The sequence below is a fragment of the Sciurus vulgaris genome (genome assembly GCF_902686455.1).
Source record: "Sciurus vulgaris genome assembly, chromosome: 19".
Taxonomy (NCBI): Eukaryota; Metazoa; Chordata; class Mammalia; order Rodentia; family Sciuridae; genus Sciurus; species Sciurus vulgaris.
In genome coordinates, this window is record NC_136480.1 from 4,942,295 (window position 1) to 5,006,154 (window position 63,860).

The 63,860-nt window shown below is 38.1% G+C and overlaps 2 protein-coding genes across 2 annotated transcripts; both read left to right on the top strand.

Annotated features, from left to right (window-relative positions):
* Positions 1-20,135: 20,135 nt before the first annotated feature.
* LOC306650486 (vomeronasal type-1 receptor 90-like) lies at positions 20,136-21,095 on the top strand (the record flags this gene model as incomplete). The annotated part of the gene is made up of 1 exon (XM_079122493.1): positions 20,136-21,095. One exon carries the CDS (start codon positions 20,136-20,138, stop codon positions 21,093-21,095), a length of 960 nt encoding a protein of 319 aa, XP_078978619.1.
* Positions 21,096-50,071: 28,976 nt separating this feature from the next.
* On the top strand, positions 50,072-51,414 carry LOC306650487 (putative vomeronasal receptor-like protein 4; the record flags this gene model as incomplete). Its single annotated transcript, XM_079122494.1, has 1 exon — positions 50,072-51,414. Exon 1 carries the CDS (start codon positions 50,347-50,349, stop codon positions 51,412-51,414), a length of 1,068 nt encoding a protein of 355 aa, XP_078978620.1. The 5' UTR covers positions 50,072-50,346.
* Positions 51,415-63,860: the final 12,446 nt, after the last annotated feature.

The window sequence follows — 63,860 nt, forward strand, 5'->3', positions numbered from 1 at the left end:
AGTATAGTTAAAGTTTTGGTATTGCGATACCACCTGTTTCATTGTTCCTGCTAAGGATTGCTTTAGCTATTCTGGGTTTCTTATTCTTCCAGATGAATTTCATAATAGCTTGCTCTATTTCGTATGGTACGTCATTGGGATTTTAATTGGAATTGCATTGAAATCTGTATATGGTAGTATGGTCATTTGGACAATATTAATTCTGCCTATCCAAGAACATGGGAGATCATTCCATCTTATAACGTCTTCCTCAATTTCTTTCTTCAGTGTTTTGTAGTTTTCATTGTAGAGATCTTTGGTTAGATTGATGCCAAGTATTTTTTTTTTTGAGACTATTGCAAATGGAGTTGTTTACTAGTTTCCCTTTCAGATTTTTCATCACTTGCATATAAAAATGCCTTCAGGTTTTCTCCATTAAGAATGATGTTGCCATGGCTTAGCATAAATAGCCTTTACAACGTTCAGGTATGTTCCTACTATCCCTATTTTTTCTAGTATTTTCAGCATGAAGAGGTGTTGTATTTTTTCAAATGCTTTTTCTGCGTCAAATGAAATAACCATATGATTCTTATCCTTAAGTCTACTGACAGGATGGATTATGTTTATTGATTTACGGATGTTAAACCATCCTTGAATTCCAGGGATGAACCCCACTTGATCATGGTGCATGATTTTCTTAATATGCTTTTGGATACGGTTTGCCAATATTTTGTTAAGGATCTTTGCATCTATATTCATCAAGGATATTGGTCTGAAATATTCTTTCCTTGATGTGTCTTTTGCTGGTTTTGGAATGAGGGTGATATTAGCTTCATAGAATTGAGTTCAGTAGGGTACCCTCCTTTTCTATTTCCTGGAATACTTTGAGAAGTATTGAAATGAGGTCTTCTTGAAAGGTCTTCTAGAACTCGGCTGAGAATCCATCTGGTCCTGGGCTTTTCTTAGATGGTAGGTTTTTAATGGCTTCTTATGTTTTATTGCTTGATATTGATCTGTTTAAATTGTGTATGTCCTCCTGGTTCATTGTGGGAGGAGCATATCTCTAGAAATTTGTCAATGTCTTCAGTAGATTCTATTTTGTTGGAATACAGATTTTCAAAGTAACTTCTAATTATGTTATGTATATCAGTGGTGTCTGTCATGATATTTAGTTTTTCATCACAAATTTTAATAATTTGAGTTTTCTCTCTCCTTCTCTTTGTTAGTGTGGCTAAGGGTTTGTCTATTTTGTTTACTTTCTCAAAGAGCCAACTTTTCGTTTTGTCAATTTTTTGAATAGTTTCTTTTATTTCAATTTCGTTGATTTCAGCTCTGATTTTATTTATTTCCTGTCTTCTACTACTTTTGCTGTTATTCTGTTCTTCTTTTTCTAGGGCTTTGAGCTGTAATGTGAGGTCCTTTAGTTGCTGACTTTTCATTCTTTTCTGGAATGCGCTCCATGCAATGAATTTTCCTCTTACTACCACTTTCATAGTGTCCCAGAGATTTTGATATGTTGTATCATCGTTCTCATTGACCTCTAAGATACTTTTTTACCTCCTCCCTGATGCTTTCTGTTATTCATGTTTCATTCAATAGCATATTATTTAGTTTCCAGGTGTTGGAGTAATTTCTGTTTTTTATTTTGTCATTGATTTCTACTCTCAGTCCATTATGATCTGACAGAACACAAGGCAGTATCTCTATTTTTTCTATGTGATCCCTGAAATTGAGAAGGATTTGTTTGATGTACAGTGATGCACCATTGTTTGGGGCGTAAATATTTACTATCATTATGTCTTCCTGATTTATGGTTCCCTTAAGCAGTATGAAATGTCCTCCTTTATCCCTTCTGACTAACTTTGGCTTGAAGTCCACTTTATCTGATATAAGGATGGAAACCCCTGCTTTTTTACTGAGTCCATGTGCATGGTAGGTTTTATCCCATCCTTTCACCTTTAGTCTGTAGATGTCTTTTTCTATGAGATGAGTCTTGCAGGCAGCATTTTGTCGGGTCTTTCTTTTTAATCCATTCTGCCAGTCTATGTCTTCTGATTCATGAGTTTACACCATTAACATTCAGGGTTATTATTGAGATATGATTTGTATTCCCAGTCATTTGGGCTTATTTTTGGTTTCTCCTTTGAGTGGTTTTTCTCTAAGGTAGTTCCTCCCTTTGCTGACCTCCATTGTTGTTTTTCATTTCCTCCTCATGGAATATTTTGTTGAGAACATTCTGTAGTGCAGGCTTTCTATTTGTAAATTCTTTTAACTTTTGTTTATCATGGAAGGACTTTATTTCATCTTCAAATCTGAAGGTTAGCTTTGCTGGGTATAGGATTCTTGGTTGGCAACCATGTTCTTTCAGAGCTTGAAATATGTTGTTCCAGGCCCTTCTAGCTTTTAGAGTCTGGGTTGAGAAGTTGGCTGCTATCTGTATTGCTCTCCCCCTATATGTAATCTGATGCTTTTCTCTCATGGCCTTCAAAATCCTATCTTTATTTTGAATGTTAGGCATTGTCATTATAATGTGCCTTGGTGAGGGTCTGTTGTGATTTTGTGCATTTGGTGTTCTGTAAGCCTCTTGTATTTGATTTTCCATTTCGTTCTTCAGGTTTGGGAAATTTTCTGCTATTATTTCATTGAATAGGTTGTTTATTCCTTTGGTTTGTATCTCTGTGCCTTCCTCAATCCCAATAATTCTTAATTTGGTCTTTTCATGATGTCCCATAGTTCTTGGAGATTCTGTTCATGATTTCTTACTATCTTCTCTGTTTGAGCAACTTTATTTTCAAGATTAAATATTTTGTCTTCATTGTCTGAGGTTCTGTCTTCCAAGTGGTCTAATATTTTGGTGATGTTTTCCATTGAGTTTTTTATTTGGTTTTTTGTTTCCTTCATTTCAAGGATTTCCGTTTGGCTTTTTTTGAGAATCTCTATCTCTCTGTTGAAATGATCTTTTGCTTCCTGCAGGTGCTTTTCAGCTTATTGGTATTATCATTCATTGCCTGCATTTGCTCTATCATCTCATCCTTTGCTTCGCGAATCATCTTAATCATGTATAATCTGAAGTCCTTTTCTGACATTTCTTCTAACATACTATCATTGGATTCTATTAATATAGAATGTAGATTTGTTTGGATCATTTTCTTCCCTTGTTTTTTCATGTTGTTCATGTATCTTCCCCTGTAGCAGTGCAGATCTGGGGTATTGCAGATTTCCCCCTATAGGCTTATAGTGGCCCTATAGGTGTCCAAAATCCTTTCTTTAAGGGGAGATCAATATTAGCAGTGCCCAATTCAGTCACTATGCAATCCTAGACCAAATAGCCCCTATGAGGACAATAACAAAATTGTCATAATAAACAGAATGAGTTCAAATATTATCTTCAATAAAACAAACAGATTTGCAATAAGGTCTGCAGTTTCTAATGGAGGACAAAGAGGATGCAGAGGGATGTAGAATGTGGCTATTAATGGGATAAGAAAAGATTATACAGAAGTTCTGGATAATAGAAAGGGTGAGAGTGCAATCAAAGAAATTGAATGTTAGCATGAAAAAAAGGGAGAGAGAGACTCTGAGGGAACAGGTAAACAAAAGGAAAAGAGAGCAAGAAACGTAAAGAATTAAAAACTTAATTTTTTTATAAGGAGAAAAAAGAAAATCTACAGTATAACAGTCATATAGTGATGAAACCTTCCGGTGTTCAGTAGCCTGATGCATGAGAGGTACCTGACATTGAGCTTCAAGTCTCCAGCAGGTGTCTCAGGATGGGATTTGCCCCACCTAAAGATCGGAGCTCCGGCTTCCAGGATTATCCAAGATGGGTGCTCTGGCTTCCAAAAATGTTGGCAAATGGGGAGCTGCAGTTCAGGGTGTGGCTGTGGTCAGCTGGAGGTCCTGGAGGCGGGATGTGGTTGGTCAGGCAGGGGTCCTGGAGGTCGGTATCTTTGGTGTGGTTATGGGATCCTGGAGGGTGGGTGCAATCCATCAGTCTGGGGTTCCAGTGATAGGGCGCAGTCAGTTGGTCTGGGGGTCCTGGGGTCAGGGAGCAGTCAGTTGATGTGAGGGCCCCAGAGGCAGGGACTGATCGGTTGGGCTGAGGGATCCTGGAGATGGGGCTCAGTCAGTTCGGCCAGGGATCCTAGTGGGGCCTAGTTGTTGTCTCAAAATGGTGGCAACCATGTGTAATCAAACCTGCAGGTACTTTGACAGTGAACTTCCAGGCAACAGCAGGCAGCTGGTGCTCCACTGGCAGTGGGTGATCAGTTTGCTGATTGTTGTTGGATGATCGGGAGGTGAATCTCATGTGTTGGGTGATGGAAAGGTGTAAGCCACTCATATAGAAGTCAAGGGGAGTTGGGAGATTTCCCCCTCTGTGGCCATCTTTAAATATTTCCATCTGCCAGCCATAGTTTGGGAATCGTTTCTCTAGTTTTTTTTTTTTTTTTTTTGGTATTTTTTTCTGGCCCCTTAAGTAGGGCAATATTACGTCAATCCTGTAAGTTCTTTCTTGGGAAAGATCTTAGCTAAGTGGGCCACCAACAGATGTAAACCCAAGAAAAAGGTGTTTTATTTTAGCAATCTGCTCCTTGAATGGCTTTCTGAATTACTGCAAAATCTTGCAGTTCTGAGTTGATCTCTCAGAGATTAATGAGTGAACGATTCTGCATGTATATGCATGTATGCAATTACAGAGTAACGAGTCTGAAGAGTCAAAAACTAACTTGGATGCAAAAAGGAGCTGCCATTAATCTGCAAGTAGAGCATGACACCAAAAAAGGGATTTAAATTTTTTTTCCTTTGAAGCCACTACTGACAGTCATAGTACTGCTTCTCTCTCAGCCCAAGGCAGCTACAAATCATCCTGCTCTGAGTCATGGAAAAAAATACTGGCATGGAGGAAAAGAAATATCCCAAGAAAGTACCTTGATCTATAGAGAACTAGGCAAAGAGGATGTGAGCTCTACTGTGCTTTATGGTCACTATTTGCCTTTGGAAATAAAAATCAGACTTTGTGAGCAGGGTTCAGTTTGCCACTACTGCACACAAATGAAATCTATCTGGGCTGTTGTCCTCCCTATTTTATTGCTGGGTTTTTATCCCAAGGTTTCAAAGAATGAAATCCACAGATGGTGGCACAGGACAAAAAATGAAAGAAATAAAATTAGGTTTGAATCAGAAGAGAAAAGATGGAACTCCTGGTGATGTGTGGGGGGAAATGGCAGAAAGATTTCTGCTTGAGTATACTAGTTTGGGAACTGAAGGCTTCAGGGTAAAGGAATTCATCAGAATCCATGCTGAACAGACATTCAAAAGCACTGCGGTTAATTGTCAAAATCTATACTGTTCAGATGTTGGCCAGGTACCAATGAAATTGACATGGCCCATGGCTTTCTATTTGGCTGTGCACTTTGAGTCCTTCAGTCTGAATTGTATGCATCCTCCATTTGTGCCCACCCCATTTCCATTTTCCTGCCCCTCTAGGATTAATGAGTGGACAAGAATGCCTAATCACACAGGGATACTCTTACATTGGAACAAATCTTATATGGGTCCCATTACACACCTCGCCTGACAATTAACCAGGCTATCATAATAGGGGTGAGGCAGAAAACCTGTCAATCACAAAGAAAAGAGGAGTGGGTTCCGGTACTATTAAATTATCACCTGGCAATGAAACAGTCTCCCCTTTTAAGATCTGACAGGATGAGTTTCAAGAAGCTGCACTAGAGGGTGGCTGCATTCCATGTCGCTCCAGGACTCAGGATTCAAGAAGAGGAGTTCTGAGAGACTGGGGACCAGCTCAGAGCTGCTGGGTGAGGCTTCCCCAGTGGGCGAGGCTCCCAGCCAGGGCGGTAGTTCCAGGTGGTAGGGAACTATGAGGAGCAGAGCTCCCCACCAGGTTGGTGGATCTGGAAACCCAGAAACGTCACAGAGGAGAACTGCCTGGTGAGGTTTCCCCACCAGGTAAGGCTTTCCTGCTGGGGCGGTAGAACCAGAGACCCAGGCCAAGACCAGCTGGGCCCCAGCCCACACTCTAGTGCCCCTTCGGCTGACCATCAGTCAACACATGTAGGCGCCTCTGAGCACTAGCAGGGAATAAAACAAACTGGAGGCCACCACTCCTAGAGGGGCATCTTCCTTTGTGGGTCACTGCATTATCAAGTTTCTCTAAGGCTTCAGTCTACTGAAGGCTAGGACATGAGTTATTGGAAAAATACAGGGGCACCATAGGTCAATAGGGGGAAAACTGAAATATCTCAGATTTTCACTACTAGCGGGGAAGATACCTGAGCAATATGAGAAAATGAGGGAAGAAAATCTCCCAAACAAACCTATATGCTACATCAATAAAATCCAAAGACAGCATGACAGAAGAAATGTCAGAAATGGAGTTCAGAATGTACACAATTTAAATGATCAGAGAAGCAAATGATGAGATGAAAGAGCAAAAGCAGGCATTGAATGATCACAAAACTCACAGTTAAAAGAGCAAATGCAGGAAGCAAAAGATTATTTTAATAAAGAGATAGAGATTCTGAAAAATAAAAACAGAAATCCTTGAAATGAAGTAAACAATAAACCAAATTAAAAACCCCACAGAAAGCATAACCAATAGGATAGAACACCTGGAAGAGAGAACCTCAGACATTGAAGACAAAATATTTAATATTGAAAACAAAGTTGACCAAGGAAAGAAGAGGGTAAGAAATCATAAACAATCTATAAGAATTATGGGATATCATGAAAAGGCCAAATGTAAGAATTATTGGGATTGAGAAAGGCACAGAAACAAACCAAAGGAATGACAATCTGTTCAATGAAATAATATCAGAAAATTTCCCAACTCTGAAGAATGAAATGGAAAATCAAATACAAGAGGCTTATAGGACTCCAAATACACAAAATTACAACAGACCCACACCAAAGCACATTATAATGAAAATACCTAACATATAAAATAAAGATAGAATTTTAAAGGCTGGGAGGGGGAAAAAAAAAACAAATTACATGAGTGGAAACCAATATGGATATCAGCAGATTTCTCAAAATCCTTCCATGATAAACAAAAGCTAAACAAATTTACAAATAGAAGGCCAGCATTGCAGAACATTCTCAGCAAAATATTCCATGAGAAAGAGATGAAAAACCACAATGTAAATCAGCAAAGGGAGGAACTACCCTAAAGGAATAGTCAAATAAAGGAGAAACCAAGTCATGTTAAAAAACAAAAAGTAAGCCAAATAACCAGGAATACAAATCATATCTCAATAATAATCCTGCTTGTTAATGGCCTGAACTCATCAATCAAAAGACATAGACAGGAAGATTAGATAAAAGAGACACCCAACGATATGCTGCCTCCAGGAGATTTATCTCATTGAAAGAGATACCTACACACTGAAGGTGAAAGGATGGGAAAAAATATACCATGCACATGGACTCAGCAAAAAAGCTGGAGTATCTATCCTCATATCAGATAATGTGGACGTCAAGCCAAAGTTAGTCAGAAGGGATCAAGAAGGACATTTCATACTGCTTAAGGGAAGCATAAATCAGCAAGATATAACAATCATAAATATCTGTTTCCCAAACAGTGGCTCATGCATGTACATCCAACAAATACTTCTCAATTCCAGGAACAAAAGAGACCATAACACCATAATACTAGGTGACATTAACACACCTTTCTCACCACTGGACATATCTTCCAAACAAAAACTGAACAACAAACTATAGATCTCAATAACACAATCGATAATTTAGACTTAACAGACATATAAATATGACATATAGAATATTTCATTCAATGAAGATCAAATAAGCTTTCTGCTCAGAAGCATATGAACCCTTCTTTCAAATAGGCCATATATTATGCCACAAAGCTACTATTAGCAAACACAAGAAGATAGCGATACTACCTTGTATTCTATTGGATCATAATGGATTGAAAATAGAAATAAATTACAAATAAAATTACAAATAAATAAATTCCAAAACCCTTATATCACCAGCCTTTCTAAAAAGCATCTTCAGAAACGAAGGACAGCAGGACCATCCTGCTATTTATGAGTTTCTTTATGCATGTGCTCTTTGAACTGCATCTTCTCCTCAAGGACTATGTGAAACAATGACCCTGATTGTAATTCTATCCAGATGATCGTGGCCAATGGCTATGTCTTCAAAAGTACTTTGCTGATGACTGTACTGAAAAATGAATTATTAACTTCTTGGGATCACTTTTGGGGAATATAGCACATGTTTAACAACTGAGTGATGGATACGTTCTTGGAACTGCCTTCTGAACAATAAATTATGAAATAGAATATATGCTCTCTGGGTTAAGTGAAGAAGGAGATATGCATGTTTTCTTAAATCTATTTATGTTGAGAATGTGAATAACAAACATGTTGTAGAAATTTTAATCATGTACCTTTTTGAGATAATATAAGGATCCAACATTTCTATTTGCTGGGAGCAAGTAATTCCTATTAAGTGCATCTCAACTTCATGGCCTGGATTAGCCACCTATTAACACTTTGAGAGTGCACAGCACTTATTAACAAGTGCTTTAATGAGATGTATTTTGCCCAACTAAATATGTCAATACTGATTGCCATGAATTACCACATGATCCATCAAATTGTCCTTTTACTGATCAACTAAAAAGAATTGAATGCAGGCACTCAAGTGATCATACGAACACCAGTGCTAACAGTAGCATTATTAACAACAGAACCCAGTGGTAAAAACTCAATGTCCAAAAGCATATGGATGTATAAGCAAAATATGTCCTGGGCACAGCATGGAATATTATTCAGCCTGGAACATAAAAAATATGAAAGAATAACTTGTAAACCTTGAAGACATTGTTCAAGTGAACTGTCATCACCAAATAATGTTTTGAGACTCGAAAGTTGAAGGTGAAGCTGAGAGTACAAATAGACACAGACAGAAAATACGATGGCAGGGGCTGAGGAAGGGGGACAGTGTGGTTCATATTTGATATACACAAAGGAATAGTTTAGGAAGAAGAAAAAGTGCTGCGTATGGATGTTGACTGTTTTCACAATAATATGAACATGCTTACTGCCTCTGACATGCAGTCTTAGAAAGAATCAAAGTGCTAAATTTTGTTACATGCACCATAGCAAAATGAAAAGTCCTCTGTGTGGGGCTATTTCATCTTTCATGGGTACATCTGTGGTGTCACTGGTGTAGCAGTCAAATTTATTTGGCAGTTGGGAACTTGGGGAGATTTCCCCCTTATCTGGTCTATTTTAGAAGTTCCCATCTACTCACCATGGTTGGGGAACCCTCTCAATCTCTATGTTTTTTGTTTGTTTGTTTGTATCTGTTACTGCCCCTTTAAGACATGAGCAGTACTGTGTGATCCTATATACTGTTTTCCAGAAAAGATCTTGACAGATAGTGATGGTTTGAGTTCTTTACCTATTTGTATTCATTTAAGTTATATCTTTGATCTCATTGCTCTGGCTAGAGTTTCAGGGGCAATATTTAATAAAAGTCATGAAAGAGGGCATTCTTGCCTTGTTACAGTTTTTAGAGGAAATGCTTTTAAATTGTCTGTTTAGACTTCTATTGGCCCTGGCTTTAGCAAGTATAGCTTTTGCAATGTTGAGGTATGCTCCTACTATCCCTAGTTTTTCTAGTGTTTTGAACATGAAGGGGTGCTGCATCTTGTCAAATGCTATCTGTATCTTTTGAGATGATCATATGGTTCTTGTTTTTGTCTATTGTTATGATTAATTACATTTGTTGAAGCAACCCAGTATCACTTGGATAAACCATACTTGATCATGGTGCACCCTTTTTAATACACATTTGTATCCCTGTTCACTGATGAGATGATTATATATTTAGAGGAACCTGGAAATTCTACCAGAAAACTCTTAGAACTCATAAGTGAATTCAGTAAAGTAGCAGGTTACAAGATCAATGCTCATAAATTCAATGCATTTTTATACATAAGTGATGAATCTTCAGAAAGAGAAATTAGGAAAACTACCCCATTCACAATTGCATTGAAAAAAATAAAATACTTTGGAATCAATCTCACAAAAGAGGTGAAAGACCTCTACAATGAGAACGACAGAACACTATAGAAAGAAATTAAAGAAAACCTTAGAAGATGGAAAGATCTTCCATGTTCTTGGATAAGCAGAATCAATATTGTCAAAATGGCCATACTACCTAAAGTGCTATACAGATTCAATGCAATTCCAATTAAAATTCCAATGATGTACCTCACAGAAATAGAGCAAGCAATTATGAAATTCATCTGGAAGAATAAGAAACCCAGAATAGCTAAAGTAATCCTCAGTAGAAAGAACGAAGCAGGGGGTATCGCAATACCAGAACCTCAGCTCTATTAGAAAGCAATAGTAACAAAAATGGCATGGTATTGGTACCAAAGTAGACAGGTAGATCAATGGTACAGAATAGAGGACATAGACACAAACCCAAATAAATACAATTTTCTCATACTAGACAAAGCTGCCAAAAATATGCAATGGAGAAAGGATAGCCTCTTCAACAAACGGTGCTGGGAAAACTGTAAAACCACATGCAACAGAATGAAACTAAATCCCTATCTCTCACCATGCACAAATCTCAACTCAAAATGGATCAAGAACCTCAGAATAAGACCAGAGACCCTATATCTTATAGAAGAAAAAGTAGGTCCAAACCTTCAACATGTTGGCTTAGGATCAGACTTCCTTAACAAGACTCCCATAGCACAAGAAATAAAAGCTAGAATCAACCACTGGGATAGATTCAAACTAAAAAGCTTTCTCTCAGCAAAGGAAACTATCAGTAATGTGATGAAAGAGCCTACTGAATGGGAGAAAATCTTTGCCATGCATACTTCAGATAGAGCACTAATCTCCAGAATCTATAAGGAACTCAAAGATCTCTGCACCAAGAATACAAATAACCCAATTGACAAATGGGCTAAGGAAATGAACAGACACCTCACAGAAGGAGATCTAAAAAAGTCAACAGATATATGAAAAAATGATCAACATCTCTAGTAATAAGAGAAATGCAAATCAAAACTACCCTAAAATTCCATCTCACCCCAATAAGAATGGTGATTATGAAGAATACAAGCAACAATAGGTGTTGGCGAGGATGTGGGGAAAAAGGTACATTCATACATTGCTAGTGGGGCTGCAAATTAGTGCAGCCACTCTGGAAAGCAGTGTGGATATTCCTTAGAAAACTTGGAATGGAACCACCATTTGACCCAGCTATCCCACTCCTTGGCCTATACCCAAAGGACTCAAAATCAGCACACTACAGAGAAACAGCCACAACAATGTTCATAGCTCCTCAATTCACAATAGCCAGATTGTGGAACCAACCTAGATGCCCTTCAGTTGATGAATGGATAAAGAAACTGTGGTATATATATACAATGGAATATTGTTCAGGCATAAAAAATGATAAAATTATGGCATCTGCAGGCAACTGGATGAAATTGGAGAATATCATGTTAAGTGAGATAAGCCTATCTCAAAAATCCAAAGGAGGAATGATCTTTCTGATCAGTAGATGATGACCCACAGTGGGTGGGTGGGAAGAAGGTAAGAATGGAGGAAAGAGGAACTGTGTAGAGGGAAGAGGGTTGTGGGAGGGGTGGGGGGAGGAAAAATTAACAAAATGAATCAAACACTATTATCCTCTGTAAAAGTATGATTACATAAATGGTATACGTTTACTTCATGTACAAACAGAGAAACGGTATGTATCCCATTTGTGTACAATAAATATAAATTTAAAAAAATAAAGTCATACGAAGGACAAAGTAGTTTTACTCACAGTAACTAATATTAATTTATCACGTTTATGTATACAACAATAATAGCTGCACTTGTTCACATACAGATATCTCTGAAATGCTAATCCTGGGGCAGATATGAAGCTGCCGCTATGTGTTCCACCAGTGAAGTGAAAAAAGGGACAACTCACTGTGCATCAAATTCCTACTATCTATGACATCAGCCCCACCTTCCACAGAATAAACAGAGCTTCTGAGAGGTTTAAAATGTATTCGAGGCTCTATAAATATATAAAAAGCCAGAATTCAAATGCATGTTGATCCACTCCAGAACTTAGTCCACTAACATTTATTCTACATTAGTCACTACATGTGAAAACCTCCATGAAGGCTTTTATAAAGCCAATAACTGAGACCTACTCCCCAGAGTTTCTTGTTTAACTTAATGGAGCTACAGCCTGGGTATCAGTGTATCAGTCACTAATCTTTAAAATTAGAGATGACATCATTTTTTAATTAAAAATTAGGGAAAGTTAAAGAGAGACTGGGCTCACCTCCCAAAAGTCACACACAGAGCCCATGTTAGATCAAGGGTGTGGATCTGCACCTCTCTATTCCTCAAAGAACTATTCATATCTCCACAAAATTACAGACTCCAAAAAGTTGAGGGGAAAATAGCTAACCCTCTGTCATGGCTCAACCAACAAGCTTCCCAGGAAATAAGTGTCTATCAGAGACAGGAATCCAGGAGACACTATGGTGATCAATGGGACATGCCATGCCAAGGAGTAAGGCAGAGCCCAGTTCACCAAAGGCAGAGGAGTGGCTGGGCCAGGATGGGGTCAGCATATGGGGACAAACGTTCAACAGCACATACAGCCCTGATCTTCCTCCTCCCCAGATGATTCTTGCCTAATTATGCCTATGCTGGAATGCTTGTTCAACTACTTAGGCTCCTCTCCTACTATTATATATTTCTCTCACATGATTTAAAGTCCTCATGCTTTGGCAAATGTTGTAAACTTCTGTGGTTTTTAAGCATCCCCAGGTCCACTCATATGGAATATTAGCATGTAGAGGTTTCAGTTTCCATTGTATACATTCCACTTACTTCAACTTTTCAATTACATCTAGAAAACATATTATTTCATTGATCACATCTGTATTAATCCTTCACAATTTGAAAATGATTGTGATAAAGAAATATCTTCCGATTCAAACATACAGAACATCAGTGGGTCTTCTTGAAATTATTCTACTTTCTTTTGTTATCAGGTCACAGGGATCTAGTTGGACTTTAATGGTTAATAAAACTTCATATGAAGTACACAGGAATCTGGGTCTAATTTTACATGGATCCTCTCAGAGAAGGTCAGGCCTCCCCCTACCTACATTCATGAGGAGGGGGGGGGATCATGCAGGTTCCTTATAACAGACTCCCAGCTCAGGTTCTGCCTCAGCTCTAAGTCCAACCTGCCTGGGATCTCCTCAACCTGTGACCTTCAGCTCTGGCCCTACTTTTTTATTTTCCACTTTATATTAGATTAATTTTAATATTTGACTCAGGGCTTGAAACATGAATCTACCAGTTTGGAATTGGTGGCATATGGAACAAGCACTACCCAGAAACCAAGTGATCCACATGAGAAAAACTTTGTAAGTAGGGCCCATCACACACTGTGTAGCAAGGATTCTCAAAGACACTAGGAACACATGGGAGCAGTGTGCCAGGAAACCCTCATCCCAAAGGAGAGACAAAGTGTTGTGCAATGGGTTTGGATAAATTTGATCTGCGGATAAGAATGAGAGTAACTGGAGCTGTCAACCTGATGGGGACTTGATCCCAATCAAGATTCCTCTCCAGATGTGTCCAGGGAACTTAGAGAAAAGTTTGGAGGCCAGGTCTCCCAGGACTGCTCTTATCCACCAGAGAAGAAAGTAAAATTAAGACACAAGTGATGTGCTCCACTGGGGAACTAGAGTTCTCTGTTGTACAGTGGGATCTTGTCATCTTTTTACAGGCATTATCATTACAGGGCTGCAGAGACAGAACTTAAAGACATCCTTTCCTTAACACTCATAGCAGCTTGGATTCCTCTAGCTGCACACAGTCCTGCCCTGCCTCAGCCATCTGGGTAAGTGTCTCTGTGTCCTCAGATGCAGAATTAGTGTGTGGGTAGGTCCTAGAAAAGTTATGGAAGTAGACATTTTGAGGATACTAGTAATGTGGAAGAGACATCAGCTCCAACAGTCCTCCTCAGTCCTCAGTACTGTACTCTGTACAGTACAATGAGGATATATTCGCTAAGAATGTTTGCTTCTTTAATTCAGATCCTCCTAAAATGAGTCCACTTTTTCATAGAAAAAATCAATTTTATTTTTCCATTTGTTTTAAATGTAATGACTTCTACTGACATAACTTACATATGAAATGTCACTCAGAGGTTTTAAACAATATGTATTTGGATATATATATTATCAGGGAAGACATCAGTTTTAACATTACCTAGAACTTTGCTTTGTCAAATTCATAACACTAATGGAACTATAAAGTGACTTCTATACTTTGAGTAATTATGTTTTAAAATCTTTAGAAGGAAATGAAGTTCTATGTTCAAAAGCTCATTTCATGGAAGAGAATATCACTTTGCTATAAACTATCTACTTACCTTTCCTCATGAATTCTTAGGATTTGACTTAAATTCACAAATTAAAAATTCCCAGATCCTGCACTCTATCAGTTAGAAAATATCAAATGGGAGGATCATGATGACAGGGTTTTGAAGTACACTAATCACTTTTAAAAAATCAAATGAACTTTCTAGTAGTCTGTTTCCTAGATCTAAAACACCCAGGAATATAATTCCCAAGTTTAGAGAACTTGTTCATTAGTCCTTTATGTTTTAGTCGCTAAAATAAATATGTATACCCTTTCCAATTTCTGTCACAATGCCTAAATCTGATTTTGCTTACAGAAACACTTATGTCAGTAGAATCCCTTCCTTCCCTGGTCATTGGATATAACTTTCACATTTTTCCCAACCTTGAATTTTCATGTTTTCAGCATGAACAGATATATATGAACAATCTCCTTTTCTTGTCACTAAAACACAAAGAATAAGATGATACAGAAAAGCCAAAACTGTTCAGCAGAAAAGCAGGACTTGAATTGTACATCACTAAATCAATCAGAGAGATGGACTTCCCTGCAGGACTATTTGGGTTTCCCAGTCATGACAGCTTGGGGTCTTCAAAGATGCACCTCTGAGGTTTCCTGATTATTTACTTCAAAAGAACACTTTCATTTCTAATAGCTTTTCTCAGGAGAAATTTAAAATAGTGCTAATATATCATAGCCGTATGTGTGAACCCTGAAATGTACCTTACAATCCCAAAAATTTACAAACACAACCAACAGCTCTCACCTCTATTTCTCACACATGGATGCCATTCATTTGGCCAAATATTTACCGGATTTTCTTCATGATATTGCTGGAGGTTTTGTACTTCACAGCAGATGTCCCCCCAGGACTGACAGCCACTGGGTGATGGTTTTGCATTCCCTGAGGTGCCAGCCATTTCTGCCTAAAGCTCTCCGTAGAGTCCCAGTGTAAGTAGTGCCACAAGGTAGAGGGTGCTGCCTCCATGAACCTCAGACACAAACTCATTTGCTTGAACCTTGAGTCTTTCATAAAGACTCACAAGTTATAATAATTTAAAAGGCCAGCAATTTCTAGCTTTACATTATTTTCCAAAACTTGCAAGGTTTCTAAACTTCTTTTAGAATTCCCAAGCTCTCAGACTCACCCAATAAAAATTCTACCTAATATTACTTTATTTTAAGCAGTAACTTCAAATATAATGTGTAGTGTGTATTTATATGAAAGTAAAGATATTGCATTCCTTCAAACGATCCTTGGAACACTATATCAAATTTACATTATCTTCCTCCTTACTACACCATAGATATTCAATGGAGATGCATTTATGCTTTCTAAAATATCCTACAGATGCACGGAGACCAGAAACTAGTAGAACAAACCTAAGTCTGTAATAAGATAAAACATACTATTTTTTCATGGATTGGCATGGTGATATTAGAATACACAATCACAGGCACATTTTTCTGGTGATGGTTTATTACTCCTTATGTCAGAAAACATTGTTTCTTGATATCTGTTGCATCTGGAATTTCAATATTCTCCTAGCTGATTTTGTACCTTTAGAATCCTTTCATCATAATGATTGACAAAGCCCATAGAATTTAGCACTACAGCACTAGAATTTTCCAAAACTAGTTTCTTCTTCTATGTAGATTCAATGTTTTGCAATTTTAAAAATATAACTGATGCAAAGACACAGTGAACAAGTAGAATAAGTTTAAATTTGTGACCAAGTAAAAAATACTTTTTATGACATAGCTGAGTCCTGTTATACACAAGTGTAGACTCATTTAAATGGATACAGCTCACATCCACCTCTGTTATACAACTTTGTTCTTTGATTCTAAAAATTCTCTAGAACTCTGTACTTCTCTCAGCAATTCTATGAGCATTACAATTATTTTTTACTAATGCATAATCATAAGGAAATTGCACAGAATTTGAGAATTTTCAATAAGTAGAATGAATCTGACATAACTTTCCTCATACATATATGAAAACACCACAATATATCTCACCATCCAGTATGTCCAAAAGAATTGGGTCCTAAGTAGAATAAGTTATATTCCATGCTTGAATAACTAAATCAAAATGGATTCTACTGTTCTGTATATCTTTAAAGAACTAATAATAAAAATTTTGCTTAAATGTATGAATGCTTCTACAGTGACAAGTTCCTTTGTTATAAGTTCACTGAATTTTCTGTAGTAAAGAAGAGCAGTTTGCAAGAGTCAAGAGAAAAATGTGTTTGTATTTTCATAAGAAATATATTCTAAAATATTTTCAACCACTCCTTCCACCCAAATTTGTAGTCTAATATTATGAGTTGAAAACTTCTATCACAAACACATTTTGCAAGTTTCAGTCCAGTCAATGGATGATCACAGAGTTCACATTTGCATGTTTATTAAGGTAAATAAAGCAATGTCTTCAGGAATCTGTGTGATTTAGAAGGAGGAGAAACTGATAATTAGAACATAATAGTGGAATGTTTTGTGACTTGGTTTGAAAATATCTAAATACAGCCAATGACAGGAAGATGAATTTAAGTTTGGGAACATGACAATGTATCCTACAGGAGCTCAAAAACCTGGGTGTTTCCAGCGTGTGTGTATATACTCTAAGAGTAGTCACATAGGAAATGTTATATGAAGACTGTTCCAGTACCCCCAAACAGAAGTCCTCCACTTGTTCTTAACCCTGTTCATGGGGTACAAGCCTTTTCCCCCTGGGTCATGGATATTTAGTTGCAGTGTGACAGGTTGTATTTGACAGGTCCTGATACAAAAGCATTGTTTATAGGCTTTTAATACTTAGTTAAACTCAAAGTAAATGTCTCATTGCATCTAACATAAGTGTGGGTGTGTGTTTGTGTGTGTGGTCTCTTCCTTTGTGTGTCCCCTGAGAGGTCAAATAACTGGTTAATTTTTAGGGTAAAGTCCCACTTTCCTGTTTTCTGCATAAATCAACCTAGATTCCACAGTGGTTCCAGCTCATTTTCACCTGGTGTTTTCACAGTGACCAACCTAGTTTTTCATCTTCTAACACTTCAACACAATTTTTTGCATCATGATGCATGATTTTCTGATCAATATTATTTACACCACAAAACACACAAGCTCCCTGGGTAGTAAATATCCAAGTAGCAAAAAATGATGTTAGCCCCACCTGTCTGTGGATTTAACTTTTCAATGAAAAGTATCTGAAGGCCTCATCCTGATGATATTTTATTGGTAAACTCCAAAATGTGCTATTTGTATTTCCCTAGCTGAAACTCTTGTGTTTCTGGTTTTGGGGGAAGGTTTGTATTGTTTTGTTTTTTGTGGTGCTGGGGATTGAACTCAGGGACTTGTACATGTAAGGCAAGCACTTTGACACCTGAGCTATTTCCTCAGCCCTATTGTGTTTCTCAGTATTAATTTTGATGATTTTGCCTTGGCTTTATAAGCATATGTTAAGGTTATGGACTTAATAATTCTGACTTCCATCAGAAATGTATTTGGATAAAATTTGAGAGTATAATAAACCACTAAATCATTTATTATATCATTCTTAGAATTGATATGGAGATTCAGAAGGGAGGAGTTACAACCATGTTCATAGTGTTGTACAGACCAAAAATTTCAAGTCCTAGTTGAAGAGATTCAGCAAAATGCCAGAATTAGAGCCATGATCACATTATTTAATGTGATATTTACCAGGTACCCAAGAACTCTGGATCCATCAAAGATTAGCTGAAGGACACTTGATGTAAGTCCTCTCTTCTGAGCAAATAAACTTATTTTAGGGCATTACTACCACTAAGAGGTGGTAGAAATTTTTCATTTTCCACAAATGATGCATGTTGGCACTCATGCATTGAAACTGAAAAAGCTGATCACACAGAAGTTGAGAGCAGAGAACCTTCCTCAATCTATGATTAGAAAGGGAATGAGATAAATGGTGGATAAGGAGTGCCAAAAATAGTTTATACAGGAAAGCAACTAATGTTTTATAGCATAATGGAATGATTACTGTGTATAAGAATTACTTACACAATTCATAACAATCACAGCAACGTTTTCAGATTCCAAATGTAAAATAATACATTTGAAAGGATCGGATTTTCCCTGATTTGTTCACTATATATTGAATACCCATGTTAAATTATATTGCTGGGTCCCATATCCAAGAACAGTTAGTATATTCCAAGTAAAAATTAAAATAAACAGAAATGAACAATTCAGTGTTTTAATCAAGTATCTATATCAACTCAGATTTTTAACACATATCTCATGTTCATGAATATTTAACTTTTCTGGTTGCTCTTAATAGCTTGCCTTAGAGATGTACATTTTCCAGAGAGTCATGAAGTGATTTAGCCTCACATGCATGATTTTCTGATTATTATTATTTTTCAATATGTAATTGTAAGTAATTTAAAATGTGTCTACTCTTTCAGACACTTGAAGTAAGGCATGAAAAAGCCTCATTGAAGAAATATTTCATCAGTATATGAACATCAAATTTCTGTATCAACTTTGTTCTTGGGACACTGAACTGGAGAGCTGCTTATTTAAAGGAGGAGAAAATTGGGACTTTCTGGAAGTCAATCTTTGAGTCTTTGATCAAATGTTTTTTCTTTCATGAAAACCTTAAAATAGAATGATTCTGAAGCTATTTGAACTGTGACTTTAATTACCACTCTGATTCCAGATGACTGAGGAGAAAACATTAGGATATATTCCTAGGAATATATGATAACTGGACTTGGCTCACTTAGGATAGTTATTGTGGGGAAGATAATAACAGGAATGTAAGATGTAAAGGTGCAGTGATTTAAACACAGTCCTAAAATACCACCAAAGGCCTTTCTACACATATTGCTAAGATGTTCTAACATGATGGAGATAAATTGAAGCAGCAACACAGGAAGTCATTACTAAAACAATTAAATTAAATCTCCCAAGTCAAAGGTATGAACTGTATGATTTAAACATAATGGCCAACCTGTCTACTGATGTTCTTATATGCCAAAATCACTTCCATATATCACACACAATAGGTCTAGAAGATAGGTAATAGGACTGCCCATATTTCAGAGATGAGATGATCGGATTTAGCATCAAGGTCCCATTTGAACTCAATAGAAGATCATGAAGGAAAATTCAAACAATGTCTTAGAGGGCATGCTTCTCAATGCTGGATCAGTTGATGTATTAAAGATATTACATCTGGTTAAAAACCAGAATAAAGAGAGTACTAAAATAATACCCCTATGTGTACACCTACATCATTGAGATCCATTTCTTGAGAGGGTTAGAATTCTCTGCAATTGTGCAATCCTCCCTATTACATTCACCAAAATTGTAGACATTTCAATATGTACCCGGTGCTTAATCAAGAAGAGAATGATGAAAACCGAGTAAGACATTACCCCAGACAACCTCAAGATGAGATTATACTCGAGAACGGTTTTCAAAGGTCAGTCTAAGTGAATAGGAAACCTGATGCACAATGGCAGCCCAACAATCATTACATTCTCCAGACATGACTTGGTGATAAGGAAAAGGTTGTGTGAGGGTGAATCCACACATTTCCTGATGGGAAGACTAGAGACTGAGATTGATGAAGATGATACTATTTGAAAAAAAGACTTTTTCTTCATTTTCTCCTAAGATATAATGTGATTCCTTGCCCAAACAATGAAAAAGATGAAACACCTTTATGATTTTACTGGCATAAGAAATGCATTTTTCTCTGAGGTGGGCATTGGGATCTCAGCCAACACCATCCTTCTTCTCTTCCACATCTCCACGTTCCTTCTTCAGCACAAGTGTAAGCCCACCAACGTCATCATTGGGTTCTTGGCCCTAATCCACATAGGGATGCTGATAATTATGGGGTTCACAGCTACAGATGTTTTTGTGTCTCAGAATGTTTGGGATGACATAAAATGTAAATCATTCCTCTCCTCGTACAAGGTTTTGAGGGGTCTCTCGATTTGTGCCACCTGCCTGCTTTGTGTCCTCCAGGCCATCACACTAAGCCCTGGAAGCTCCTTCTTGGCAAAATTTAAACACAAGTCTCCACATCAGATCCTGTGCTCCCTTGGGTTCCTGTGGGTCTTCTACTTGTCCTTTAGCGCTCACTTCTCATTCTCTTCTACTGCCATGCACAATGTGACTTCTCATGGTCTTGAATTTATTACTGAATCCTGCATGATTTTACCAGTGGGTAACTTCCTCAGGCATTTATTTTCCATATTAGGTGCATTGCGGGATGTCTTTCTTATAGGGCTCATGGCTCTCTGCAGTGGTTACATGGTGACTCTCTTGTGCAGGCATAAGAGGCAGTGCCAGCACCTTAACAGTCCCTGCCTTTCTCCAAAAGCATCCCCTGTACAGAGGGCCACCAGGACCATCCTGCTGCTCATGAGTTTCTTTGTGCTCATGTACTGTTTGGACTGCATCTTCTCTTCCTCAAGAACTAAGTGGAAAAATGACCCTGTTTGTAATTATATCCAGATGATGGTGTCCAATGGCTATGCCACAACAAGTCCTTTCCTACTGCTCTTTAATGAAAAACAAATTCTTAACATATTGAAAACTTTTTGGAGGAAGATAGCACATAGTCAACTACTGAGTGTTCAGTGGTTCTCCTAATGTGCAAATAAGCTGGCTCCTGTATCACAGCATAGAATATATGCTCTCTGGAAATTCAATATGGAGATATGCATGTTTTGTTAAATTTGTTTACCTTGAGACATGTGGATAATAAACATCAGAAAAATGTCAATCATGTACATTTTGGTTTAACACAAGGACACAACATATCCTCTTGGTGTCAACCAGTGATTTCTATGAAGTGGGAGTCACTTTTAAGACATGGGTTAGCCACTTATAAACACTTTGAAAGTCTACAGCTCTTTTAAATAAGTGCTTCATTGAGATAGAGTATATCCACCTAAATATGTCAAATTTTATTGCCATCAATTGCCACCTCATCCATCAAATGACCTTTATATTGATCTGGTAAAAATAATCAAATGCAGGGACTCAAGTTTCTTATCTACACCAGGGCTTACAGTAGAATTACTAGGAATAGCCCATGTTGGAAACAGCTCAATGCTCTTTCAAACAAATTCAAAAGCATATGAATGCATATACAAAATGTGGTCTGATCACACCATGGAATGTCATTCAGCCTGTAACAGAAAAATAAATGACTGAGGGAGGAACTCCTGAACCTTGAAGACATTATTGCAACTAAACTTTCGGTCCCAAAAGAACCAATGCTGGGGCTGTGGTTGTGGCTCGGTGGTACAGCACTTGCCTACCACATAAAAATAAATAAAATAAAGGTACGTGTCCATCTACAACTAAAATTATTTTTAAGAAAGAACACACAGTGTAAGACTCTGATGTGGAAGATCAAAATGAGAGTAGAAACATTTACAGACTGAAAATAAAATAGCAGTTACAAGGGGATGAGAAAGGTGGTCAGTAAGAAGTTCATATTTGAGAACTACAAAGGAATAGTTTGGGAAGAAAAAAGTATTGGAGAGGGATGGAAACTGTTTTCACAATGGGGTGAATGTGCTTTCTGCCTCTGACCTGCAGTCTTAGAAAGGATCAAAATGGTGAATTTCTGTTATGTGAACCTTGCCATAATAAAATGTGTCTAGTGATCTTCATTATATTAAAAGAAATATGATAGAAGGGCAATCAACCCATAGTCTCATTTATTTGCACAAAGAAATAAGTAGATCTAGTAGAACAAATGGAATAGTGGTCACCAGAGAAGGGGAGGGGCAGGGAGAGCACTGAATCAAAGAGTTCAGTGGGGGAGCCCCAAGCACAGAGTGGAGGTATCACTTCTGGTGATTCTTTAGCACATGAAGGAACTATGGATTAAAATGACCTAAAATGTGTTTCAAAATGAAATTCTGGATACTTAAAAATAATTAGTAGTTTAGGAGATAGAAATACTTATTACTCTGGTCTGATTACTACAACTTATATATGTACTGAATTACCATAATATACCCCCTAAAATGCTCAAAAAATATAATATAAATATTTTTAAAAGTGAAATAAAATATATAAAGTCTTGAAAAAGAGTTTTCAGTGGCCTTAAAACTGCTCTGAAAACAAATTTAAAAAAAAAAAAAAGAAAGAAAGAAACTTACATTTTATGATTCCAAGATGCCAAAATACATTTTTCTAACAGTTTTAAGGCATTTTATTAGATTATGTCCAAAACCTTTTTTATTTATTTATTCATTCTTTTGACCAGGGAAGGAACTTGGCGGTGATTAATGACTGAATCACATTGCTGCATTTTTTTATTTTTCATTTTGAGACAGGGTCTCAATCACTTGCTTAGAGTTTCTGAGTTGTTTGAGGCTGGTCTCAAATTCGCAATCTTCCTGCCCAGCCTCCTAATTCATTGCTGATACAGGTGTGTGCCACCTTGAAATCTACCCAAAGGAGGAAGAGAAATTCTTGTTATGGATTAACTTAAGCAGCAGTCTGTGTGGCTCAGCCTTCAAGAGTATGTTACCTTAGGTGGAACACTGGTTACGATTTTCTTTTTGAATATACAACTAATTGCTTATTTTTAAACGGACATGTTTTTCTTTTCCTCTTCCTTCTATTCCCCTCTTGAAACTGGGAGCAGAGAACAACATTACCTTGAGTTATCTGAGCTCCCCAGGAAGATGTCACCAGAAGATCTAGGAAATGACTATCACGCAAATTAAAAGTTAATTTCAACAGGCCTTCTGGACACACCTTGGACTCCCTGACAGGTCACACCTAGAATATAGTTTTGGGTTTTTTTTTTTTTATTATTTCCAATAATAATGTATTCCAAAGATTTATTCATTGAATATTCACCTATGTTACTCTATCGTTAACTCTATTTTATTGTTGGGCTCAGGAAAGATTTGCGGTGGGTTACTAATTCAAATGTGCATGTGAATAAAAATTCTTTTTTTTACTTTTTTTTATTAAAAATCAAAAATTTACAAAGGGCAATCTTGTTTGATTCATTCTGTTATTTTTCCCCTTCCCCCAACCCCTCCCACCCCTCTTTTCCCTCTATACAGTCCTTCCATCCTCCATTCTTACCACCCTACTAATCCCTAACACTAAACCTGACCCTAACCCTAACGCTAACCCCCCCCCATTATATGTCCTCATCCGCTTATCAGCGAGATCATTTGTCCTTTAGTTTTTTGAGATTGGCTTATCTCACTTAGCATGATATCCTCCAATTTCATCCATTGGCCTGCAAATGCCATAGTTTTAGCATTCTTCATGGCGGAGTAATATTCCATTGTATATATATTCCACAGTTTCTTTATCCATTCATCAACTGAAGGGCATCTAGGTTGGTTCCACAATCTGGCTATGGTGAATTGAGCAGCCATGAACATTGCTGTGGCTGTATCTCTGTAGTATGCTGATTTTAAGTCGTTTGGGTATAGGCCAAAGAGTGGGATAGATGGCTCAAATGGTGGTTCCATTCCAAGCTTTCTGAGGATTCTCCATACTGCTTTCCAGAGTAGCGGCACTAATTTGCAACCCCACCAGCAATGTATGAGTGTACCTTTTTCCCACATTCTCGCCAACACCTATTGTTGCATGTGTTCTTGATAAGTGCCATTATAATTGGGGTGAGATGAAATTTTAGGGTAGTTTTCATTTGCATTTCTCTTATTACTAGAGATGTTGAACATTTTTTCATATATCTGTTGATTGCTTGTACATCTTCTGTGAAGTGTCTGTTATTTTTATTAGCCCATTTGTTGATTGCATTATTTATATTCTTGGTGTACAGTTTTTTGAGTTCTTTACAGATTCTGGAAATTAGCACTCTATCTGAAGTATGAGTGGCAAAGATATTCTCCCACTGTGTAGGTTCTCTCTTCACATTACTGATAGTTTCCTTTGCTGGGGGAACGCTTTGTAGTTTGAATCTATCCCAGTTGTTGATTCTTGCTTCTATGTCTTGGGCTATGGGTGTACTGTTAAGGAAGTCTGATCCTAAGCCAAAAAGTTGAAGGTTTGGACCTACTTTTTCTTCTATAAGATGCAGGGTCTCTGGTCTGATTCCGAGGTCCTTGATCCATTTTGACTTGAGTTTTGTGCAGGTTGAGAGATAGGGGTTTAATTTCATTCTGTTGCATATGGTTTTCCAGTTTTCCCAGCACCATTTGTTGAAGAGGCTATCTTTTCTCCATTGCATATTTTTGGTACCTTTGTCTAATATGAGAAAATTGTATTTATTTGGGTTTTGTCCATGTCCTCTATTCTGTACCATTGTTCTACCTGTCTATTTTGGTACCAATACCATGCCGTTTTTGTTTACTATTGCTTTGTAATAGAGTTGAAGTGCTGGTATTGCGATACCCCCTGCTTCGCTCTTTCTGCTGAGGATTCCTTTAGCTATTCTGGGTTACTTATTCTTACAGATGAATTTCATAATTGCTTGCTCTATTTCTGTAAGGTACATCATTGGGATTTTAATTGGAATGGCACTGAATCTGTATAGCACTTTTGGTAGTATGGCCATTTTGACAATATTAATTCTGCCTATCCAAGGACATGGGAGATCTTTCCATCTTCTAAGGTTTTCTTTAATTTCTTTCTTTAGTGTTCTGTAGTTCTTATTGTAGAGGTCTTTCACCTCTTTTGTGAGATTGATTCCCAAGTATTTTTTTTCTGGGCTATTGTGAATGGGGTAGATTTCCAAATTTCTCTTTCTGAAGATTCATCACTTGTGTATAAAAATGCATTGGATTTATGAGCATTGATCTTGTAACCTGCAAGTTTACTGAATTCACTTAAAAGTTCTAAGAGGTTTCTGGTGGAATTTCCAGGTTCCTCTAAATATATAATCATGTCATCAGCGAACAGGGATAGTTTGAGTTCTTCTTTTCCAATTCGTATCCCTTTAATTTCTTTGGTTTGTCTAATTGCTCTGGATAGAGTCTCAAGAACAATGTTGAATAGAAGTGGTGAAAGAGGGCATCCCTGACTTGTTCCAGTTTCTAGGGGGAATGCTTTCAGTTTTTCACCATTTAGAATGATTTTGGCCAAGGGCTTAGCATAGATGGCCTTTACAATGTTAAGGAATGGTCGCACTACCCCTATTTTTTCTAGTGTTTTGAGCATGAAGGGGTGCTGTATTTTATCAAATGCTTTTTCTGCATCTATTGAAATAATCATATGATTCTTAACTCTTAGTCTGTTGATATGGTGAATTACATTTATTGATTTCCTGATGTTGAACCAACCTTGCATCCCTGGGATAAAACCCACTTGATCGTGGTGCACTATCTTTTTAACATATTTTTTATTTGATTTGCTAAAATTTTGTTGAGACCTTTTGCTTCAAAGTTCATTAAGGATATTGGTCTGAAATTTTCCTTCCTCGATGTGTCTCTGTCTGGTTTTGGAATCAGGGTGATATTGGCTTCAAAGAATGAGTTTGGGAGGGTTCCCTCCTATTTTATGGAATAATTTTATGGAATAATTTTGAGAAGTATTGGAATGAGCTCTAATTTAAAGGTTTTGTAGAACTTGGCTGAGAACCCATCTGGTCCCGGACTTATCTTTGTTGGTAGGTTTTGATGACCTCTTCTATTTCATTGCTTGAAATTGATTTATTTAAGTTGTGTATGTCCTCCTCGTTCAGTTTAGGTAATTCATAGGTCTCTAGAAACTTATTGATGTCTTCGGGTTTTTCTGCTTTGTTGGAGTATAGATTTTCAAAATAGCTTCTAATTATGTTTTGTATTTCACTCGTGTCTGTTGTGATAGTTCCTTGTTCATTCCGAATTTTAGTAATTTGAGTTTTCTCCCTCTTTCTCTTTGTTAGTTTGGCTAAGGACTTATCAATCTTGTTTATTTTTTCAAAGAACCAACTCTTTATTTTGTTAATTTTTCTGATTGTTTCTTTTGTTTCCATTTCGTTGATTTCAGCTCTGATTTTAACTATTTCCTGTCTTCTACTACTTTTGGTGTTGGTCGACTCTTCTTTTTCTAGGGCTTTGAGCTGTAGTGTTAAGTCGTTTATTTGTTGATTTCTACTTCTTTTGTTGAATGCGCCCCATGAAATAAATCTTCCTCTAAGTATTACTTTCATAGTGTCCCAATGATTTTGATGTGTCTTTGTTCTCGTTTTCTTCTATGAATTTTTTAATTTTCCTCTTGATGTCTTCTGTTAACTACTCATCATATTATACTGTATTATTTAATCTCCAAGAATTGGAGAAGTTTTTGTTTTTTATTCTGTCAATTATTTCTAATTTCAATCCATTATGATCTGATAGAGTACAAGGTAGTATCTCTATCTTCTTGTATTTGCTATCAGTAGCTTTGTGGCATAAAGCATGGTCTATTTTAGAGAAGGATCCATGTGCTGCTGAGAAGAAAGTGTATTTGTTCTTTTTTGGATAGTATATTCTGTATAATTCGGTTAAGTCTAAATTGTTGATTGTGTTATTGAGATCTATGGTTTCTTTATTCAATTTTTGTTTGGACGATCTATCCAGTGGTGAGAGAGGTGTGTTAAAATCACCTAGTAGTATTGTGTTGTGGTCTATTTGATTTCTGGAATTGAGAAGGATTTGTTTGATGTACATGGATGAGCCAATGTTTGGGCATAGGTATTTATGATTGTTATGTCTTGCTGATTTACGCTTCCCTTAAGCAGTATGTAATGTCCTTCTTCATCCCTTCTGACTGGTTTTGGCTTGAAGTCCACATTATCTGAAATGATGATGGATACTCCAGCTTTTTTGCTGTGTCCATGTGCATGGTATGTTTTTTCCCATCCTTTCACCTTTAGTCCATGGGTATGTCTTTCTATGAGATGAGTCTCTTGTAGGAAGCATATTGTTGGATTTTTCTTTTTAATCCATTCTGCCAGTCTATGTTTTTAATTGATGTGTTCAGGCCATTAACATTCAGTGTTATTATTGTGATATGATTTCTATTCCCAATCATATGACTCATTTTTGTTTTTTTGACATGATTTGGTTTCACCTTTATTTGGCTATTCCTTTAGGCTAGTTCCTCCCTTGCTGATTTTCATCGTTGTTTTTCATCTCTTCCTCATGCAATATTTTGCTGAGAATGTTCTGCAATGCTGGCTTTCTTTTTGTAAATTCCGTTAGCTTTTGTTTATCATGGAAGGATCTTATTTCATCATCAAATCTGAAAGTAAGTTTTGCTGGGTATAAGATTCGTGGTTATCTTCCATTATCTTTCAGGGCTTGGTAAATGCTGTTTCAGGCCCTTCTAGTTTTTAGGGTCCGGATTGAAAAATCTGCTGATATTCTTATTGGTTTCCCCCTGAATGTAATTTCATTCTTTTCTCTCCTGGCCTTTAAAATTCTGTCTTTATTTTGTATGTTAGGTATTTTCATAATAATGTGTCTTGGTGTGGGTCTGTTGTAATTTTGTATATTTGGAGTCCTATAAGCCTCTTATACTTGGTTTTCCATTTCATTCTTCAGATTTGGGAAATTTTCTGATATTATTTCATTGAACAGATTGTTCATTCCTTTGGTTTGTTTCTCTAAGCCTTCCTCAATCCCAATAATTCTTAAATTTGGCTTTTCATGATATCCCATAATTCTTGTAGATTCTGTTCCTGATTTCTTACCATCTTTTCTGTTTGGTCAAATTTGTTTTCAAAATTAAATATTTTGTCTTCAATATCTGAGGTTCTGTCTTCCAGGTGTTCTATCCCATTGGTTATGCTTTCTATGGAGTTTTTAACTTGGTTTATTGTTTCCTTCATTTCAAGGATTTCTGTTTGGTTTTTTTTCAATATCCCTAACACTTTATTGAAATGATCTCTTGCTTCCCATATTTGCTCCATTAACTGTTGACTGGTGTGATAATTTAATGAATGCATTTGCTCTTTCATCTGCTCATTTGCTTCCCTGATTGTTTTAATTATGTACATTCTGAACTCCCTTTCTGACATTTCTTCTGCTGTGCTGTCATTGAGTTTTATGCATATATTATCTAGGTTTGTTTGGGACATTTTCTTCCCTTGTTTTCTCATATTGGTCAGATATCAGTGGGACTCTATGATATTGCAGATTTCCTCTACTGGCTTATAGTGTTCCTTTAGATTTCCAGTGTATCACCTCCCAGCCTTCAGCAGCCTGAAGCCTTGGAGTAACTTGATAATGCAGTACTTCTGAAGAAAGCTGCCCCTAGCCCACTATCGTTCTAGGGCTTGGAGCTGGCTCTGTGTGGAAAGACTCTCACAGTGGCCTGCTCCAAGAAGCTGGCCATGGGGGAGGAGCCCACCGCTGTAGTGCTCAGGGCTGCCTGGAGAATACTCTAGCTGTCCTGCCCTACTCTAATAAGCTGCCCAAATCTGGGCCTGCTGCCTGGGCCAAGCTTCACTGGGTGGGGGAGACTCACCCCGTGGTTCTATTTTAGTCTGAGTCTCTCAATGCTTCCCCTTCTTGAATCCTGGGTTCTGGAGTGACTTGAGATGTAGTCACTTTCTAGTACACCATCTTGGATCTACTAGAATATAGTTTTTAAATATCTTCTTAAAAAGCCCGCTCTTTTCCCTGATGGGCAGAATCACAGCCTCTGTGACAGGAGTCCCTTGTTTCTCCTTGGCTAGCAAAGCAGTAAACTTAATTTTCATTTTCCTGTAAGTCTGTCCTCATTATTAATTGGCATAAATTGACATCAGGGAGACCTACTGAACATATGGTAATGAAATTGGTGACCACACAGAAACACATTAGCAGCACCCACTCTGGTTTCTCTGCATGGGCTGGCATGCCAAGCATTTCATTTCCATCCTGAGGATGTAAGGCCAGTATTTTTTGGCAACTGACTGCTAGAAAGTTAGAAGCCAGGCGAGTGTGCCTCAGGTTGAAAAAAGGAAGCTATTTCTTCTCAGGGAGGGCTGAGGGCTTCTGTAAGCTCTTGCCAAAATGTGTTTTGCTTCAGGGAACTGACACCTTTCTTCCATGAAATATATGACTTGCACCCTCTTGGCTTACTTTGAGAAAAAGGAAATGGAAGCCAATAAATCCGTGACACATTGTCCATTTTGGGTGTTTCCCAGGTATGCACAAAGAGACCCTTGATTCTACATAGCTAGTTCCTCTTTATGGGAAAATATGATTTCTCCTCATTGGGAAACCTGTGGTGTCACTCATTTAGAAGTCAAGGAGAGTTGGGGACTTGGGGATATTTTCCCCTATGTGTTCAGTTTTATATATCCCCATCTGTCAGTCATGGTTTGGGAGTTATGTCTCTAGTTTTTTATTTGTTTGTTTGTTTGTTTTTTGTTTGTTTGTTGGTTGGTTTGTGGTGCCGGGACTGAACCCAGGGCCTTGTGCTTGCGAGGCAAGCACTCAACCAACAGAACTATCTCCCCAGCTGTCTCCAGGTTTTTTTTTTTTTTATTTGTATTGTTTCTGGCCCCTTAAAAAGGGCAATACTCTGTCAATCCTATAAAATCTTTCTTGGTAAAGATCATGACTGAATGGGCCAACAACAAATGTAAACCTAAGAAAAAGAAGATGTTTTCCTGTAGCAATCAGCTCTGTGAATGACTTTATGAATTACTGAAAAATCTGAGTTCTGAGTAGTGCAGTTCTGAGATTATCTCTCAGAGATTGAATGAGTGAAAGATTCCTTATGGATAGGCATGTATGCAATTACAGAGTAAGGAGTCTAAAGAGTCCAAAGCTAATTTTGATGCAAAAAGGAGCTGTCAATAATGTGCAAGTATAGCAAGACACCAAAAAAAGGGATTTTAAAGAATCATTTAATCCTTTCAACCCACTACTGCCTCTCATCTCAGCCCCAGGCAGCTGCAAATCATCCTGCTCTGCATCAGGAAAACAAATCTTGGCAAGGAGGAATAGAAAAAGCCCAAGAAAGTCACCTGATTGATACAGAACAAGGCAAAGAGGATGTGGCCTCTACTGTGCTTTATAGCCACTATTTGCCTGTGGGAATAAAATCAGACTTTGAGAACAGGGCTCAGTTTGCCACTTTGGCAGACAAATGAAATCTCTGTGGGCTGTTGTCCTCCCTGATTTTCTTGCTGGGTTCTCATCCCATGGGTTCAAAGAATAAAATCCATGGATTGTGGCAGAGGACAAAAATGAAAGAAATAAAATAAGGTTTGAATCAGAGGAGAAAAGATGGAACTCCTGGTGATGTGTGGGGGGAAATGGCAGAAAGACTTCTACTTGAGTATACTAGTTTGGGAACTGAAGGCATTAGGATAACGGAATTGATCAGAATCAATGGTGAACACACATTTGAAAACACTGAGGATAATTGTTGAAATCTATACTGTTCAGATGTTGGCAAGGTAACAATGACCCATGACTTTTTATTTAGCTGTGCACATTTAGTGCTTAAGTCTGAATTGTATGTATCCTCCATTTGTGTCCACTCTATTTTCAATTTCCTCCAACTCTGGGACTAATGAGTGGAGAACAATGTTTAATCACACAGGGTTGCTCTTACATTTGAAAAAAAACTTATACGGGCCCACACACTCCTCATTGATAATTAACTAGCCTATCATAATGGGAGTGAGGGAGAAAACCTGTCGATCACAAAGAAAAGGGGAATGGGTTCAGTACTATTAAATTATCACGTGGCAACAAAATACCCTCCCTGTTTAAGATCTGACAGGATGAGTTTCAAGATGGTGGACTAGAGGATGACTGCATTCCATGTTGCTCCAGGACTCAGGATTCAAGAAGAGGAGTTCTGAGAGACTGGAGACAACTTCAGAGCTGCCGGGTGAGGCTTCCCCAGTGGGCAAGTCTCCCTGGCAAGGGCAGTAGCTCCAGATGGCTGGAAAATTTGAGGAGCAGAGATGCTCAGTGAGATATCACCGCCAGGGTGGTGCATCCAGACAGCCCGAAACTTCATGGAGGAGAGCTGCCTGTTGAGGTTCCCTACCAGGTGAGTCTTCTCAACCGGGTAAGTCTTCCCAACCAGGCAAGGCTACCCTGCCTGGGAGACAGAACCAAAGACCCAGGCCCAGACCATCCAGGCCCCAGCCTGCAATCTAGTGCCCATTTGGCTGATCATCAGTCAACACATGGGGGTGCCTCTGCCTACTAGCAGGGAATATACCCAACCTGCAGGCCACCACTCCTAGAGGGGCAGCTTCCTTTGTGGGTCACAGCATTAACAACTTCCTCCAACACCTCAGGCTAGGACATGAGTTATTGGAAAACTATAGTGACACTAAAGTCAATAAGGGGAAAATTACAGTATCTCAGAATTTCAGTACTAGAGGGGAAGATACCTGAGCAATATGAGAAAACAAGGGGAAAAAATATCCCAAAAAAACCTAGAGGCTACATCAGTAAAATCCAAAGACAGAATGGCAGAAGGAAGTCAGTTCAGAATATACATAATTAAAGTGATCAGAGAAGCAAATGATGAGATGAGAGAGCAAATGCAGGCATTGAATGATCACATCAACCACAGTTAAAAGAGCAAATGAAGGAAGCAAGGGATCATTTTAATAAAGAGATAGAGATTCTGAAAAAAACATAAATCCTTGAAATGAAGGAAAAAATAAACCAAATTAAAAACTCCATAGAAAACATAACCAAGAGGATAGAACACCTGGAAGAAAGAACCTCTGAAATTAAAGACAAAATATTTAATCTTGAAAACAAAGTCAACCAAGCAGAGAAGATGGTAAGAAACCATGAGCAGAATCTATAAGATTTATGGAATATCATGAAAAGGACAAATTTAAGAAATTTTGGGATTGAGGGAGGCACAGAGAAACAAACCAAAGGAATGAACAATTTATTCAATAAAATAACATCAGAAAATTTCCCAAATCTGAAAAATGAAATGGAAAATCAAGTACAAGAGGCTTATAGGACTCCAAATATACAAAATTACAACAGACCCACACCAATGCACATTATAATGAAAATACCTAACATACAAAATAAGGATAGAATTTTAAAGAGTGTGAGAGAAAAAAAATCAAATTACATTCAGGGGAAACCAACATGGGTATCACCAGATTTCTCAACCCAGACCCTGTAAGCTAAAATGGCCTAGAATAGCATTTTTCAAGCTCTGAAAGAAAATAGATGCCAATCAAGAATCATATACCAAGCAAAACTTACCTTCAGATTTTATGATAAAATCCTTCCATGATAAACAAAGTCTAAAAGAACATACAAAGAGAAAGCTGGCACTACAGAACAATCTCAGCAAAATATTCCATGAGGGAGAGATGAAAAACAATGATGTAAATCAGCAAAGGGAGGAACTACACTAAAGGAATAGCCAAAGAAAGGAGAAACCAAGTCATTTTAAAAATTAAAAATGAGCCAAATTACCAGGAATACAAATCATATCTCAATAATAATCATGAATGTTAAAGGCCTGAACTCAATCAAAAGCCATAGGGTGGAATATTGGATTAAAAATACAGACTGAACAATATGCTGCCTTCAAGAGATTCATCTCACAGAAAGAGAAAAAAAGGAATCACATGATTATTCTGATAGATGCAGAGAAATCATTTGATAAAATAAAGCACCCCTTCATGCTCAAAACACTAGAAAACAGGGATAGTAAGAACATTCCTCAACATTGTGAAGGCTATCTATGCTAAGCCCATGGCCACCATCATTTCTAAATGGTGAAAAACTGAAAGCTCTCACCCCAAAAAGTGGAACAAGGCAGGGATGCCCTCTTTCACCACTTCCATTCAACATCATCCTTGAAACTTTAGCCAGAGCAATTAGACAAAAGAAATTAAAGGAATATGAAAAGGAAAAGAAGAACTCAAACAATCGCTATTTGCTGATGACATCATTCTATATTACAGGAGCCAGAAAATTTCACCAGAAAACTTTGAGAACTCATAAACGAATTCACTAAAGTGACAGGATATAAAATCAATACTCATAAATCTAACGCATTTTTATCCATAAGTGATGAATCATGAGAAAGAATTTAGGGAAACTACCCCATTAAGAATAGCCTCAAAAAATTAAATACTTGGGAATCATTCTACTGAAAGAGGTGAAGGACCTCTAAATGAGAACTACACAACACTAAAGAAAGAAATTAAAGGAAACTTTAGAAAATGGAAAGATATCCCATGTTCTTACATAGGCAGAATAAATATTGTCAAAATGGCGATACTACCAAAAGTGCTATACAAATTCAATGGAATTCCAATGAAACTCCCAATGATGTACCTCATAGAAATAAAGCAAGCAATCATGAAATTCATTTGGAAAAATAACAAACCCAGAATAGCTAAAGCAATCCTTAGCAGGAAGAGTGAAGCAGGGGTATCACAATACCAGATATTCAACAATACTATAGACCAATAGGAACAAAAACTGCATGGTAGTGGCACCAAAATAGACAGGTAGATAAATGGTACAGAAGAGAGGACACAGACACACACCCAAATAAATACACTTTTCTCATACTGGACCAAGGTGCCAAAAACATACAATGGAGAAAAGGTAGCTGCTTCAAAAAATAGTGCTAGGAAAACTGGAAATCCATATGCAGTAGAATGAAAGTAAACCCCTATCACTCACCCTGCACAAAACTCAACTCAAAATGGATCAAGGACCCTGGAATCAGACCAGAGATCCTGCACATTATAGAAGAAAAAGTAGATCCAAATCTTCGTCCTGTCAGCTTAGAATCAGACTTCCTTAACATGACTCCCAAAGCACAAGATTTAAAGCAGAAATCAATAATTGGGATAGATTCAAACTAAAAAGTTTTTCTCAGCAAAGGAAAAGTCACTAATGTGAAGAGAGAACCTACAGAGTGGAAGAAAATGTTTGCCACCCATACTCAGAGAGAGCACTAATTTCCAGAATCCATAAAGAATTCAAAAAACTTTACACCAAGAATACAAATAACCCAAACAACAAATGGGCTAAGGAAATAAGCTGACACTTCACAGAAGAAGAACTACAAGCAAGCAACAGATACATGAAAAAAAGTTCAATATCTCAAGCAATAAGAGAAATGCAAATCTAAACTACCCTAAGATTCCATCTCACCCCAATTAGAATGGTTATTATCAAGAATACTAGCAACAATACGTGTTGGCGAGGATGTGGGGAAAAAGATACACTCATACATTATTGGTGGGGTTGCAAATTAGTACACCCACTCTGGAAAGCAATGTGGAGATACCTTAGAAACTTGGAATGGAACAACCATTTGACCCAGCTATCCCACTACTTAGCCTATACCCAAAGGACTTAAAATTAGCATTCCACAGTGATGCAGCCACATCAATGTTCATAGTTGCTCAATCCACAATAGCTAGAATATTGAACCAAACTAGATGCCCTTCAATTGATGAATGGATAAAGAATTTGTGTTTTATATACACAATGGAATATTACTCAGCCATAAGAAGAATAAAATTATGGCATTTGCACGCAAATGGATGAAGTTGGAGAATATCATGCTGAGTGATAGAAGCCAATGCCAAAAAACCAAAGGACAAATAAACTCTCTGATAAATGGATGTTGATACACAATGGGGGGATGGGAGGAAGACAATAATGGAGGAAGGACAGATTGTTTAGAGGAAAGAAGGGTGGGAGGGTTGGGCAGAAGTGGAAAATAACAGATTGAGTCCAACATCATTACCCTATGAACATGTATGCTTACACAAATGGTTTGACTCTACTTTAAGTACAACCAGAGAAATAAGTTTTACCTCATTTGTTTACAATGAATCAAAATAAATAAAATATAAAATAGGACATTGCAGCAACACTTCTCAAATTATTCCATGAAATAGATAAGAAGAAATACTTTCCACACTCATTCTATGAGGGTAGTTTCTCCCTGATACAAAGGTCATGCAAAGACACCTCAAGAAAAGGAAACTACACACCAATATCCCTGATGAACTCGAATACAAAATATTCTCAATGAATTCTGACAGTCATGTACAAAAATATTTTAAGAAGATAGTGCACCATGATGAAGTTGGGTTCATCCCAGGAATGCAAGGTTGGTTCAGCATATGGAAATCTGTAAACATAATCCATCACATCAATAGACTTAAAGACAAGAATCATATGATCATCTCAACAGGTGACAAAACAAACCACCCCTTTATGCTCAAAACACTAGGAAAATTAGGGATAGTAGGAATATACCTCAATATTATAAAAGCCATATATGCTAAACCCAAGGCCAACATCATTCCAAATGAAAAAATATTCAAAGCATCTTTTCTAACAACTGGAACAAGATAAGGATGCCCTGTTTCACCACTTTTATTCAACATCATCCTTGAAACTCTTACCAGAGCAATTAGAAGAACTAAATTAAAGGGATAAGAATAGGAAAAGAAGGACTCAAACTATCACCATTTGCTGATGACATGATTTAGTATTGAGAAGATTCAACAATTTCCACCAGAAAACTTGTAGAACTAATAAATGAATTCAGCAAAGTAGCAGGATATAAAATTAACACCCAAAAATCAAATGCATTTGTGTACATCTCTCATGTATTCACTGAGAGGAATCAGCAAAACTACCCCACTCACAAAAACCTCAAAAACAATTTACAATTGATTTAACAAAAGAGGGGAAAGACCTCTACAATGAAAACTACAAAACACTAAAGAAAGAAATTGAAGAAGACACTTGAAGATGGAAAGATCTCCCATGCTCCTGGACAGGCAGAAATACATCATCAAAATGGGCATTCTACCAAAAGCATTATGCATATTTAGTGCAATTCCTATTAAAATTCTAATGACAGTCTTCATAGAAATAGAGCATTTGTGAAACTATTTCAAAATGTATTAGAACCACAGTAGACAAAGAAATACTTAGTAGTAAACATCACTATACCAGACCTTAAGCTATACTACAGAGCCATAGTAAAAATTTAAAAAGAATGCATGATATTGGCAATAAAACAGACATTTAGACCAATGGGGCAGAACAGAAGACACAGAAAAAAAACCCACATAAATACACTTATGTTATTCAAGACAAAAGCACCAACACCTACATTGGAGAAAAGGTAACTTCTTCAACATTTGGAGTTGAGAAAATGGTAAATCCATATGCAGAAAAATAAAATTAAACTTCTATCCCTCACCCTGCTCAAAGCTCAACTCAAAGTGGATGAATGACCTAGGAAATAGACCAGAGACCCTGCACCTAATACAACAGAAAGCAGTCCCAAATTTTTATCATATCAGCTTAGGAAATGACTTCCTTAACAAAACTCCTAAAGCACAAAAAATGAAATCAAGAATAAAGAAATTGGAAGGTTTCAAGATGGTGGACTACAGGGTGGCTGCATTTCATGTTGCTCCAGGACTCAAGATTAAAAGAGGAGATATTGAGAGACTTGGGACCAACTCAAAGCAGCCGGGTGAGTCTCTCCAGTTGGAAGGCATCCCGGATGGGACAGTAGTCCCAAACACAGGGAACTTTGTGAAGTAGAGCTGCCGGCGAGACACCCCTCCCCCCACAGGAGCAGTGAAATCGGACAACTGGGAGTGTCGTAGAGGAGGCCACTCAGCACAGCGCTGGGACTCAGAGCAACCACTGGGGATCCAGTGGCTGCCCAGGGGAGGAGCAGCGAGGAGAGCTGTGTGGACTCAGAACACCGGGGCCTCCCCTGAGGAGGAAGAGGAGCGTGGCCACTTGGATTTGGAGTGACTGCACCAGAGCTACAGGCGGTTGCCTGAGGAGGAGCTGCATGGCAAGCTGTTTGAACTCAGACCACTTCTGAACACCAGGCCCGCCCTGAGGAGTAGGAGGAGGAGTGCGGTGGGTTGTTTAGACTCACAGTGACTGCATTAGAGCTCCAGGCGGCTGCTCAGAGGAGGAGTCAATTGGTGAGTGGTTTGGACTTAACGTGACTGCTCCTGAACACAGGGGGGCTGCCTGGAGTAGGAGCGGGGTGGGTCGCTTGGTCTCCATTGGCCGCGCCAGAGGTCCAGGCGGCTACCCAGAGGAGGCGTTCAGTGGGTCACGTGGATTCAGAGCCACTCAGAGCGACCACTCCTGAACACCCGGGGGGTTACCGGGAGGAGGAGGAGGAACGGGAGGGTCACTTCACCTCAGAGTGATTGCCCAGGACAACGGGCAGTTGGTGGGAGAAGGAGGCACACAGTGAGATGCTTGGACTCCTAGTGACTACACTGGATTACGGGGCAGCTGTCCGGAGGAAGAGGCATGCGGTGGGTCTCTGGGACTCAGAGCGATTGTACGGGGCCCCAGGTGGCTGCTCAGAGGAGGGGCCGCATAGCCAGGTGATTAGGTGCAGAGCAGGGTCCCAGGATCTAGGAGGCTTCTTGGTGGAAGAGCCGCACAGAGACAGGCTTAGGAGCGGAGCAAAGGTTCCAGGACTGCAGGCAGATTCTCTGAGGTGGGGCAGCCTAAGGAGATTCATCTGGAAGGGTGAGGATCCCAGGCCCAGGAGGTAGGGCCGTGCCCCTGAGAACTTTGGAGAGGAAGACAGCCCGGCCCAGGTGGTACCTGTAAATTGAGGGGAACCTCTAGGAGGGGAACTGACCAGCGAGACCTCCCCACCGGGTGAGTCTTCCCTGCTGAGAGAGGTTTCCCCAAAAGGATGGTAAAACCAGAGACATAGGCCCAAACAGGCCTTGCCTCAGCCTGCAGCCTAGTTCCCCTTTGGATGACCATTGGTCAACAAGTGGAGGCACCTCTGCACACTAGCAGGGAATATACCCCACCTGAAGGCCACCATTCCTAGAGAGGCAGCTTCCTTGTGGAGCACCGCATTATCAACTTCCTCCAAGACTTCAGCCTACTGAAGGCTAAGAGGGGATATATATAGAAATCTTCAGGGACATTGTAAGTCAACAGAGGAAATCTGCAATATCTCAGCAGTCCAGTGATACCTGAACAATATGAGAAAACAAGGAAAGAAAATACCGCAAACAAATCTAGATGTTACATCAGTAAAACCCAATGACAGCATGGCAGAAGAAATGACAGAAAAGGAGTTCAGAATGTACATAATTAAAATGATCAGAGAAGCAAACGATGAGATGGAAGAGCAAATGCACACACTGAATGATGAGATGGAAGAGCAAATGCAAGCATTGAATGACTGCAACAATCGACAGTTAAAAGAGCAAATACAGGAAGCAAAAGATCATTTCAATAAAGACTTAGAGATATTGAAAAAAAACCAAACAGAAATCCTTGAAATGAAGGAAACAATAAACCAAATTAAGAACTCCATAGAAAGCATATCCAATAGGATAGAACACCTGGAAGACAGAACCTCAGACATTGAAGACAAAATATTTAACCTTGAAAACAAAGTTGAACAAACTGAGAGGATGGTAAGAAATCATGAACAGAATCTACAAGAACTATGGGATATCATGAAAAGGCCAAATTTAAGAATTATTGGGATTGAGGAAGGCCTAGAGAAACAAGCCAAAGGAATGAACAACCTATTCAATGAAATAATATCAGCAAATTTCCCAAATCTGAAGAATGAAATGGAAAATCAAGTTCAAGAGGCTTATAGGACTCCAAATACACAAAATTACAACAGACCCACACCAAGGCACATTATTATGAAAATACCTAACATACAAAAGAAAGACAGAATTTTAAGGGCCGTGAGAGAAAAGAACCAAATTACATTCAGTGGGAAACCAATACGCATATCAGCAGATTTTTCAATCCAGACCCTAAAAGCTAGAAGGGCCTGGAACAACATTTTTCAAGCCCTGAAAGAAAATGGATGCCAACCAAGAATCTTATACCCAGCAAAACTTACCTTCAAATTTGACGATGAAATAAAATCCTTCCATGATAAACAAAAGCTAAAAGAATTTACAAAAAGAAAGCCAGCATTACAGAACATTCTCAGCAAAATATTCCATGAGGAAGAGATGAAAAACAAAGAAGCAAATCAGCAAATGGAGGAATTATCCTAAAGGAATTGTCAAATAAAGGAGGAAACAAGGAGTGTCAAATAAATAAATAAATAAAATTTAAAAAATGAACCAAATGACTGGGAAACCAAATCATATCTCAATAATAACCCTGAATGTTAATGGCCTGAATTCATCAATCAAAAGACATAGACTGGCAGATTGGATTAAAAAGAAGGATCCAACAATATGTTGCCTAAAAGAGACTCACCTCGTAGAAAAAGATACCCATAGATTAAAGGTGAAAGGATGGGGAAAAACATACCATGCACATGGACTCAGCAAAAAAGGTGGAGTATCCATCCTCATTTCCGATAATGTGGACTTCAAGGCAAAGTTAGTCAGAAGGGATAAAGAAGGTCATTTCATACTGCTTAAGGGAAGCATAAATCAGCAAGATATAACAATCATAAACATCTATGCCCCAAACAGTGGCTCATCTGTGTATGTCAAACAAATCCTTCTCAATTTCAGAAACCAAACAGACCATAACACAATAATACTAGGTGATTTTAACACACCTCTCTCACCACTGGACAGATCTTCCAGACAAAAATTGAACAAAGAAACCATAGATCTCAATAACACAATCAATTATTTAGACTTAACGGACATTTATAGAATATACCATCCAACCAAGAGCGAATACACTTTCTTCTCAGCAGCACATGGATCCTTCTCTAAAATAGACCATATATTATGCCACAAAGGTAATGTTAGCAAATACAAGAAGATAGAGACACTACCATGTATTCTATCAGATCATAATGGATTGAAATTAGAAATAAATGAAAGAGTAAAAAACAGAAGCTACTCCAAAACCTGGAAATTAAACAATATGCCATTACATGATGAATGGATAACAGAAGATATTAGGAAGGAAATTAAAAAATTTTTAGAGGTAAATGAGAACAAAGAAACATCATATCAAAATCTCTGGGACACTATGAAAGCAGTACTTAGAGGGAAATTTATTTCATGGAGCACATTTAATAAAGGAAGTAAAACTCAACAAATAAACGACAACACTACAGCTCAAAGCCCTAGAAAAAGAAGAACAGACCAGCACCAAAAGTAGTAGAAGATAGGAAATAGTTAAACTCAGAGCTGAAATCAATGAAATTGAAACAAAAGAAACAATACAAAAAATTGACAAAATAAATAGTTGGTTCTTCGAAAAAATAAACAAAATTGATAAACCCTTAGCCACACTAACAAAGAGAAGATGAGAGAAAACCCAAATCCCTAAAATTTGAAATGAACAAGGAAATATCACAACAGATATGAGTGAAATACAAAACATAATTAGAAGCTATTATGAAAATCTATACTCCAACCAAATAGAAAATTTCGAAGATATCAACAGGTTTTTAGAGACATATGAATTGCCTAAACTGAACGAGGAGGACATACACAATTTAAATAGACCAATTTCAAGTACTGAAATAGAAGAAGTCATCAAAAGCCTACCAACAAAGAAAAGTCCGGAACCAGATGGGTTCTCAGCCGAGTTCTACAAAACCTTTAAAGAAGAGCTCATTCCAATACTTCTCAAAGTATTCCATAAAATAGAAGAGGAGGGAACACTCCCAAACTCATTCAATGAAGCCAATATCACACTGATACCTAAACCAGACAGAGACTCATCAAGGAAAGAAAATTTCAGACCAATATCCTTAGTGAACATCGACGCAAAAATCCTCAACAAAATTTTAGCAAATCAGAAAAAAAACATATTAAAAAGATAGTGCGCCATAATCAAGTGGGTTTTATCCCAGGGATGCAAGGTTGGCTCAACATCAGGAAATCAATAAATGTAATGCACCATATCAATAGATTTAAAGTCAAGAATCACATGATTATTTCAATAGATGCAGAAAAAGCATTTGATAAAATACAGCACACCTTCATGCTCAAAACACTAGAAAAAATAGGGATAGTGGGAACATTCCTTAACATTGTAAAGGCCATCTATGCTAAGCCCATGGCTAATATCATTCTAAATGGTGAAAAACTGAAAGCATTCCCCCTAAAAACTGGAACAAGGCAGGGATGCCTTCTTTCACCACTTCTATTCAACATCATTCTTGAGACTCTAACCAGAGCAATTAGACAAACCAAAGAAATTAAAGGGATACGAATTGGAAAAGAAGAACTCAAACTATCTCTGTTCACTGATGACATGATTATATATTTAGAGGAACCTGGAAATTCCACCAGAAAACTCTTAGAACTCACAAGTGAATGCAGTAAAGTAGCAGGTTACAAGATCAATGCTCATAAATCCAACGCATTTTTATACATAAGTGATGAATCTTCAAAAAGAGAAATAGGAAAACTACCCCATTCACAATAGCCTTGAAAAAAATAAAATACTTGGGAATCAATCTCACAAAAGAGGTGAAAGACCTCTACAATGAGAACTACAGTACACTAAAGAAAGAAATTAGAGAAAATCTTAGAAGATGGAAAGATCTTCCATGTTCTTGGATAGGAAGAATTAATATTGTCAAAATGGCCATACTACCTAAAGTGCTATACAAATTCAATGCAATTCCAATTAAAATCCCAATGACATAACTTACAGAAATAGAGCAAGCAATTATGATATTCACCTGGAAGAATAAGAAACCAAGAATAGTTAAAGCAATCCTTAGCAGGAAGAGTGAAACAGGGGGTATCGCAATACCAGATCTTCAACTCTACAACAAAACAATAGTAACAAAAACAGGATGGTATTGGTACCAAAATAGAAAGGTAGATCAATGGTACAGAATAGAGGACACGGACACAAACCCAAATAAATACAATTTTCTCATAGTAGACAAAGGTGCCAAAAATATGCAATGGAGAAAAGATAGCCTCTTCAACAAATGGTGCTGGGAAAACTGGAAATCCATATGCAAGAGAATGAAACTAAACCCCTATCTCTCACCCTGCACAAAACTCAACTCACGATGGATGAAGGACCTTGGAATCAGACCAGACATCCTGCAGATTATAGAAGAAAAAGTAGGTCCAGATCTTCAACATGTCAGCTTAGGACCAGACTTCCTTAACAGGACTCCCATAGCACAAGAAATAAAAGCTAGAATCAACCACTGGGATAGATTCAAACTAAAAAGCTTTCGCTCAGCAATGGAAACTATCAGCAATGCGAAGAAAGAGCCTACAGAGTGGGAGAATATCTTTGGCAATCATACTTCAGATAGAGCACTAATCTCCAGAATCATAAAGAACTCAAAAAACTCGACTCCAAGAATGCAAATAATCCAGTTGACAAATGGGCTAAGGAAATGAATAGACACTTCACAGAAGAAGATGTACAAGCAATCAACAAACATATGGAAAAATGTTCAACATCTCTAGTAATAAGAGAAATGCAAATCAAAACCACCCTAAGATTCCATCTCACCCCAATTAGAATGGCGATTATCAAGAATACAAGCAACAATACGTGTTGGCGAGGATGTGGGTTGAAATTTACACTCATACATTGCTGGTGGGGCTGCAAATTAGTGCAGCCACTCTGGAAAGCAGTGTGGAGATTCCTTACAAAACTTGGAATGGAACCACCATTTGACCCAGCTATCCCACTCCTTGGCCTATACCCAAAGGACTTAAAATCAGCATACTACAGAGATACAGCCACATCAATGTTCATAGCTGCTCAATTCACAATAGCCAGACTGTGGAACCAAACTAGATGTCCTTCCATTGATGAATGGATAAAGAAACTGTGGTATATATATATATATATATATATATATATATACAATGGAATATTACTCAGCCATAAAGAATGATAAAATTCTGACATTTGCAGGCAAATGGATGAAATTGGAGAATATCATGCTAAGTGAGATAAGCCAATCTCAAAAAGCCAAAGGAAGAATGATATTGCTAATAAGTGGATGATGACACATAATGGGGGGAGGAAAGGGTTAGTGTTTTGATTAGAGTTAGGGTTAGGGAGGGGGGCAAGTATGGAGGAAGGAGGAATGTATAGAGGGAAAAGAGGGGTGGGTGGGGTGGGGGGAAGGGAAAACAATAACAGAATGAATCAAACAACATTACTCTATGTGAATTTATGATTACACAAATGATATGCCTTTACGCCATGTACAAACAGAGAAACAACATGCATCCCATTTGTTTACAATAAAAAAAATACATTATAAACAAATCAAGAAATTGGATAAATTCAAGCTAAAATGTTTCTTCTCAGCAAAGGAAACAATCTGTGAGGTGATGAGAGCCCACAGAATGGGAGAAAGGCTTTTCCACCAGCACCGAAGATAGAGCACTAGTCTCTCCAGGATCTATAAAGAACTCCAAAATATTAACGAACACACACACACAAAAAAAACACCCAAGCAATAAATGGGCAAAGGAACTGAATAGATCCTTCAGAGAGGAAATATGGTCCGTCAAAAAATACAAGGAAAAATGGTCAACATTATTAGAGAAATACAAATTAAAACTGCACTGAAATTTCATCTCACTCCAGTCAGATGGAAATTGTCAATAATACAAGTAATGGTAAATATTGGAAGGATGTTGGGGAAAGGTACTTTTATACATTGCTGAGGGGTAGGACTGCAAATAAGTGCAAGCACTCTAAAAGCAGTATGGAGATTTCATAGAGAAATCTGACACAGTCATCCTTGGCATCTACACTGAAGAATTAAAATCAGTATACTATAGTCATGCAGGCTCATCAATATTTACAGCAGCTCAATTCATAATACCTCAGCTATCGACCCAACCCGGGTGCCCTTCAACAGACAAATGGACAAAGACAATGTGGTACATATACACAATGGAGTACTATCCAGCCATAAAAGATGAAGTTATGACAGTTGCCAAAAATGGATGGAGCTGGAGCTTATCATGCTAAGTGAAATAAGCCAGTCCCAACAAAACAAAAGCCAAATATCCTGTCTGGCATGAGGATGCTGACTCACAATAGGTGGCATGGGAGATGGATGGTTTGAGGTTCACTGGATTGAACAGGGCAGGGGGAAGGGAGGGCAAGGGAATGGGAATGACAGCAGAGTGACATGGATATGATTCTGTGTGTTCACGTATGGATGTGACAGTGCAGCTGCACACCACGTAAAGCACAAAATGGAAAGTTAGGGCTGGGGAGATAGCTCAGTCGGTAGAGTGTTTGCCTCATAAGCACAAGGCCCTGGGTTCAATCCCAAGCACAGCAAAAAAAAAAAAAAAATTGGAAAGTTATTCTCCAAGCAGGTGTAAGTCAAAATACATTCTACTGTCAGGTGCAAATAAAAAGAACAAAGAATTTAAAAGAATAAAAATTATAATAAATGCTGGAGAGGATGTGAAGAAACACATTTGCACTGTTAATAGGATTGTTAATTAGTACAAACCTAATCAAAATCAATGGGCTAACACACATGAGAGGACACAGATCCAGTTTTAATGCATGCTTCTGAAGCAAGAGGCAGTTTGAAATGCCACCCTGTGTGACTTCAACTCTGCGAAATTCTGGAAAAGATCAAACAATAGGCAATATAGGATTACCAGAGATCCAGGGGAAATAAAAGACAGTAAAGAGGTGAAGAACAGGGATCTTTAGCATTCTCAATTTGTTAGGTAGTATAATGGTGGATACTCAACACTATATTTCTGTCAATACTTTCAAAAATACACAAGTAGTTCAATTACTAATAATATCTTCATATTGCTATATTGGTTCTCTCATGATAACAAACCTCACACAGATAAAGATGTGAACAAAAGGAATAATTTTGTGGGGAGTAAGGACATTAGAACTCTCTTCTACATGCTAAATTGACCTGTACATGTAACCCTGTTTCAGAAAAGCAATGCCTATGTACTGAAACAAACAGAACAACTCAGCTGTTCTCAGACCTCAGCCATTAGCTATGCCTGGATGGCCCTCACACAGTGACACAATGCCTTGATCCTAAGAATTAATGACCCACAACAAACTTCTTTTCACTTACCTCCATTTCCCTATGATGTTTTGGTGGCGCTTTTTGTGAGAAACAGAAAGTCCGGTAGTCCATTTTTTAAGAATTACAAAATTTTAGCTTAGATTGTAAAATAGCTGAATATATAAGAATATCAATCAAAGAAAAAATAGAAGAAATGATTTTCAGCAGTTAACATGTGAATGTCACAGATTCACAGCCCCTTAAAAAATAGGAGGTGAAGGGGAAAGGGTCTGCTTGACCAACACAGAACAACTGTGAGAGTTTTCCCTTTTCAAGGCAGAGGTGGGAACAACAAAAAGGACATTTCTTTTGATAACCCAAGAGAGACAGTAAAACCTAGGCAATGTTCAGAAGACTGTATATCCCATAATACTCACCACTGAAAAACCAGGGCAAGGCCCTTGTGCACTAGGAAATAAAGGCTGATTGTTTCTGCCCTGGATGAGCCTGCTCACCTAGATACGCATCTTACAAGACCATCAGTGACAGCCTCACTTTTACACAGTACTTTGTGTCTCTTAGTTCATCCTTTGGGATTGAGTACTTGAGCTCATTTCTCACACTTTCCTACCAGTAGGTCAACCAATTCCTTGTTACAGTTTTCAATCTCTTTATAAAAAAAAAGAGTGAAGAAAAGGTCTAACAGAGGAAACCAGCATCTTACATACCCATGGAAGTTGATTCAACCTTCACTCAAACATGAATGAAAAATCACCTCCCTTACTATACACAGTACTCCCTTCAACACTCAGGAACATTTGTTCCTGTGTCATTTTACTACATTCATGCTGAAAGGAATAAGATTTGAAATCCTTTTTGAAAAGTCCAGCTCCGAGTCGGGTGTGGGGTCACACACCTAAAAAGTCAGCAGCTGGCAAGGCTGAGGCAGGAGAACCATGAGTTCAAAACCAGTCTCACTAATTTAATTAGGCCCTAAGCAATTGAGCCAAATCCTGTCTCTGAATAAAATATGAAAACTGACTGGGGATGTGACTCAGTGGTTAAGTGCCCCTGGGTCCAATTACTTTTATAACATAAAAAAAATCCACCTCAATTCCACCATGTAACATATAAAATAACACCAATACTGTTTTTCTAGATACTTGACATAATCGATGGAAATTCAGCAAGATAATTCATGTAAACAAAATTGCTGGAACACATTAAAAACAAATAATTGTGTCTGATATTATGAACAGAGTTTTTGATAAGAACAGTAACTGGTATTTGGCTCTTGGGGTAACTCACATTGTTTCTCCACTTTTCTAGTAACATAACACTTCCCTGCAGGTGATCCAGTTCTTGGATTTGGGTGTGAATGACACTAATAATTAGAAGTAGGATCACGGCCTATGAATCAATTCTGGCCAGCTCAGTTCCTCTGTGCCCTAAAAATAGGTGGACACAACCAGGAGTAGTCATGAGCTTCCCCGCAATACTTAGCCAAAGATAACAGTCAAGACGTCCCCTTTGCAGGTACTAATAAAGGAAAGAGAGAGTTCTGGGGGACTGAGATTCATGGTTTGCATAGCACCTGGTCTTGGGTAAGATATAAACTACAGAAGATAGAAAAATAACCTCCAGGAAGAGCCATGGCCCATGTAGTGTTCATGGTAGATTTGTGTTCAATAAAGAGAACAGTTCTGCTGTAAATTTATGCTTGACTTGAGAGAACTGAAAGAATGTTCAAAAATGGGAGATCAATCGAGGACTCACAGTTACACATTAATGTAGAGAAAATTGGCTCATGCAGATAGGAGGCCTCTTTAACAAGTCTTCAAGCCCAATTACAGAAATCCCATTAATTATAAATTCCTTCCTTCTTTCCTCCCTTCCCTGTTTCCATCCTTCCTAACTTCCTTTCCTTCATCTATCTTTTCTGTAACTCTTATTTGCTCCCTTCCTTCCATTTATTCCAGGACTGGTTGTCCCAGTGCAGCCTCCAGATTTTCTTCTCACAACCAAGGAAATTAAAACTCAAACCTCACTGTGAGCTACACAAATTGAACTGTTTTACTTTGAACTGTTTTCAGTAGACAGACCACAGAAATATATTTTCTAAATATACATACATCCACAAAAAACAAATAGCTTTCTTACTTCACATTATTTTATGATAGGTCCTACCCATTTGGAACATATGTGAGACCCTCAATTGACTTGTTATAATACTGGTAACCAATTAAAAACTCAGGGTCACATAACTTGGAAAATGAGATGTTCAATCAAAAAGTTTTTATCCAGATGATCCTTGTTTATCATTGTGTGAGAATGCAAAAGATTTCTCTTTTCCACTGGAGACTCCCTCTCTGCCTACAAGACAGGTACTGTCAGACTTCAGGTGTAACAGCATGATTACCACTCTACTGAGAGATTAGCTAAAGCTGTCTGCAATATACCAGATCATCTTGAAAGCCTCAGCTCAAATGCTGAGTGGAAGACAAAGAAGACGATTCTTCTCCATAGGTGCTGGAGGATGGCATTTGGAAGTTTGACTCTTAGTACCTTATATGCAGATCACAGGTATTTATTCCCATTGTGCTACAGAGCTTATTTGAACTACAATAGAATTTTTATAGTATTATTTTCCTATATTATTACTATGATTTATACCACCATAATATTATAATACATAATTATATTATCTTACAGGGCTTTTCCAGCAAAATGACTCAAAAGTAATAATAAATCAGAAGGTCAGTAATATCTATGCTTCCAAAAATATCTAGAGCTTAACATGTTTAAAATTTTCTTTTGGCAACTTATGCACTCAAGCACATACATGTTAAAAACTCTAGCTAACATTCTAATTTTAAATTGCAACATCAAATTACATTATAGTGTGTACTGAAATTAATTTAATGACATGTTTTGTCTTCACAAATTTGAATGAATTTATCTTCCTCTTCTCTACAACACAGATTTGATTGTGAATTTAGACATATTCTAGGCTTTAAAACTATCCTATTGATGCAAATAGATGTATAATAGAATAAATATGTGCTAAAAGTAAATATAGTATAATTTTCATGGGTTGGCATAGTGATATTGGTATACATGACCACAGACTCCATTTATCTGGTGATATTTTACTCCTCCGGATGTCATTAAACACTGTTCCTTCATACATACATATTGCTGTAATGTCATCTTGTCCCAGGTGATCTATTAGTTTCTGAGTTCTTCCTTACCAATATATAACCACTGAGCAAAGACAGAGAAATTAACACCATTCTTTTCCATAACTCATCATTCCATAAATACTGAGGATTATTGGTTCATGGTAAAATAACCAATGACCCTGGAATTAAAACTATACATTCCTTCACTCTACTCTCACATTGTTTTGTCCATAGAAGTAGTTTATTATACACTAGAGTATTTTATCTTTCATCAGATATATTGTATATTGTGAAGTATTTTAACTATTCCTAACTCCCAAATCTCAAATGCTGATGTTCTCAATTGAAAATTTTCTTCACAAAAATATTTTCCAAGTTGTTTCAATCCACTCACTCGATGATTACAGACTTCATCTCTGAGTGTTCATGTAAGGAAGTTAAGCATGTGCTCACAGAATGAATGATTTTAAAGAAGAATATGGTAACTAGATCATGATAAAGGAGATGTTTCTTGACCTGGTTCCCAGATATTGACATCTAGGTATCAGAAGCAGAATGACATGAGCCTGGGATACATGAACAGATTTCCTGAAGGAGACTCAAGACCTAGGTTCCCACTTCAGGGCCATCAGGAGTCCAGGACCTGAATGGATATGCTGCCAGAGTTGTCACAACTAAGGAATATTCTGGCATTATCCAAAGAATAGTAAAGTATCTGAGAAAATTTTCAAGTGTTTTTAACCTTATTCTTGGAGGAAATTCCCTTTTTATTTTCTTGGAAATGGAACTTGGCAGCTTGCTTCAATGTGACACATTGATTGTAACACGTCCTGCTTCCAACACCTGAATTGCCAGTTTTCATTATATCATTTCTGAGCAATGTTTCTTTCATAAAAACTTTGAAATATTGTTATTAAGTATAATAGATATTGAAGGTTTACCTCTGTAGTAAAAATAGCAACAGACTGAATCTTTTATTTCCTATCAAAAGTATAACCAGCACTTTTATATTTTTTCCAAGAAATATCATTCCATCATCATTTTGAAATAAAATGTTAGAAGTGACATTGGTTGAAACTTTAAATGAAAAAAATCACTTAAGCATATAAAAAACTTTGTAAAGGGTTTTCATATTTTTCCCAATGCAATCCAGTGATTCTTCTATTCATATTGTTATTTCAGTCAAAAGCAGTTAGCAGAGTTGACAATGCTCACCAGTGGTGGGCACTGCCCTAAACAAAGGCTGCATGTGTCTAGGATATTACTAAATCCCTCAGCATCCTGCACCTTTCTAAATAAATCATGAGAATGTGCCTGTGAGAGAGAGTACCTTTAAGATTCCTGTTTATATTTGTCCAAAATTGACATCAACAGACTTGGTGAACAACTTTTATTTAACCATTATGCTTGGCATACAGCAGAGTCGCACAAAAATAAGGTGGCATATCCACCCTTACGAAGTCTGTGAGAAGGCAGAAAAGTAAACATAAATTGCCATTAAATAAGGTAATTTCTGGTAAAAAATAATGCATTATTGGTACCATAGGCTCACAGAGAAGAGTATGATATGCACGTCTCCAGGTGGTGAATGTGAGATTGAAAAAAATTCATGTATTCCTCACAGGAGTGATGCTTGAGTTGAATTTTTTGTAAAACTTTAGTGGATTTTTTTCTCAGTGTTAGCAAAGGAACTCAAGGTTTTGTGCATGCTAGACAAGCACTCTACCACTGTGCTATACTCTCAGGTGTTTAGTTCAAATTAAAATGGGGTAGAAGAACCACAAAGCTATTTTGGTTAAATGATGAATCCAGAGATTGTAAAGAGTGAGATGACTAGAAGCATGTCAATGAAAATTGTGCTGCTAACAAATTCTCCCCCTTTTCTTTACAGAAATAGTATTTGCTTCAACATCCCTGGGAATATGAACCAACGTGTCAGAGAAATTGATGTGAAAAAGACCTTTTATCCCCAGGCTGGCATTGGGATCTCAGCAAACACCATCCTGCTTTTCCTCCAGATTGCAGTTTTCCTTGTGGGTCCCAAGCCCAGGCTCACTGACCTCCCCATCACCCATTTGGCTCTGACACACATCCTCATGCTCCTCACCACTGGACTTCTGATATCTTCAGACATCTGGGAAGCACAGGACATCACAAGTGACTTGAAATGCAAAGTACTTCTCTTTCTGTACAAGGTCATGAGGGGGCTCTCCATCTGCACGACCTGTGTCCTGAGTGTGCTTCAGGCTGTCACCATCAGCCCCAGTGGCTCCTGGTTGGCCAACTTCAAATCTAAATCCACAAATAGTATTCTAGGGTTATTTCTCTCACTATGGGTCCTCACCATGTCCACCCACAGCAACCAGTTTTTCTTCACTGTGGTCACACCCAATAGCACCCAGCCTGGTCTTCTTTTTATCAATCAACACTGTTCCTTTCTGCCCATTAGCTGCATGCAGAGCAAAGTCCTGATCACCCTTATGGCATGTAGAGATGTCTTCTTTGTGGGCCTTATGGTTCTTTCAAGTGGTTACATGGTCATTTTCTTGTACAGACATAAACAGTGGTCTATGTCTCTTCACAGTTTCGGATTCTCCACAAATAGCTCCCCAGAGCAGAGGGCCACTCACTTCATTCTGCAGTTCATCTGCTGCTTTGCCTTTCTGTACTGCGTAGACATCATCATTTCATTGGTCAAAGGCATAACATGGAGAAATAACCACAACATTCTCTGTATCCAGATGCTTGTGGCCAATGGCTATGCCACAGTCAGTCCTTTTGTGATCATCAGTGCTGATACACAAAAAATAAAAATCATTCAAACCATATGGGGTAAGAAATGTCAGCATGTGAGAATATTTATCTAAAGCATTTTTCCACTCACTAGAACAATTTTAAGTATTTTGCAATATTATGCCTCTGAAAAATACTAAGTTAGTTTGCAAATATCCTGTCATAACAAAGTAATCTGTTTAGCAGAATCTTCTGGTGATTTTGATTTATATCTGTAAATGTCTTCTTTTATATCCTTATGAATTCATTTTCTTTTTTTCTTTTTTTTTTTTTTTTTGGTACCTCTCATCTTTATTCTGAGATTAGTTTCTTTCTTCATGCATTATATTTCTTAACAATGATTTCAGTGAAGATCTATAAGAGGCACTCAGTCTTTTGTCTAAAAATATTAATATTGTGCTCTTTTTAAAAATATAGCAGTTGGATATGGTGGTGCTTACCTATAGCCTGCACTACTTGGGAGTGTGTGATGGGTAAATGACAAATTTGAGGCTATATTGAAAAGCTTAAAGTGACACTATCTCAATAAAAATGAAAAGTGCCAGGGGATAAAGTTCAGTGCTAGACCATTCTGAATTTAATTTATTTCACCAAAAATAAATAAATAAGTAAACTGAAAACTTCACAGCCATTAGCATAGCAAAAAAAAGTCAGAAAATAATAAGCATAGCAAAAATAAGGAAGAAAATTAGGGAAGGATATATAAAGAAAGTAAAATCTTTGCATATTTCTAAGAAGCTTCAAATGATACAGTAGTTAAGCAAAATAGTTTAAAAACTTTAAAATGTTAAATATAGAATTATCATATGACTTGCCAATTCCACTCCTAGCTATATATTCATATGAAATGAAAATAGATACTCAAACACTTGCACAAGAATGTTCATAGCAGCATTATTTATGATAGCAAAGGGTTAAAATAGTCCAAATATCCATCATCAGATGAATGGGTAAAATAAATATGGTGCGTGCATGTGTGTGTGTGTGTGTGTGTGTGTGTGTGTGTGTGTGTGTGTGTGTGTATGGTAGTATATACTGCCAAAAGAAGGACTGAAATGTTGATACAAGGTACAACATGGATACATTTCAAAAATATTCACCTAAGTAAATAAAAGTGGCTGTAAAAAATCACTAACTGAACAATCATACTCATGTCAAGTATTCAGAATATGTAAGCCCATTGAGAGGAAGTCATTTCTCTCATGGCCTTGGAGGGCATCAAAGTAAGTGGTTTCTTAATGGACACATGGTTTAATTTTGTGGTAATTAAAAATATTTAGAACAAGATAAAGGAAGTTATGAGATTGTACATGTCAATATACTACACTTTTAAAATGGTCGCTATTATGGAAATTTAACCTCAAACACACACAGAGTAAACACTGAAAATCTCCTCAATTGAAGGGGATACCAATTCTAGGTTAGAAAAAATTCCTGTGGATCTTCAGGCTCCCTAATGTTCTGTGGATATTCTTCTCAATGTATGACTGGTAACACTGGATTCCAGGAATAGAGAGCCTATTATTTGTCATGGGCATATCTATGTTCTTTATGTACTTTGATCCTAGTCTTCCTAGTGGTCTTGTCGCCTTCTTGGAAGAAACCTGATTTACAGATGACTAAACTAAGACTGAGAGACAAATTTTCCATCCAAGTTCACCCACCATGCAAACGAGGGCTCTGACTAGTGCTTTGCTGCAGCCCACGCTGTTGACTGGACCATGACAAAGGGGCAGTCAGTAGTTTTTCTGCACAGAGGATGAGGAAAGGGAGAGGAATGACAAAGAGATAACAGGCATCTTTTAGGTGTGATCTCAATGTTCACTATCTTCAGTGTGGTGATGGTTTCATAGGTAAGTACTTCTGTCAAAACTTGGCAAACACTTCAATAAATATGTGCAGTTCATTGCATATCAGTTTTAGCTGAATAAAGTTGTTTTCAAAAATAAATGAGTGGCCATGTGCAATGGCACACTCCTGTAATCCCAGGAGCTTGGTAGGATGATCACAAGTTCAAAGCCAGCCTCAGAAATGGCAAGGCACAAAGCAACTCAGTAAGACCCTATCTCTAAATAAAAAATAAAAATATAAATAGGGATGGACTCAGTGATTGAGTGCTCCTGAGTCAAATACCTGGAACTCCTCCCCTGACAAAAGAAATGAATGAAAGGCAATAATACGCCTCAACAAAGAAGATATGCAAATGGCCAATAAGCATAGGAAAACCTGCTCAACACCATATGTCATTAGGGAACTATGAATTGAACACACATGTATAAATTGACAAAGTACCAAACCTGACAACCCCAATTGCTGACAAGGAAGAGGAACAACTGAATCCCCCATAAACTCCTGGTGAGGTCACAAAACTGTACAGCCACCATGGAAGATGGCTTGGAAGTTTCTTACAAAACTAAACACACTCATACTTATGGCCTGGCAATCACATTACTACATATATATTCAGTAGAGTTGAAATATATCTCCACAAAAATCTTACACTCAAATACTGATACCTTCCTCATTCATGACTGACAAGAACTGGAAGTGACCGGGATAGCCTCAGGTGTTATTTACATATTACTAATGAGAACACTAATGCAGTCATTCCTTGGAAGGTCCTCCAGCAATGGAAGAGAAATGGGCTATCAAACAAGAAAAGACAGGGAGACACGATAAATCATATGGCTTAGGGAAACAGCTTGTCTGAAAATGTCACATCGCTGTGATACCAAGAATGTGACATTCAGGGAGTCAAAACAACACACCATAGAAACCTTAAAGGTGCCAGAAGGGCAGGGGAATGGGAGAGGATGAGGAGGTAAACACTGGGGATCATTCGTTGCTGTGAATCTATTCTGTATGATGTCACAATGAGGAAACTCAACATTATCATTTCTCAAAATTTAAACAACAGCACAACAGTCTTTTAATAAATAATGGTACACAAATATAATATAATTGCATTGATTCCATATTTATGTCAAGTTCCACATATAAATTGAGAGTAGATAATTGAGGAAAGAATGTGGGGGATGGGCTTACGTGAACTCACTACCAGAGCTGCACTTTTTCATAAATATACAACTGTTTCTTAGAGAAAAATAAAGTCTATTAATTAAAACAAACAGAAGCGGCTCAGGGCTTTTTCTAGCCTCCACCATACCCTGCCTTAGTACTGACCATCAACAAGGAATACATCTTCTTTCTACTGAGAATTTATGACATACAACAATTTTTTTTTTAGAATATTTACCTGTGAGATTTTCCTATAAGTAGGTCAAACAAGTCCACCTTACACATTTCCTGCTCTTTGAAATCAAAGTACCAAAATATTTACAGAGGAAACCAGTACCTGATATCCACAAGCATATTCATACATCAAATAACAACTATTAATACTTTTTCCATAATTACTGATTCCAGAAACACTAAAGAACATGTGCCCCAAAGCAATTTTACTACATTCATTCTTGGGGAGAAAGTGATCTCAGATGGTTTTTAAAAAAGCCTACTCTGCCAGGCATGATGGGACATGCCACCCAATTTCTACCATGTTAGATATAAAAAGAGAGAACTGTATTTTTGCTTACCTGACAATGTTCTGGTTGGAATAAATCTAGATAATCCAGGTAAACAGGTGCATTGATATACAATAATGTAAATAGGTTCTGACTAATATTGTGAAGCACAGACTTGCTGATAAGAGGAAGAGTAGACATTGGCTGGTTTCTGAGGGCTCCACAATGTGTGTCCATTTTTCTAATGGCATAACCCTGCCCAAGGAGGTGATTCACTTCTGAGCATTAGATGTGACTGGTACTAACCAGCAGAAGCAAAGAACAGAGAGTGATCTCAATTCTAATGAGCTCAAGTTCTGCTATGTCCTCACAACCATGTTTGGTAAGTTAGACACAACTAGGGCCACTCAGGAGCTTCCCTGACATTTTCTAAACGAATTTAACTGGAAAGAGATTCTTCCTTTAGTCAATGGGGTGGGGAAAGAAAGCGTTCTGGTGACTAATATTCAAACTTCGACACCACCTGCTCGTGGTTAGGCTGGACTCTGCTGTAGCTGACAGAATGAACTCAAAGTATGGGTGTGACTTGTGAAATTTCCATGGTGACTTTAATAATAACAATAATTCTAATGCATGTTCTAGAAGGAATTGGGTGAGTGTAGAAGTCACATGGACCGTAGTGGAGAAAACTTGAGGGAGATATTCATGGGAGCAAAAATCACCACAATGAAGAGAAAACTGACTCACAAAGCAGACGCTTTTACTGTCTTCATGCCCAAAAGAGACAACCTCATTAGTCAGAAATTCTTACCTTCCTTTCTTCCTTCCTTCTTTATTTTCTTTCCTCCTGCCTTCATATTTCTTATCCACCCTCCCATCAATGATTTTTTTCGAGAAAATGTCTCAGTTCACACTCCACATTTTTTTCTCATTAACTAGGAAGGAATTTAGAAATCAAAACTCACTGTTTTGATATTCATGGCATACTCATGGATATTGAGGTGACAACACTCTGAGCTGTTTTGACAAGAGAGTTGTAAAATATAGGTTTTGATTTTTTTCTATTCACATACATCATTAGAAGGTTTTGGTATTTCTCTTTCTTCTATGCCACTCCATACCTACTTGGGGATAATGTGAGGGAGCTTACATTATTTTGCAACAACTGGAAGCCCCAAAACAAGATTCAACTGAACTTGGAAAATTAAACTGCACAAAGTTTCATTCAGTTGTTACCTGTTTATCATTGTCTGAAAATGGAGGGAGCATTTTTATTTCCCTTTGGGGACTCCCTCCCTGCCTACTGGAATGCAGGTACTGTCAGACTTCAGTTGCAACACCAGGATTAGCAGTTCACTGAAAGATGAGTCCAAGCGGTCTGTCCCACATAAACTCATCTTGGAAACCTCAGCTCAAAATCTGAGTGAAAAAGGAACCAAAGGAGGCTACTAGGTAGGCACAGGAGGAAGACATTCTAAAGTCTGACTCTTACATCAAAACCAGGACTCAGTTATTTTTTTCTTTGAACGTTTAACCATTGTTCAAGCAATATTTACTGTAGGAAAGGACTCTGAAGATATCCTTGTAAGATTATAAACTAGAGACCCAAAGGTATTTACTACAGCACTGTTCTTATAAAATGAAGCTCAGAAATAGCCCAAATGTCTATTGTTCAAGTCAGTTCCGATAACTTGTGGCCTCTCCTCGTGATGGAAAATGAAGATCTTTGCAGATGTGGAGTGATTTCCAAGTTGTTTTATCAAGTAACAAAACAAGGGGCAGAGAGGATATATAGCAGTACTACCTTTTGGTAAGAAAGGAAGAAATGAAAGAATATATAACCATTCTTTTCATCAACCAGAACAAGAAACAATAAAAAGATACCTGAAACAAATCAAAACTGATACAAGGGGCCATTGTATGAGACTAGAGTGGATGGATTGGATGTGAGATTTCAGTGAACTTTGTTGTTGTTTTTTTTAACTCAGTTGGTAGAGTGCTTGCCTAGCATGCACAAAGCCCTGGGTTCAGTCCTTGAACCACCAAAAAAGTTTTTTTTTTTTTTAAATAAATTTAAATTGAAGAGACAAAATTCAAGCCTAACAGGTGAGAGATGGAGAACCCACTAAGACTCATGCTACTCTGGTTCTGATTCCTTATTGTTGCTTGATTCAAAGGATCTTGAAGTCTAATTTCACACAATTTTTACCTGAAGTAGCCATGTTGGCTGTCAGGTAACAGTGCTGGTAAGCACTCAATAAAAAAGATGCCTGGATCCATTAGCCATGTCTACTGTCAGCACAGGAAGGAGCCACATGGATTCCATGCTTCCTCCATCAGACTGGAGCTCAAAAGGGCAGGAGCCAATTCTGATCCAGAGTAAGCAGTCTGCTGAGGACACAGATACTACTATTTATATACATTGAAGGATTCTTTGACAGTTTAATGTCCAGAACACAGAGATAACTTGACTGTTACTTCCAGGACCTGATTCCAGAAGTTTGGTTACATACATATGGGGCAAAAGGACTAGTCTTAGAAGCTGGGAGTGTAGAGATTTGAATGTCTTGGTAGCTTAGTCAGAGTGTGGGCAGAAACAAAGTCTCTCATGTCCATCCAGAATCGATCTTCTCCATGTCCCATGTGGTACTGACATGTGATTTCATATCCCTATGCCATCCTGAATTGGCAGTTATACCAAGACCAGAGTGAGATGGATTTACTCACTTCCTCTACTGACCATCTCTATCACCCCCTTGGGAGCTGGGTCTTTAGCACTGAGGGGCCACAATCCTAAAATTCCTTCCAGGTTTGGGCTGATAAACACTCAGCGGTCACACAGAGTCCTAAACCCCAGGACAGTTGCCCAGCAGCCACCCCATCAGATATGAAGATTGACTCTCTCATCAAGGATGAAGGAAGTACAGGGAGAGATGCACTGAGGCCTATGCATTAGGCACTTTTGTGATACCCTCAGCAATGAAAGGGCATCACTTTTTACTATGGTCTGAAAATTCTTCCTCTAAAACATTTGCTGAAATCCAAACCACCTAGGTGATGATATGAATTGAGGCCTTGGAGGTTATTAGTTCATGTGTGTGGAGCCACATGAATGGAATTCTTGTCCTTTATGAAAATAATATCCCAGAAAGGACCTGTCATCTCACACAATGAGGGCACAGAGAGATGGTTCACTGCCTTAATGTGATCAAGCTGCTATAATAAATTATGTGAGACAAGTGGTTTCTAAGATACAGACACTTATTTTCCACAGTGTGGAAGATCAAGACACCAAGAGATTCAAATTCTGGTGAGGACAAGCCAAATGGAAGGCAGATTCTGGCTGTGTTCTCAGGAGGCAAAAGTGGACAGATGAGATCTCAAATTTAGTCTGACTCCATTCTCTCAGACACAAAAAATGTCATGGAAACCTGGGCCACAGAGACAGGCTAGTAGTCAATGCAGACAAAGAACAATCTGGAGGTGGCCAGGCTTGTGGGTGGGTGTATAAACAGTCAAAGCCACAGGACGAAGGGCCCAATGTGCTTCAGAATAGACTTCTCCCTGGGGCTGCATTCCCTGGATCCAACAACAGAAAGCCAGGCCTCAACATGGGAGGTCCTCTGTGTGCATAGGTGAAATTTCCAGGACCTATGTTGCTGCCTCCAGCAACAATCCCACAGGAAGAAATCGGAGGTGGACTGAGAATGAACTACTTCTATTATCTTTCTTCAGGCTGCTTTCTTGCTTGCTTCCTTGTTCGCTAGTTTATAGAGGAAGAGAGGCTTTGCTTAGAGTAAGAGAGGCTTCACTTAGAGGAAGAAAGGCTTTGAGAGGAAGAGAGGCTTTGCTTAATTTTAGAGGTGCTACGCTTTCAGAGACGCTATGCTTTCAGAGGTCTACTGCTTCTTAGAGGTGGGTCATTTCTTGGATGAGTGGGGTGTGGGGAGAGGCATGCGGCCTGTGGCCTGCAGCCTGTGTCCTGTGTCTTGTGTCCTGTAACCTGCAACCTCTGCCCAGGTGAAGAGAATGTCTTATATACCTAAGGCAGCCAATCAGCTTAGGATTAAGTAGCACAGTTGGAGCATGCACCACAATACCAATTAAGAAATAATGAGGAACATCTGTTGACCACTAGTGCAGAAGAGACATTAACCAATCAGGCAAAAGGTCATAAGAGGTCACGCCATGTTAACACTAATTATGCGCCACCTCTTGGCCCAACACCAGCCGCCATTTTAGAGCTGCTTAAACATGTCTCTACATCTCCCCCTTTTACGTTTATAAAGGTGAAGGAAACTTTAATGCATGTGTGATAGCTATCACTACATCTGGATCGACTGTGCCCGTCTTCTGACTACCAGCCATCCATTTGAGATAACCAAGCGGTTCCAGCTTCTAAGGCGGCAAGTGCATTTTTTACAATAATCTTATCCCTTTGTTGGTGTAGGTGCATCTTACACATGCAATGAAATGCTAACACACACAGACACATGAATAAATCTAAGTTTACTGAAACTGGGGTCATGTGTAACACCCATTTGTCATAAATGACTAGGCAAAATTTATTTTAGGGTTGATACCAACATAAGGGACAGGAAAGTGAGTTAACCAGGATGAAAACAAGCAGCTTGCTTTACTGGGAAAAGATGAAAACCATCTGAGTGGCCAAATCAGCCCCAGAATTACCCTCATGTAAAGGACCAGGTAAGTTGGTGTGAGCTCTAATACGTCCAAAAAACAAGGGCTTCTCACGCTCCCACAAAAGCCTCTGCACCTACAAAAACATTTTGAATTCTGGAGTATGAGGGGCCACAGATCCAGCCTATTCCAATCTGGGAATCACCCGAGTGATCCAATCACTATCACTAAAAAGATCTGTTGCTATAACAGCTGCTTCCATTTTCACCAATTGAGCCAATTTTTGAGATGTATGATAGTATCTTGGTGAATAACTACTGCAGCAGTACCATTAAAAGAAACATTGAGGGCCTGATGAATAGGTTTTCTTTTTTTTATGGGTAGAAAGGATTGTGACAAGGAATGATCTGAATATGTGATCTGACATTGTTCCCCTCTAAAGTTCTGTACATTTATGGGCCCTGGGCTCCATTTTTTAAATGATTTTGTAACAACTTGCCCTCAACATCAGTAAATAATCTGCACTCATTAGCCCAATGTTTTCTTTTTCTGCGCTTTGGGCAAAGACCTGGGGCACGAGGTGTAACATATTTTACTGTAGTTATCTCTTGTCTTTTGTTAGGGCATTGTCTCTTTGCCGCTATATATATCTGCATACACTCCAGGATCATATTGATTTTAATTATCTATTGAAGTGTACTGGCCTTCTCCTATTAGCATATCAACATTTCTACCAGGAAACCTTGCAACTGTGTTTCTGCAAGCAGTTTCAACAGCTATTTCCTGCCACTGAGCTCTCCAATTCAGATAGTGTCCTCCAGATAACACTGCTCTGCACAGCTGTTTCCAATCAGTCATAGCTGCCTCTTTAAAGTTTTTCTAATGGCTGATGGTATCTCTATTGTAGTCCTCAAATACAGGCAGGTTCCACAAATTTGGGGGTTCTTTGTATTAGATGTAGCTCTCCCCTACCTTTTCCCCTTGTTCTTAAGTTTTCTGAGTAATTGTTTTCTAAGTCACTACCACGCAATTATTCCTCACTTTGTTCTCTTTCCTATTGTGGCACCTTGAGCAACCTTTCCTCTATAAACCCTGGGCTTATTTCTGCTAGAGTTTGAACATATGATCGTGCAGTGATTTCCTTCACTGTCGTGTCTTTTTTGACCTGTAGTCATTTGGGTCTCTGACCGACCCTTACTTCCTACTATGCCTCACCCTTAACACATTCTGGCCAGAGACTCCCACGAGGTTCCTACTTTTCCTCGCCCTATTCCTGCAAGATTCCTCAGTTTCCCCACCATGCTGATTCCCCTGTACAGGCCACCATTTGTTGCCACCCACAGCCACAATCCCGAGGGAAGGAATCAGAGGTGGACTGGGAATGAACTACTTCTATTATCTTTCTTTCGGCTGATTTCTTGCTTACTTGCTTGTTCGCTAGTTTATAGAGGAAGAGAGTCTTTGCTTAGAGGAAGAGAGGCTTTGCTTAGAGCAAGGGAGGCTTTGCTTAGAGGAAGTGACACTTTGCTTAGAGCAAGAGAGGCTTTGCTTAGAGGAAGAGAGGCTTGCTTAATTTTAGAGATGTTATGCTTTCAGAGAGGCTATGCTTTCAGAGGTCTACTGCTTCTTAGAGGTGGGTCACTTCTTGGAGGTGCGGGGTGCGGCATGAGGCCAGCAGCCTGCAGCCTGTGTCCTGCATCCTGTGACCTGTAACCTGCGACCTCTGCCCAGGCGAAGAGAATGTCTTATATAGCTAAGGCAGCAAATCAGTTTAGGATTAAGTAGCACGGTTGGAGCATGCACCACAGTACCAATTAGGAAAGAATGAGGAACACCTGTTGACCACTAGCCCAGAGGAGACTTTAACCAATCAGGCAAAAGGTCATAATAGATCACGTTGTGTTAACACCAATTATGCGCCACCTCTTGGCCCAACGCAAGCCACCATCTTAGAGCTGCTTAAACATGTCTCTACACACCTACACACCTCTTCACAGGTGTACTCATTCTGCTCAGTCACAAAGAAGAGTGGAAGTATGTCAATTGTGGGAAATGAATGAAAGTGGAGAATACCATGCTAAGTGAAATAAGCCAGACTCAGAAAGTCAAGGATCAAATGTCTTCTTTCATATGTGAAAGCTAGGAAGAAAAATGGGAAGAATAGAAGACAGGGTATCTAACAAAAACAGGAGGGAGAAGAGCAGAGTAGAGGTTCATATGGAGGAGAAGGAAAGGAACAAGTGAGATGTTAAGGAATAAGACTGACCAAGTAAGTTATGCACACACACAGATATATGAAAGACCTAGGAATTAGACCAGCAACTCTGCACCTTCATATAAGAAAAGGATCAACTCTCCCACACATTGGCACAGACTCTCACTCCCTTAATAAGATTGGTAAAGTTCAAATATCAGTAAGTGGCAGTCTTCAATTTAAAGACTCTGCACAGCAGAAAAGAACAATAAAGACTGTGAGAAAAGCCTACAAAATGGGAGAAAAAAGTTCCAGCTCCTATTCCAACAAAGGATTAAAATCTGGAATATAGAAAGAACTTAAAAACTCTCAATAAAAATAAACCCACAAATGCTGCAATCAATAAGTGGGCCAATGAACTAAACATACATTGTGAAGAAAAAAAGTTAAGAAATATGTGAAAAAATATGTTCAACATCTTTAGCACTCAAGTAAATTCAAGTCAAAACTCCACTGAGATTTTATCTCCAAATTCAATCACCATTAATATAAATAATAATCAAAGTTGACAGAGATGAAGATATAAAGGAGCATCATACACATTTGGTTGTCAGTACAATAACTCTGGAAATCAGTATAGTGTTTTCTTAAAAGTCTAGGGATGAAATTACCAAATGACCCTACTGCAACCCTACTGGTATATATCCAAAAGATATAAAGTCAGAATACAGCAATACATGCATAACCATTTTATAGCAGAGAAATTAACAAAAAGAGCTCATTAAGAAATCAGTCTAAGGGTTTATCAATAGGTGAACAGAAAAAGAAATGTGTACACAATGGAGATTTACGTGGCAATTAAAAAATTGTTATTTGCAGAAAAATGGACAGAACTAGAGAATTTAATAAGTTGATAAGTCTAAATCCGAAAATCAATAGTCAAATGTTTTGTCTTATACATGCAAGCTAGACATTAAAAAAAAAGGACAAGGGAAAGGATTGCATGAAAACATAAGGTAGAAAATGGAATTCTGGATGGAGGAGATGGTAGAAATGGAAAGTATCAGGGAAATAAACTGACCCAATTATGTTAGGTGCAAATAATGAATACATCACAATGAATCCTACCTGAATAACTATAATGCACCGATTATTTTTTTTAACGGAAGTCAAAAGCTAAAGATCATTGAAACATAATCTCCACTTAAGTCATATTGGCCAGAATATAATCATGGCTTACCTACCTCCAAAGAGAAATGGAGAATATGGATTTTCAAGTCATACAAAAGACAGAAAGTAGTTTTATTCACAATGACTGATATTACTTCATCACATTTATGTCTATGACAATCGTAGTTTCACTTATTCATATGCAGATATTTGTTTGAAGTGCCAACTCTGGGCCAGGCATGGAGATACCACTGGTGTCCACCAGTGATGTGAAAATCCAAAGGCCTGTCCTACCTTAGCTCACAGAGCACTCACTGTTCACCAAGTACCTACTATCTACGACGTCACTTATTTTACATCTTAGCCTTGGGAAGCAAGTGGCAGCAGCCCAACTTACAAATGAGCAAAGAGAGGCTCTGACAGGTTAAAAAGCTTTTCAAAGCTCTATAAATATATAAAAGCCAAAATCCAAATGCATTCTAATACACTCCAGAGCTCAGTCCATTAACATTTATTCTATCCAAGTCACTACATCTGAGGACCTCCTTGAAAGCTTCTATAAGTAAAAATACCTAACACCTTCTCTCCAGAGATCCTTAATTAACTGGGGCTACAGCCTGGTTATCAGTGTATTTGTGAATAATGTTAACAATTAAAGAGGGATTCGTTTTGCTGTCTATTAACAATCAGGGAGTCATGTTAAAGAAGTCTGATCCTAAGCTGACATGTTAAACATTTAGACCCAATTTTTCTTCTATAAGATGCATGGTCTCTGATCTGATTCCAAGGTATTTGATCCATTTTGAGTTGGGTTTAGTGCAGGGTGAGAAATAGGGTTTAGTTTCATTGTGCTGCATATGGATTTCCAGTTTTCCCAGCACCATTTGTTGAAGAGGCTATAATTTCTTCATTGCAGGTTTTTGGCACCTATGTCTAGTATGAGAACACTGAATTTATTGTGCTTTGTGTCTGTGTCCTCTACTCGGTACCAATA